Raw genomic sequence first — 60948 nt, forward strand, 5'->3', positions numbered from 1 at the left:
GTCAGCAAACCTAAGTACAGGGTTCAAGGTGCTTAGTGTCAAACACAATACAGTTTGTGTACACACACATTCTTCTAGTTAAAGGACAACTTTGTTTTTTTTTACAACAAGGGTTCATATTTTAGATTGTCTTTTTAGACACAATAAGCTGGCAATTTCTTTGTTACTATTTACACCAGCCCACATAAGTCACATTTGCCCATGAAAGATTGCGGTGCATCTTGGGAATGGACTTATTGTGTCTAAAAATACATATTATTTACCCACTTGCAAATCACTAAAATTATAGAAAAAAGTAAATGAAAACATTTTAAAACTCATCTTTTCTTTTCTCTAATGACTATCTAAAATATGAACCCTTGTAAAAAAAAAAAAAAAGTTTCCTTTAAAGATACTACCCATGCAATAACACTAAATGACTCCTATGTTGCAAAAATACAAAATAAAACCAACATCTCAGACTTTTGTTGTATGACGAAAAGGTTAGTGCAGTGTTTAAACCATTCTGGACGGGTACACATTAAAGTGTATTACCCCCTCAGGCCGGGAACACTTTTTAGTGTATTACAGTACATGTACAGTATGTAGTACAGTATTATTATTATTATTTTATTTCCTATGAAAAGCCAAAGGTGTAAGCTATGAAATCATTTTGGAATGTAGTTTTTAGCTGCTACAGAGGCTGAGTAATATATTTTCTAGTAAAACAGTTGGTAATTTTCAAATCGGACTTAGGTCTTTATTAAAGCTTTTATCAAATTGGACTTAGGCCTACCAAGTAAAGTCTCCCTAATCAGTTAATCCCCATTTTATACTTTGTTGTAAGATGGCGTTGTACAAGAAAAGTGCAAACAGCCAATCTAGAGGCTCACAACATAGCTTGGATCTGGTATTTTCACTGTTTCTGAAATATTTTGGACAATAATGCCATGCCCAAAATTGAAAGTGGCTTTAAACAGACACTGTCTTAGATGCTGCTGCTGCAGTGTTGCAGGCTGCTATTGGTTTTCACAGTGGCGTCAGTTCAGAAAAAGCTAAGGTATGGCAACATGACTGGTGCTTCGCGCGCGTGCAAGACACCAGTCATGTTGCCATACCTTATAGCAACAGGCATGATACATTTATATTAAGAAGTACATTTTCTCCCGTTTACGGTTTCTTACGGTTCACTTCAGCCTGGAACGGTTCAAGTGCAGCTAAACTTGGCATGTTAGTAAACTTGCCACAATCAACAATAATGCATTGCACCTGTGCAGCTGACCTATACGGAACCTGGGAATAGACCTATACCATTGTGTCAAGATGGGGAGAACAAAAGTGTGGAGAATATAATTATAATACCTTGTTAAAGTGACCATTTTGTAAAACTTTGCATTTGTAGTCATTTTAATGTAAGTTAACAACATAATAACCAGATTTATATTTAAAAGTAACTTTTATTCTCCCCCCTGGACCCAGGGTATGGCAGCTGCATACCCCTGCCATACCCAATTGACGCCCCTGGGTTTTCATAATGAAAGACCATGTGTACCGACCTCTGTATGACCCCAGCCACACCACGACCCCTGGCAGAGACGCACACCCTCAGACCCTCCACCACCACTGTGGTCCCCTCATCAACCACCAGGCTTGACTCTAGTGCCACCTAGTGGAGGAAGGGAAATGATATCTGACAGAGAAAAGAGCAAGGATGTTTTCTTGATCCAACCATGCAGGCTTGCCTTGGACAGTTTTACTAGTCTACATGGGCAACTGGCGGCCCGGAGGCCACATGTGGCCCCCACCTTCACTTAATGCGGCCTGCAGGTTAATACCAGAATACTGATATATTATTGATTTCAGCTGTTACAATTCCAAACATGACCTGCTTTAATTCCGTCAGTCTATATTAGTAGCTAATGACTAGTATAGTAGTATTAACATGTATTTTTTTATGTCCAATGTATTTGTATTTAGGTACATAAAGTTAACATGGCTATATAACAAAATGCGTTTGAAATTAAATAAAGATGTTGTATTTCAGGATTCCAATTAAAAAATAACACAAAATTATTCAGGATTCCAATTCAAAAGAAGCAAAAATAGCCGATCTACAAGCTCAAAACGCATCGCAACGCGATGCGTTTTCGCGATGCGTTTTGAGCTTGTAGATCTGCTATTTTTGCTTCTTTTGTATGAGATACTAGAATGACAAAGTAGGACGTAACAATATGCAATGTGGCCCTCTGGAGTGAAGGTGAAATATAGTGGCCCTCTCCATCATCAAAGTTGCCCACCCTGATCTACAAGCTCACAACACACATAGATGCGATGAAATTTGAACTGCTCTGCGGTGAGTCATAAGATGGAGGAAATATTCTGGCCTCCTGCAGCTCCTTAAAGAATGAGGGGCCACTATTTTCTTTCAAAAAAGGAAATAGTCACTTGTTCTTTACACATATATTTGAGCCATACATTCATTTAATCAATAAAAGCATACGTTTCATATTTGGTAGCTTCGAAGCAATGTGCTTCGGACCTAAAAATTAAAAAAAAAGGTTTGCTTTTGTTTTCTCTTCTACTCAACACTGATTTATTTTGTTTTCTATTCTACACTTTTAAAGTTTAACCTAATAAATATAGCATTACATGGCAATGGCATTAAAGTACAACTTTGTTTTTTTACAACAAGGGATTATATTTTAAATATAAAAAATAAGATAATAAGATATTAGATATTTAAAACACAGTTGGTGTTTTAAAAAGCCATCCACTATGTCAGGGGTTTTCAAAGTGGGTGACGGGGCACCCTGGGGTGCCGCGACGGCAGTCCAGGGGTGCCGCAATATTTGGAATTTATTTGGACACTTGAAAAAATATTTAGTATAATTTTAAACTTGAAGTACAAAGTTATTTTCAGTCAGTTCTAACTAAAATGGCTATTATCTCAACTTTTTCCTCGCAACATAGTCACTAAAATATCACCAGTAAGACTCCCTAATCGGGAGATAAGCGACCGTCAGGTCGCAGCGTGATTTTAGGGCAAAATGTGTAGGAGCAGTGTCCAAAAATGTCTTTGAAAAAGTTGGCCAGATGGTGGCGCTATATGGGACAGATCCATGTTGATGACATGAGTGTAGACATACTGTGTACCGATTTGCATGATTTTAGGGCATAATCTGTAGGAGCAGTGTCCAAAAATGTTTTTGAAAAAATTGGCCTGATGGTGGCGCTATATGGGACAGATCCATGTTGATGACATGAGTGTAGACATACTGTGTACCGATTTGCGTGATTTTAGGGCAAAATCTGTAGGAGCAGTGTCCAAAAATGTGTTTGAAAAAATGGGCCTGATGGTGGCGCTATATGGGACAGATTCATGTTGACGGCTCTCTTGGCGCCGCCGAGGCGGACGCGTGGGTACCGGCCCCGGCTCTCCCGGTCGCTCCTAGCCCAAGTTACAGCATTTTAGGGGCGCTGCAGTGGCGGGGGTCCTCCACTAGGGGCATCCATGCTGGAGCACCAGGAGTCGGTGGTCCCTGGGAATTCCCCGTGAACAGCCCCGTTTGGGTGGTCATTTGGTCATTTTTGCACTTTTTGGTGGTGGCAGAAGGGGGTCCCTGGAGCTCCGGGGGTCCCTGGTGGGGTGGAGGTTGTGGATTGGCAGGCAAGGAGTGTGTGTGCAAAGTTTGGCATGGATTGGGGCAACGGTGGCGGAGATATGAGTTGGGGAAAAGTGTGACACGACGGACAGACTGACAGACTGACTGACTGACAGACAGACAGACAGACGGTGGAGGTTTTGGTAGTAAATGCGACCTGACGGTCGCAATCACTGTCGGGCAGAAACCTCGTATCTCCAAGTTTCAAATGTGTAGGTCTTTTGGCAAAGCAAAGCCCTGCTTCATCATACAAGACTGTCACACAAAACTAGTGAAAACAGCCGATCTACAAGCACACAACAACAATTGCGAGTTGTTGTGTCCTTGTAGATCTGCTGTTTTCACTAGTATATAGATGATAAATACAAAATGAACGGTTTTGGACATACAAGGTTTCCACCCGACAGCGACGATATGCTATAAATATAAGGTGCTGGGAGTGAAAATTATAATGTAGGGGTGCCTCGGATTAAAAACAATATTCATGGGGTGCCCTGAGACAAAAACTGCCCTATGTGTCAGAAGAATGTGTCCTCACCACTTTTCCCTGGCTGCGTGCCAGTATAACCGTCCTCCCTGGTTCCTCCAGCCACTCATGGTAGCGGTGTGGCAGGTAATCGTTGCCTCCATAGATGCCTTCAGAGATGGACATGACCTCCTCATAGTCCTCATGCTGGGCCAGCCAGAACGTTAGACCCTCGCAATCACCAACGCAGTTCCTCTCCATGCCGGGCCTGTGGATACACAGACTGAAAACATACCTCAGGTCACTTCATGTCATGCAACTGCTGATGTTTAATATAATTAGGGCTGTCAGTCGATTAAAATATTGAATACAGTTTACAGTTTAGGCATTTAGCAGACGCTTTTAATCCAAAGCGACTTACAATAAGCAGATAACATCACAATAATAAACAAGATAATATGTCAGTACATCATCAACAATATAACAAATGCAAATGGATATCTATCTAGAAAAAACACAGTATAATCAAAGTTCTAAAAAACCTAGAAAAACAAAAACAAATGCTAACTAGCTTCATGTATGGTCATTGATTTTTCTGTAGTGCTAAGGGTTTAGGTGGAGTCTGAAAAGGTGAGTCTTCAGTCCACGGCGAAAGCTAGCGAGTGAGTCCGTTGTTCTAAGTGCGACAGGCAGTTTATTCCACAACTTGGGGGCCAGGAGGGCAAACTGATTAATGAATCTGATTAATCACATGATTGTCCATAGTTAATCATGATTAATAGCAAATTAATCGCATATTTTCATCCGTTCTAAATTTACCTTAAACAGATATTTTTCAAGTTTTTAATACTCTTATCAGTCTTGTTTTTGACAGCAATTTTTTTTTTTAGTTTTAGTCATAGTCTTTTGAATAAAATGTCATTTAGTTTTAGGGTTGGGGTTAGTCTAATTTTAGACGACTAAATATCATAAGATTTTAGGCGGCTACATCTACAGTTGATTTAGTCAACTGAAATGTATTTTGGCAGGCCTTGATGGCATCGTAATGACTGATTTTACACTTTGTTGTTTGCTGAATTGCGACGCGTTGTGAGCTTATCTGCTATTTTCAGCATGCAACACCTGAGAGAACATAAAATGACTTATATTTAGTCTTAGTTTTAGTCATCACAGCTTAGTTTTTATTTAGTTTTCGTCAGTGAAAAAAACACAGTCGACAAACATTTTTCGATCTCATCCACTCACTAGATTCTCAAACGAAGTGTACAATAGTCCGGCTGCCCCTAAGGTGGGGTATGATATTTGGTATATATTTTTTTGTATTGGCCTAGAATATTGTCTATAGGCCTATACATGCTGACCGCCTGTCAGCATTTAGCAATTTCTTTTATAGGGGATAAAGGTTTGGGGCCCGTCACTTACTATACACTATAAAGGAAAAAGATACCCCCAAAAAATGCTTTAAGTAGCATGTGAGGGGTCAAACTAGGGGTTTTTAATGATTCTGAATCCATTGCAAGCATTTGTTTGGCATGAAAACATTCCTTGGCCTAAAAACAGCCGCAAACAAATGCTTGCAATGGATTCAGAATAATTAAAAAGGCCTAGTTTGACCCCTCACATGCTACTTAAAGCATTTTGGGGGTATCTTTTTCCTTTATAGTATAGTTTCTAGTAAGTGAATGTGCCCAAACTTTTACCCGCTATTAAAAAATGCTGACAGGCGGTCAGCAGGTGGTTTCATGAATGTATATTATAGACAACATTTTAGGCCAATAAAAAAAGAAAAAAAATTAACAAGAAACTACATACCAGATGTCATTCATATCTATGCCATAAAAGCCAAGTTGGCAGCCGGACTACAAGTCCCTGTCCAAAGTCTACTGTGCTGCAGTTCAAAGCAGTATAAATTTGCCACTAATTACCAAGTTGTCCTGTCTAACCTTTATTCAAAAACTAAGACAGTTTAAAAACGAGTCTGTTTGTTGGTCTCAAGTCAATTGTCCTTATCAATCAAACTGCGCTGCACGACATCACAAAGAGTAAGACACAACACACATACCAATATAACAATGTGTGTAGGCTTACTATTTAAAAAGCCTCACACTCTGGGACATCATAACTTGACGGATCAAAATAGCCAGCAGTGCATAATCCTATACATTATACTGTAGAGCATGGGTCTTCAACGTTTTCAGGCCAAGGACCCCTTAGTTGAGAGAGAGATGAATCAGGGACCCCTTAGTTGAGAGAGAGATGAAGCAGGGACCCCCACAACCTGTTCATAGATTCCATATAGTTTCATCCTTTGACAGCACAATCATCAGTGTATTTTGGATTCATGTCAATTTGTGTTTTCAGATATTTAACCACTTGAACCGTCAACACTTAATAAACTTGACCTTTCACTCTGTACTTAGTCTGCTCTTTTTCCCCTCTACACCAAAGCTCTTTGCCAAAAATAGCCGATCTACATGCTCACAACGCCTCGCGGTGCGAGGCGTTGTGAGCTTGTAGATCTGCTATTTTTGGCTAAAGTTCTCCGAATATGGACGCTAGGGTTCAAGTGGTTATTATGAAAAAGGAGGAAAAAAAGTTTCAATCACTCAAAGATTTGGAGGACCCCCTGTAGTTACTCTGAGGACCCCCTAGGGGTCCCGGACCCCCTGTTGAAGACCCCTGCTGTAGAGTCTACAGTGTAGACTCTTTCAAGGAAAAGAAAAATATCCATTCAGAAGTTCAGCTTGACACATGTCCAATGCAAAGTAGCCTACACATTGACCCAGAGCTGCCTACAGTATGGTATGAGCAGGAACAGTTGTAGTGTAGTTGTAGCCTATATACTTACACTTGTTGGAGACGGAAGGTTTTGATACAGTGCCACTGTCAAACTCTTACTTTCAGCGCCAGGCTACTCTTGCTCAGCCTCACCTCGCGTCACCAGACTTTACACCTCGGATATGCTGAGACTAGTACTATTAACTTTCCGTGATTTTGCAGTCATGTGGACATGCGTCACGCACTTGACTCAGTTCCTAGTCATTGACTGAACCAACTTGAGTAATCTTTTTTTTCTTCTCAGTGAAGTAGGTCATAATGTCATTGGTCTTCAACAGACGGTCTGTGGCCCATAGGGGGTCCTCAGTGTTACTATAGGCACTTAAAGGAGTAGTTCACCCCCAAATTAAAATAAAACAAATTCTATTGATTACCTGTGCCATGGAGACTTGAGTTCAAAAATGTATATTTTTTGGGGATTTGTCTCATTCCTAAGACAAAAATGTGATCGTTGTAAATGTGCCCCCTTTGATTCCGGGTGGGGACCAAAATGCATTTGGGTCCCCATCCGGAATCAATGGGGGTACATTTATCGTAATCAAATTATTGTCTTAGGAATGCGTCATTTTGGGGGTGAACTACTCTAATACACTAATGTGATGAATGGTGCATGCATGGTGTATTGATGGCATGCTTGTGTCTATATCATGATACTTTATTGTCACATCACAGTTGAGTTATTACATTTCTTCGATTTCAGAGATTCATGAAAAATCGATGATGTAATTTGGTCTGTGCTTTTGTAGCTATTACATATTTAATTTATTGACGGTTCCTGAAATCTTCGAGTATCTCACTGGGAACTTCACCATGGTAAGTCACCAGTAGACCTGCTGTATTTGGCTAGCTAATGTAGATAAGGTAGCCAATAGCCAGCCTAACTAGACCATAGAACTAGAGATAGATGTACATAGATGACTGACTCCACCACTAGATGGCGTCATTGCTCTACTCTACTGCTCACAGATGGGAATGGCCACATGAAAACGAATTGTTAAAAATTAGGCCCACAAGCTTTAGTTTAACCTTGAGATTAATAGAACATTAATACAAATGTAATTTCTACTGTGTGTGTGTGTGTGTGTGTGTGTGTGTGTGTGTGTGTGTGTGTGTGTGTGTGTGTGTGTGTGTGTGCGCGCGCGCGCGCGTGTAATTGATTGGTTGAATATTTTACTAGAAGTTTGCATAGGATTAGTAGCCTAGCCTACAGGACAATTCAGATACAAGCCAAGGTCTACTAAAAGGATTTAGACATCAAGAAAGATCAATGGCTTGTTTGCATTGGGGTCCATTTGCACTCAATTCATGGACGAAAATACATAAGTATCCTGGTCAGTATTTGACGTACTGAAGTATTTAGATATTTTGTAATGTATTCTGAGGTTAAGATTATGAATATGGTTACGTTTTGGCACCGTTTTACCCGGGTTAAGGTTAAGAATAAGATTTAGGTTTAGTTTAACCGTTTACCGAGGTTACTTTTAGAAATACCAGAGACCGAGGCGAGTGTGAATTGGGGCGAGCATTCTCATTGTGGTATTCTTTTCAAATAGCCATGTAGGGCAATAGCCTTAGGTTAAAAGCAGATAAACTGATTTTGATATAGACAGTTTTTGCTGGACCCCACCACTGCCCTAGAAAAGAGGCCCTAAAGCCCCTTTTCGACTGCAGCTTTAGCACCACACCACACCACACTGCACCACATGAAAATATCTACATTTTCCATTACACAAAAAGGGGCTTAAATAATCAGTAAGAAACAAATTGACCCTTTTAACTGTGATTATAATACAATATACATTTGTATTACAATAGTTGTAATTTACAACTATCATAAATTATAATACACTATAATGGATTATAACTGTGATTACAATACACTATAAAGTATTAATGTATTAGGCTACTATGATAACTAATACACTATAATAGATTATAATAGTGGTTATAACACAATAGAATCTATTATCATGTATTCCAGCATCGCGTTTAGTACCACTTTCACACCACTCTACCCAGGTCCTTGTAGTGGAAAACCTGGCACAAGTGGGCGGTGTGGTGTGGAGTGGTGTGGTGCTGAACCTCTGGAAAATGGACTTAAAGGAGTAGTTCACCCCCAAAATGACTTTTTTCTATTGATTAGTCACGCCATGGAGACTATAGAGTTCAATAATATTTTTAGTTTTTTGTTGAATTCCTAAGACAAAAATGTGATAACAATACATTTACCCCCATCCGGAATCACTGGGGGTAAATTTACTCGAATCAAATTTTTGTCTTAGGAATGTGACAAAAAAACTAAAACTATTATTGTCCATGGCGTGACTAATCAATAGAAAAAATCATTTTGGGGGTGAACTACTCCTTTAACACACACACACACACGCGCACGCACGCACGCACCCACGCCAGTCCAGTTGGTGGCGGTATTGCACTCTAACCTGGTTTGCATTACAACAAACGCCAAAGAAAGAACGATGACGTCAACTTTCGAAGGGGATAGTTTGCCGACCAGAGTGTTTTTCGGCTGTCTGTCTTTCCAAGTGAAGAAATATGAAAGGCCTCCGCTTAGATGCTTCAAATGTCAACGTTTTGGCCATGTTGCTGCGTCATGTCGCGGCAGTCAAAGATGCTCAAAATGTGGTGGGGGGCATGATTTGTTGAATTGTGAAGTGACGGATACTAAATGCTGTAACTGCGGAGGCACGCATATGGCATCTTTTCGGGGATGCCCTCACTTTGGAAAGGCAAAACAGGTCCAGGAGATCAAAGAGCAGCATAATATCTCGTATGCAGAGGCGGTAAAGAAAGTGGAAGGAAAAAGTGAAAATGTGTCAGTATACGTTGGCTCTCACTCTCAGATGTCCCCATCAGTGTCTCTACGTTCCCCATACCCTCTTGTGCCAGTTGCTCCTGTGCCAGTTGATTCGATTGTGGTTAAAAAAGAAGGTTTAATGGCATTTATGGTGGATGTACTGGTGTTTGCTACCAATCCGCCCAAAGGCAAGGAGTTAAGCAGGTCTAACATAATGAAGAAGGTGGTTGAGGCAGCCGGGAGGTTCTTGGGAACTGGAGCATGTGACCCTCATGTACTTCATAAATTTATGACAGACATGTCAGGCAGCCAAGAGAAGGCACCTAAGCCACAGGATGATTTGGTAGAGGAAATTGAGGTTGATGAAGACGATGCTAATGATGATTAAATTAATTATCATGTTTGCTATTCTGCAATGGAATGCACGGAGCCTAATTGCAAATGGACAAGAACTAAAGAAATTTGTTGACATTGGAACAGACAAGCCTGATCTTATATGTGTTCAAGAGACATGGTTAAAACCATGTCTAGACTTTGTTATGCCAGGCTATGTGGGTGTAAGGAAGGATAGGGCAGATGGACATGGTGGATGTGCTGTGTTTATTAAAACAGGAATTCAGTACAAAGTAGTAGACATCGATTCTAGCCTTGAGTGTGTGTTAACTGAAATATGGAGTTCACAAGGGAAAATAACTGTTGTCAATTTCTACAATCCATGTGAGGCACTGTTACCGGAGGAATTAGACAAAATAATGGAGAAAATCAGATCCCCAGTTATTTGGGCTGGGGACTTTAATGCCCACAATCCTTTGTGGGGAAGTGAAAAGAGGGATAGGAACGGAATCATAATAGAGGACTTTTTAGAAAGGCACGGTTTGATAGTGTTGAATGACGGTAGGCCCACTAGGATTCAGATAGAGACAGGAAAACTGTCATGTATTGATCTCACGCTTGCATCGCCAGGGTTGGCTAGAGTGGGGGAGTGGGAACCCATAGAAAGAAACACTATGGGCAGTGATCATTTTCCCATTTTGAGTGGGTTTGGGAGAACACTAACAATAGAAATAGACAAGAGGCCCGAAGTGTTTAATTTTGCTCAGGCCCAGTGGGAAAAGTTTGAAGAAGAGACAGCAGCCCTAGTGGAGGAAGTTGAAAGTAATGGAACAATAGACTATTTTAATCAATCTCTTTGCTCAATGGTACTTGGTGCAGCACTAAACTCAATCCCCATGAGGCAGAGTCCCAAAAACAGAGTAGCTGTCCCTTGGTGGAATAAGGACTGTGATGCAGCCATAAAAAATAGAAATAGAGCATATAGAAAGCTAAGGAAATATCCTTCACAAATAAATGCAATTGAGTATAAAAGACTAAGAGCAGTTGTAAGGAAAATTATTAAGGAGGCTAAGAGGAATTGTTGGAGGAAGTATTGTGGGACAATAGGCCTGGATACCCCCCTTAGAGAAGTGTGGTCAAGAGTCCACAGAATGTCAGGAAAATTTAGAAGGCACGCAATGCCAGTTCTGAATGATGGAACAAGGGAGGCTGTTAGTAACGGAGAGAGGGCAAGTATGCTTGTCAAAGCATTTCAGGCTGTACATAACTCAACCACTCTGGGAGAAGAGGGGTTGAGGAAGAGAGTGGAAACGTTGAGGAGTGAGCAGTGGAAGCTTAATTACTGCCATGAGAATAGTGATGCTTTTAATTTATTTTTTTCTCATAAAGAATTGAGAGAGGCCATTCAGGCCGGGGCCAACACTGCCCCAGGAAGAGACAGACTGTGCTACGAGATGTTTAAACATTTAAAAGACTCTGTGCTTGATGAGATAATAACACTGTTTAATATAATATGGGAGACAGGTAGCTTACCAGCGGAGTGGAAGCATGCAGTCATAATTCCAATACTGAAGCCAGGTAAAAATGCATCAAAGCCTGATTCTTACCGGCCTATAGCTCTGACGTCAGTTTTGTGCAAAATAATGGAACGTATAGTAACAAACAGGCTGGTGTATTTCTTAGAAACAAGAGGATGCTTTGTTGACTATCAAAATGGGTTCCGAATAGGAAGAGGCACAATGGACTCTGTAGCAGTCCTGGACTTGGAGATTAGAAAGGCCATGGTAAATAAGGAAGCTATAGTTGGAGTATTTTTAGACATTGAAAAAGCCTATGACTCCATGTGGAAAGAAGGAGTATTAATTAAACTGCATGATGCAGGAGTAAAGGGAAGGATGCTTAACTGGATAAAGGATTTCCTTATGGGCAGAACAATACAGGTGAGAGTGGGAGGGGCGTATTCCGAAACTGTGAACATAGAGAATGGCACTCCGCAGGGATCAGTTATCAGCCCAGTCCTCTTCAATGTTATGATTAATGATATTTTTAAAACAGTTGGGCAAGGATTTGGGAGGTCACTCTTTGCTGATGATGGGGCCATCTGGAGGAGAGGCAGGAATGTGAAGTTTTTGCTCAAGAAAACCCAGGAAGGATTAAATGTAATAGAAGAGTGGGCAAACAAGTGGAGTTTTAAAATTTCTGTATCTAAAAGTCAGTATATGATATTTGGGTGTAAAAGGAAAATCCCAGAAATAGGGCTAAAGTTGTACGGAGCTCCTTTAGAGCGGGTCAAGGAATTTAAATTCCTGGGAATGTGGCTCGATGAGAGACTCACCTGGAAAGTACATATAGGAAAAGTTGTGAGTAAATGTGAAAAGGTGATAAACATACTCCGGAGCCTGGCAGGGTGTGAATGGGGAGCTGAGAGGGGGACTATGCTCATGATATATCAGGCAATGATCAGGTCAGCAATAGACTATGGGAGCTTTGTGTATGGAGCTGCTGCAAAGTCCAACTTAGATAAGTTGGATGCCATACAGGCGAGAGCTCTAAGAACGTGCTGTGGGGCGTTTAGAACAACTCCCATCCCAGCTTTGCTCGTAGAAATGGGAGAGTGGCCGCTTAGAATTAGGCGCAATAAATTAGGGCTGCATTACTGGGCTAAACTAAAAGGATCCAGCCTGAGTCTCTCAGCCAAGTGCCTGCTGAATGAGAGTTGGGAGTTTGCTGCTGACGGAGGGAAAAAAAGAAATTTCTTAGCTGGGGCTGGAGAGTTGGCTGAGAGAGTTGGAGTGGATAAAGATAAAGTGGGCCTAGTACATGCTTTCTGGTCGATTGTACCAGTGTGGTTGCTCCCAGAGGCTATTGTAGATCTCTCATTGCTAGATAGGAAGCAGGAGGGAGGCATCACTAGCTCACAGGTTGACAGGTATCTAGAAGAGGCATGGGGGTCACACATGCAGGTTTTTACGGATGGGTCTAAGGACAGCCAAAAAGCAGGGTGTGGAATCTATGTTGTGGGCCCTCAGGTCCAGCAAGGCTTGCGTGTCACAAACGGGGCATCCGTCTTTGCCACAGAGATAATGGCCATAATCTGGGCATTATGGTGGATTGAACAAGTGAAACCCGAAAAAGTAGTGATATGCTCTGATTCAGCTGCGGCCTTGATGGCCCTGAGGAGTGGGACATCGAGAGCGAGAGCCGATCTGATAAACGAAGCTTTAATATGCTTAAACAAGATAGAGAAAGCAGGGTGTGATGTAGGCTTCCTTTGGGTCCCAGGGCATGCAGGTGTAGAGGGCAATGAAGTAGCTGACAAGTTGGCCAAAAACTCGCTACAGAGAGAGAACATAAATGTGAAAATCCCTTTGGGCAAGCCAGAATTCTATAGCACCATAAAAGAGGGGCTTGAGAAACAGTGGCAAGAGGAGTGGAACAATGAAGAGAAAGGGAGACTGTATTTCTCAGCGCAAACATCTGTCAAAAAGAGCATGGACATGGGGGGGGACAGAAGAGACTCTGTCAAACTGACTAGGCTAAGGTTTGGTCACTGTGGGCTAGCCAGCTGCTTGAAAACTGTTGGGAAACATCCAGATGGACTGTGTGAGTGTGGGAGAGCGGAGACTGTTGTGCATGTGCTACTTGAGTGTGAGAAATACAGGGAACAGAGGGCTCAGTTACGCAAAGAACTGGAGGATATTGGAATCTCTATCTTGGATTATAAATCACTGTTCAGTCAGCGAAAGGAGCATCATGCTGTGGAGAGGAGCATCCTGGCTTTCCTCCACAACGCAGACCTCTATCAGAGGATATAGGAACTCTAAGGAGTGCAATACCACCCTGAACTGCGGAGGGCAGTAATACGCTAAAGCGTCAACACTGCCGGAAACCCCATTAGAAGAAGAAGAACGATGACGTCATATCCTTTTCCCACTTCCGTCTTCCTTTTGTGCATTCGTTGTGTGCGTATTCTGCGTTTGGTCATTTAGTTGAAGGCCCATCTATCCAGTTTTAAAAACTGCATTGTTGTCACCGCGTGTCTTGTGACATTAGCGATCAGCAGCAGCATCCATGGCGGACCCCAGGATTCGGCAGATCAAGATCAAGACGGGCGTCGTCCGGCGGCTGGTCAAAGAGGAGCTGAGCTACATCAAGGAGGCCAAGCAGCAGGAGGACAAGATCGAGCGTCTGAAAGCGGAGGAGGGAGACGAGGAGCAGCAGTATGTGATCAAGAAGCAGGTGGAGGTGCTGCAGGAGTGTCGCATGATGGTCCCCGACTGTCGCCGCCGCCTGGCCGCGGCCCACGCCGACCTGCTGCAGCTGCTGGAGACCGAGCAGGACCTGGCCGAGAGAGAGGAGTTCCTGGAGGCTAGAAGCACACTGGACTCTGTGAAGATGGATGAATAAATGAATGAACGGGTGTCTGTACACTTGTGTTCCGCGATCCTGCTCCTTTAGTTCACGCCTTGATCGGACAACATGGAGATGAAAATCAAAATGAATCTACCATGTGTTTGTTTGATTGTTTCTAGTTTTTAGGCCTCGTTTGCACTGTCCAACTTGGACCTAAATAATAACTATTCAAAGTGAATAAACACGCATGCATTTCCAATTCGGGGCCTTCGACAACAGGCATAATGGCCTAAAGAATAGGCTATGACTGAAGTGACTATTTATGCATTTATTTCCAGTTTTGGGCCTTTTGTTTTGGCAATGGATGGACAGTCACATGGAGATGAAAAAAAGGGGAGGGGGGAGGGATTACCGTGTTGTCATTTAATTAACAATGTGCACATGACTTTTAACATGATGCTTCTCCTATGTATGTTTACAATAGCCACAATAAACGTATCCAATCCGATGTTTACAATGATCAAACATGCAAAAGTGGTTTCAGTTCAATATAACAAATGCAAATATGTGTGTGGAGTGGAGGAGGATATGGCAACCTATCCCATAGACTGGAAGGCTCGCATGCTGTGACTGGATGGTTCGTCGCCAGGAAGCAGCTGGGTTTAAGTGTTGTTTTTTGAATAAGAATATTGAAATATTTTTCCAGCTAAGCATGTTTAGACACACACTTTCTTTGGACAACGTTATACACACTATCTGTATTCTGTAAAGATATTGTAAATTCATTGACATAATACAACCCAGTGACAAGACAGCAGCTGCGTGCGACCATAGCGTGCGACCTGCGTCAGATCAGCGGAAATAAGCTTCCATCGTTCACCGGCGGAAACGGATTCTGCATTCAAAAATAAAAGACCAACACATGACTAGATATTTTCAGCTGAAACTGACGTGAAAATTATGTAAGCGTATTCTATTCCGGATAACAGATTAATCACTCAAGTCAATATATTATTATAATATAAGCACAAGTGTTTTGTAGAAAGACCCTGTGGTGTGTGCGTGTTTGAAGGTGAAACGTGTAAGTGAAGACATTTTCTATACTTGTCAAGTTCACTGCTCCGACGCACCTGTCCCCCTGGCCTCTGTAGTGTGCAAAAGAAGGACCCTTTTCTTCGAAATGAGTTAATAGCACATTATCATCGCTGGCAGGGGTGTCACACCATATTCTGGGTCCCTGGGTACAATGATTCACTTGGGGCCCTGCATGAATGGGAACGCATTATTATGTATTATTTTGTGCTTTAACCATTGAAAAATAGCAGATACACAGTATGTAGATCTGCTATTTTTGAAAAATCGTGAAAATGTGTGCAGGTCTTTTGTCAGTGGTGCTCAAACCTTGAAGGACCCCCAAAAATGATATGTAGGCCTATTTGGCCACGGACACCCATCTCAAAATATTTAGTTCCAGGGACCGCCAGAAGCAAAATTTTAGTTTGTTTTTCGCTTTAAAAATACACATATTCAAAGATTTGTACACATTTTCACGTCTTTTCAAAAATAGCAGATCTACAAGCTCACGGCGTGGCACTCGGTGCCGCGCTGTGAGCTTGTATTATCTGCTATTTTTCAATAGCTAAAGTTTAAAATAATTAAAGGGGCACTCCACCACTTTTCAACCTATGTTCATATAATTGGTCCTCACTCAAAAATAGCTTTTCTTTTTTTTTTTTTTTTCTCAGAGGAGGGCTATGGGCAGGTCAGAAACCCATAGTCTAGTGACATCATCGATTACCAATCCAGTTTATAGAAACTGCAGGCTTTCTATTCCTGAAAAGTCGCAATTTTAAAGTGGAAGCCATTGTTCTCGCGATATTAAAAATCTAAATATTTTTTTCAAAAATATTGATAACATTTATTTTTGGGGAAAATGATGATGTCACAAGATGATGGATTCTGAACTTCCCACAGCTCTCCTAGGAGACTTGGACTGAGTAGAAAAAAAGTGTGATATTTTATCGTGAACATTAGTGAGGACCTATTATATGAAGACAGGTTGAAAAGTGGTGTGAACTACTCCTTTAAGTGTTATAATAATTCAGTCCCAATTTCCCCCAGTGTGACGCCCCTGTCGCTGGTCTTATTCATAGCTCTTATTTTGAAGTCAGGCTAGCGGAAGTACAGTTGCTATTTAAGTTAACGTGACGCTGCTGAGGCTGCTCTCTCCAGTTAGTAGTCCACTGAGAGGAGGAAGCGCTGCTCAAACAATAACTGTTTACTGTTAGCTCGTCTTGTGTGTTCACTGTAGCCGTCTTGCGGTTTAATGGTGGGTGCCTGTGGTTCCTCGCTGTAGCTGTGTGTGTGTGCACTGTGTATGTATGGGCAGATAGACGGACAGAGGTCTTGTCAAGCTTAGACAACAACCAGCAACGATGTTGTCCAACGCGGTGCTCCTGCTGGTGGGCTTGGGTTGCGTGTCTGCCGAGAGAACGCTATCTTACGTGACAGTGGTGAGTTAAAATGTTAAACTTTCCTTCTTAACGTTAACCGCTTTCACCCTGGCCTACCAAAAGTGTATTTCTCTTTTCTGCCCATAATTCCGAAGGTTCATTAATCCGAATTTAGTTAGGGTTACTCAGGTTAAGGTTAGAGTTGGGCATCGTATCCTTAACAAATTCGGACAAATGAACCTTCGGAACAATGCCATGGCACTCTTTGCGATTTTCCGAAACATTTCCAATTTTTTTCTGAAATATAAAATAGGGAAGTGGTTAGATCGATATAGGCTACTTCTCACATGCTGACAACATACTGCATATTGAAGTAAATGGAGGCTACTTGTAATGAGAAAGATGAGGTAAGGCAGCGTGCATATAGCTTCTGGTCCAACAGACCCAACCACAGACCAGTCAGGTGACTGTCACTGTCTTACTATGTGCTGACAGTGTAATGAATTATGATCAAGCCATATTTGTTTGGTAAATCCTTAAATAAATAACTCTGATTCATGTGCAAACAACTTGTAGTTGGCTTGAGGTTATTGCAGTCCTTAATAATCCATGCATGCATGTGTTTTAATGGATGTTTTCACCATCCTCATAGCCTATTGAACCAGCATCGAAAAACACAACAGGTGCTGTTCACATATTAATGAAAATAAAACACTTCTAGTGTACCACCCTTTTCTATTTTATTAAACTTAAATTAACTTAAAGGTACACTAGGTAACGTTAACTGTATATTATCCTGTATCCTATGGATGCCTTCTCTCTCATTGGATGACATTTGTATTCCAATCTGAAAATGTATGTTCTGTTGACACAAGAGCTGGATCCCTGTTACTGAAGAAACACTGTAGTAGTATATAGCGATGATTACTATGGGAATATAGAGCTATTACAACATAATATCACCTACACATCTCATCTCAGAGTAGATGACAGAATACAGCATCTTGCAATGGGCCTGGTGTACAAGATACACTACACCACAAAGATAGCCATGTACCTGACAAAATACTTTATAAACGTTAAGGACGTCCACAATTACAACACCAGAGGCAGCGCCACAGATCACGTTCAACCAAGAGCCAAATCAAACAAAGGGTCAAACTCGTTCTCCTGCTATACCACCAATATGTGGAACGCCTATACCGAAGGCGTTAGAGAAGTGTAGATCCCTAACATCCTTTAAATCACCCTGAAAAACCACTTACAGGCGACACCCTCTCGTAACTGGTAAAAACAAACCTAGCCCAGCCTTACCCTCCCCCTGACCCTTCTATTGTAAATATCTACTGTATATATTTTTTGCACGTTTTTTTCCTTTTTCATGTCTTCAAAACATCAAGTATTGAAGACATTCATGAATGCTGGCAGCAATGTTATCATAAGAGGCACTGAAGACTTTTCCAAGTGAAATAACTATTTAGGAATAGGCCTACACATTAGTCCAGACTAATTCAGAGGTTAGTCATGCTACTAGTATAGTACAGGGGTTCCCAAACCTTTTTGTCTCAGGGCACCCCATGAATATTTTTTTAATCCGAGGCACCCCTACGTTATAATTTTCACTCTCAGCACCTTATATTTATAGCATATCGTCGTTGTCAGGTGGAAACCTTGTATGTCCAAAACCGTTTTGTATTTATCATCTATAAAATGTACTAAACTAGTGAAAACAGCAGATCTACAAGCACACAACGCCTCGCATCGCGAGGCGTTGTGTGCTTGTAGATTGTCTTGTATGATGAAGCAGGGCTTTGCTTTACCAAAAGATGTACACATTTGAAACTTGGAGATACAAGGTTTCTCCCCGACAGTGACGATATTTTAGTGATTATGTTGCGAGGAAAACATTGAGATAATAGCCATTTTGGTTAGAACTGACTGAAAACAAATTTGTACTTCAAGTTTAAAATGATACTAAATATTTGTTCAAGTGTCCAAATAAATTCCAAATATTATCAAATTATCTCGCGGCACCCCTGGACTGCCGGCAAGGCACCCCAGGGTGCCCCGTCACCCACTTTGAAAACCCCTGTACTAATAGTACTAGCCCTTACCCGTTCAAAGATATGAGCTCCAAAATGATGTGCAGTGTGTGGGTTATGGGATGTGCACTGTGCATACAGTATATGAGGGATGGAAAGTAACTTTAACTGGTGCTTGCATGATAATATGTAGGAGCATCAATGTAAGAAATACCCGTTTCGTTTAATGGCTACCCCCCCCCCCCCCCCCCCCCCCAGCCCGCCCACCCGCCTGCGCACACACCCGCCTGCCTGCACACACACACACACACACACACACACACACACACACACACACACACACACACACACACACACACACACACACACACACACACACACACACACACACAGAGAGAGCTGGTTAAACATGTTGCCTCATGCTAGATGCAGAATAGATGTGCCTCATGCTAGATGCAGAATAGATAGTAGATACACCATAAAAATGCTAATATACAGTATATGATTTGTGAAAGTGACAAACGGGCTTCACAGTTATGTTAGGTGTGTTCATATGCTAATGGTGATGCGATTTCAGATCAATTGCTCCAGCCACTGAGGAGAAACGCTGTTTCAGACAGACAGACAGACAGACAGACAGACAGACATTCGCAAAATTATAGTATAGATAGTAGGCGGCGGCAGTGGCTCAGGGATAGAATTGCAGGATGGAGAACTGGAAGGTTCACACAGTTTGATCCCGGGCTGTTGTTGGACCCGTGCAGCAGAATCCAGACACGTGTACACAGTCATTTTGTTAAGCCTTTTGCACGAGTAGCTGATTATCACCAGGGCACTAATGATGTTCTAATGATCACTTGATGTTCTGAGATCACCCTCTTGACGTCTGTTTAGTGTGTTGGCTATAGAATGCACACTAATCCGGGTGTGGAAGAGGGAACTATTTGCTGATGTCAGATGAAAACTTTGGATTGTCACTTGTTCAGGTGTATTATTAGAAACAGGGAAAAGGAGTTAACAGGATCCGAGGCAAATGTCAGTTCTTCTCAAACGGTGTGCCATGAGACAAGTCCAGGTGTTCCTTTGGATTATATAATTAATATGCACATCGAAAAACAAGAGATTCGATAACAAAGTGCAATATGTCTTTTATTTTCTTGAAATTATTCTTTTACAAAGGACGCAATCATTCAAATAATATTGTTTGTTCATGCGTTTGTCCATCCGTCTTTCATCGACTTCAGATGCATTCCACTTGATCTACTGGCTGGTGGAGAATGCTTTGCGACTTGGTGTGAGATTCATGTCCTGCATGGTCTCTGTGACCCAAAGAGAATACCGTGGACACTAGGTGATTAACGACCTTTGGCAAGGCAGGTGCTGAATCAGCGATAACACCAGGAATCGTCTCCTCGTGGGGGAGGATAGTGTAGAACAGGGGTTCCCAAACTTTTTTGTCTCAGGGCACCCCATTCATATTTTTTTTAATCCGAGGCACCCCCATTATAATTTTCATTCCCAGCATATCGTCGTTGTCGGGTGGAAACCGTTTGTCCAAAACCGTTCGTTTTGTATTTATCATCTATAAAATGTACTAAACTAGTGAAAACAGCAGATCTACAAGCACACAACGCCTTGGGTTGTGTGCTTGTAGATCGGCTGTTTTCACTAGTTTTGTGCAACAGTCTTGTATGATGAAGCAGGGCTATATTTGACCAAAAGACGTACCGGTAGCCTACACATTTGAAACTTGGAGATACAAGGTTTCTGCCCGACAGTGACGATATTTTAATGATAATGTTGCGATGAAAACGTTGAGATAATAGCCATTTTGGTTAGAACTGACTGAAAATAACTTTGTACTTCAAGTTTAAAATGATACTAAATATTTTTTTAAGTGTCCAAATGAATTCCAAATACTATCAAATGATCTCGCGGCACCCCTGGACTGCCGTCGCGGCACCCCAGGGTGCCCCGTCACCCACTTTGAAAACCCCTGGTGTAGAATAGATAAATGGGACAGTCAAGTGCTTTTCCTCTCTGAAGACCTCTCAAAACATTCTCACAGGCTGCATTAAACACTTAAATCCTATATACTAAAGCAGGGGTCCCCAAACGTTTTTGTCTCAGGGTGTCTATGAATATTATTTTAATCCGAGGCACCCCTACATTATAATTTTCACTCCCAGCACCTTATATTTATAGCATATCGTCGTTGTCGGGTGGAAACCTTGTATGTCCACAACCGTTCGTTTTGTATTTATCATCTATAAAATGTACTAAACTAGTGAAAACCTTGTGTGCTTGCAGATCTGCTGTTTTCACTAGTTTTGTGCAACAGTCTTGAATGATGAAGCAGGGCAAACACAGGTGCGGATATACAGATGATTATCAGAGTGGTTTCCTGAAAGCAGCCACGTTATTTACGATTCTTCGAAACCATGACCTGACCTACTGTACTAAGATCTCTATAGCCTATCTGTCCTCGCTGTCTATCAGTTGGCTACATAAACAGAACATTGTGCAATGTCAGGCTAGGTGCTTCAGATGATAACATTTGCATGTTATTCCAGATAATTTAACGTCCGCACGGAGCGGAACAGAATACTTCTCGTGTCATGACATTAGCTTGACCTGTTTCAGTTTGTTGTTTGAATAGCAGTCTGACTTTTGCAGACACACACTGACACTGAGTATTTGAATTGGGCAGAAAGTCGATAGTCTGTATCAGTGGTTCTCTGTATCAGTGGTTCTCAACCTTTTCAGGCCACGACCCCCCAACATAAAATAATCATATTTTAACTGGGGTGGGGACCCCCCCACCCTGACGAGCACTAAGAGTTGAGGCATTACATTTTGTATATCACGGTTCTATTGTGAAAATAGCATATCTAAATGAGGCGTTGTGAGTAGATCGGCTGTTTTCACAGTTTCTGCCTAATATTTGACAATTTGGCCAATGTTTAATATGTAATCATAGAGATTACAAATTAGAGACCGTAAAGTCCTTACATTTTCACTTTAGAAATGTGCAGATAGCCGCCAGATACCCTCTATACACTTAAAACTTTATGTTGGTTTGTTTACTGTTGAGTGAGAAAACAACATTGCACATTAGGCTAATCATCTGGGGACCCCCCCCAAAATAATTTGGGGATCACCCTGGGGGTTCCGACCCACAGGTTGAAACCACTGGTGTGTGTGTGTGTGTGTGTGTGTGTGTGTGTGTGTGTGTGTGTGTGTGTGTGTGTGTGTGTGTGTGTGTGTGTGTGTGTGTGTGTGTGTGTGTGTGTGTGTGTGTGTGTGTGTGTGTGTGTGTGTGTGTGTGTGTGTGTGTGTGTGTGTGTGTGTGTGTGTGTGTGTGTACAACGGTCAAGTTCCAACACTATTGTATTCAGTTCCCCAATAACTAACAGTGGGACAAGTTATGGTCTGCTTCCAGTTGCATTAAACCCATTTTGAACGGGTACACATTATTGTGTATCATTATTTTATGCTTTAACTATTGAAAAATAGCAGATATACAAGCTCGCAGCGCAGCACCGAGTGCCGCGCTGCGAGCTTGTAGATCTGCTATTTTTGAAAAATTTAGAAAATTAGAATTTTGACCCGATTCTATAAGTGTCTTTTGAATCCTTCTAAGATTTTTTTCTGGCTAGCCATTGTCAAATAAAATGTCCTTTTCACTTAACTGGAGCTCAGTTAGTCTGTTCTTGAGAGACTACTATGTCAGTGGTTCTCAAACCATTTCATGTGAAGGACCCCCAAAATGATATGTATTTGGCCACAGACCCCCATCTCAAAATATTTAGTTCCAGGGACCCCCCGGAAGCAAAATTTGAGTTACAAACGTTCGCTTTGAAAATACATATATTCAAAGATTTGCACACATTTTCACGACTTTTTCAAAAATAGCAGATCTACAAGCTCGCAGTGCGGCACTCGGTGCCGCGCTGTGAGCTTGTATATCTGCTATTTTTCACTGGTTAAAGCATTCAATAATTCTAGGCCTAAATGGGTTTTAATGCAGTCTGAGACTGGTGTGAGATTCTTCTACTTTAGAAGAGTCTGTTTTTGTCTATTGGAAGAACGGTGTCTCTCATGTTGGTTGCCCTGACTGAACTCTCCCACTCAAACTAGAGGCCTGTCCATACTTTGACTGAAACCGCCGTTTTCGGTCAAAAGGTCCTTTTCTACCATAAAATGATATCCCTCGGGACTTCTGAAAAGCATTGGACCGAACAAGAGTTCGGAAATTTGCACGTCGGAAAACACAACTCACCGAACATTTCGGTCGAAGAATGGAGAGGCCTTTACTCTGTGAATAAAAAGCCCTTGAGAACAAGACGACTCTAAACAGAATCCCTCTCACTGGACCTCGAGGGATGTTTCTCCTTGAGGAGATGAGGACGTTTTTTTCAGTTAATCACGTTCCAGTTGTTATTAACACATCGGACGCCCACGTGGTTTTGATGTCTTAATTTGCTGGTGCCCATGGCAACACGTCAAACGCGTCATTTTACCTACCGGCGAGAGTACTGGCGAGAAAAGTAATCCGAGTAAATGTAATCCGAGTATGTCCTGTTTATTTCGCCAAAATCTTTTCTTTCAGTCAGGACCGTTTTTTATCATTTCTAAGCCACAGTGTTTGTGTTACGGCATGTAGAAGAGGCTGCCGTTTTGAGAAAAAAATGAAAAAAGGAAGAGAATCCGGAGAAAACAGCATTTTTGTGCAGCCGCTAAACAGGAAGTCAACGAGACACACAGCGCGTCCGGATGACGTAATTGCGTGCTGCATGTTGGGAAATGGAGTTTGTTTCATCACCGCGGTAGCCAAGTGCAGTAGCTACAGTACAGTATAGTTTACTGTACAACGCGTCAAATGCGTCGTGGGCCTCCAGCGACATCAAAGAAATTGACTTGTAGACACCACGTGGGCATCCGATGTGTTAAAGGGATATTCCACTTTCAACAGGGAGCAGTGGAAGGGCCTCTCTCCACATACACACCCATTGTAACTTCAAACTTCATTTTAACCATGATAGATTCATTAAAAACACCCATTATTTTTTCTGGTGACTCATACTACCCTCCTAATACGTGAGCAGGCCGTGTTTTTTCGATAACGTTTTTCATTTATTTCATTTATTTTTAAGAAATTATTTAAAAAAAAAGTTATCGAAAAAACACGGCCTGCTCACATATTAGGAGGGTAGTATGAGTCACCAGAAAAAAAATAATGGGTGTTTTTAATGAATCTATCATGGTTAAAATGGAGTTTGAAGTTACAATGGGTGTGTGTGGGGAGAGGCCCTGGGCCTGGAGGGCCTGGTGACATTTACATCAAATATCTAAATATTGAATCAAGCAAATTGAAATCTGTTCAGGGTAATTTTATGACTCCCTCATCCTGAGGCGTCTTTTTAGTTATGACACACTGCTCTTACTCCTAGTGTTTTTCCTTAGAAAGCTTGCAGTTGAAACCTAACCGTATTTCAGTTGTAAACAAGCCCAAGGCGCTCCTTAGCTCAGTGGTTCTCAACCTTTTCAGGCTGGGACCTAATCATATTTTAACTGGGGACCCCACAAAAGAATCATATTTTAACTATTTTAATTGGGGACCCCCCAAAATAAACATATTTTAACTCTGGACCCCCCACCCTGACGAGCATTAAGAGTTGAGTCATTACATTTTGTATAACACGGTTCTATTGTGAAAATAGCCGAGCTCACAACGCCTCGCAACGTGAGGCGTTGTGAGCATGTAGATTGGCTATTTTCACAATTTCTGCCTTTTAATATTCGACAATTTGGCCAATGTTTAATTTGTCATTTTAGAGGTATTAAAAGGTCCTTAAATTGTCTCTTTAGAAATGCGCAGATACCCTCTATATACACTTAAACTTTATGTTGGTTTGTTTACTGTTGAGTGAGAAAACAATGTTGCACATTAACACATATGGTGCCAACCCCGAGTTTCCCGAGTTTGATTTCAAATAGACCGCTGTGCCAACCCCGAGTTTCCCGAGTTTGGCCTTAATTACTTAATTAGGTTAATTAGACTCTCATCCATCTTGTGACACAGTTTGGTGCTTCTGTGATAAAAAATAAGTCAGAAATCACATATTCAACAAGTAATGTGACCAAAAACAAAGACAAATGCTTCCCATGAAGCACAATATTGCTAAACCATGGCTCAAATGGCTCAAATATGAAATTCATAATAACTTGCTATGACGAAATGCCTTTCCAGTGCGTCCAGGCCATAGAGTATATATAAAAGGTCCAGGCTAGTCAATTTCACCTTTATTCCACACGATGGCGCCATTGTCAGATTAGTGTACCCCCTGCTGAAGTGAAACCAATGTAGCCTACTGAAGCCACCAAGCCAGGGTGTGTGTTTGTGACACACAAACTTGTGATCATCATCACCCACCAACAACTCTAGTCTGCCTGCCCATCGTTACATTATTCTGCAGCTTCATCATCATCATCACATCAAACAAACGAGTGGGTCGCTGTAATTTCTACTTCACCATCAAAGATGGCGACGCTGCGCTACAACAGCAGCGGGACTATCCATTTTACTCATCATCATCATTATCATGATCACCGTTTGAGCGCTGCTCAATCAACTCCAACGGTGCAGACTGCTCCAAACGGCAAACGGTGATGGTTCGCTGGGTAAGTGGCTCAAACGTGCTGGCTGCGGTGCCGCCGCCGCGTCGCCAGGCCGGTTCTCCCCGTCCCCGATCAACTCCAAACGGGCAGGCTTCTCCAAGCGGCGTCGCGGTGCCGGGCCGGTTCGGTTCTCTAGACGCCGATCAACTCCAAGCGGGCAGGCTTCTCCAAGCGGCGTCGCGGTGCCGGGCCGGTTCGGTTCTCTAGACGCCGATCAACTCCAAGCGGGCAGGCTCTTCGAAACGGTGACGCGGAGCCGGGCCGGTTCGGTTCCAAACGCCGTGATACGGCTCCTTCGCGGGTCGCCGTCAAGTCGTCCTGGTCAACGTACCACGATGTCCCGATCACGCACCGCGATGTCCCGGTCCTCACGCTGCTTAGCCGTCGGCCGGACCGATTGTCCGCACGCCGTGATGTCCTGGTTCCTCCTGGTCCACTCCAAACGATTGTGGTTCATCATCACCTCAGTAACCTTACCTCAGTAACTAAAAACCTGCCCACGCTAGCCGGAACAGCGGCCCGTCGGGATAGTGAGCGGACCCCCACAAGAATTAGTCGGTCGCGGTGACAAACAACATATTCTTCCTCATCATCATCATCATCATCATCACAACAACAACAACACACTCAAGCACACAACGCATCGCATGGGGAGGCGTTGTGTAGTCCCCTGACTGACTCGGTGAAGAGTGGAAACCACAGCGAGATCGAAGGCACACATCCCACTCCCAGAGACCCAGACCACAACTTTACAGTGAGTTTGTATTTTATATATATATAGCCTATATAATCGTCAGATGAATCAATTTATTTTTTATAATCTATAAATCTAATCTATTTTTTTCCTCCCATCTGGGAGGGGGAGAGAGAGAGAGGGCTGGAGGGATAAATAAATGTGTGTGTGTGTGTGTGTGTGTGTGTGTGTGTGTGTGTGTGTGTGTGTGTGTGTGTGTGTGTGTGTGTGTGTGTGTGTGTGTGTGTGTGTGTGTGTGTGTGTGTGTGTGTGTGTGTGTGTGTGTGTGTGTGTGTGTGTGTGTGTGTGTGTGTGTGTGTGTGTGTGTGTGTGAGTGAGAAAGAGAGAGAGAAAGAAAGAAAGAAAGAAAGAAAGAAAGAGAGGGAGGGAGGAGATGGAGGGATAGCAAGGAAATGTAGGCTAGTGTGTGTATAACTGTATGTTCCCCATTTTCAACTGTTTTTTATTGTATTTGTGATACTTGCTTTGGCAATGTAAACGTATGTTTTCTCATGCCAATAAAGCTCCATTGAATTGACTTGTGTGTGTGAGAGAGAGGGTTAGAGAGAAATGTATGTATGTGTGAGTGAGTGAGAGAGAGAGAGTGTGAGTGTGAGTGTGTGTGTGTGTGTGAGTGAGAGAGAGAGAGTGTGAGTGTGTGTGTGTGTGTGTGTGAGTGAGAGAGAGAGAGTGTGTGTGTGTGTGTGTGTGTGTGTGTGTGTGTGTGCGTGCGTGCGTGCGCGTGCGTGCGTGACACATTGTATTGTATTGTAAATGGATTTTATTTTTCTATATTTATAGGTAGTGGTTCGTGCAGAGGAGCCTACTAACTTCCCTTTGGAGACCTTGGCCTGCTGTTTCTGACCGGCCTCATCTCAACTCACACGTGCACGCACGCAGCCTCTGAACTGTGAACATGCACACGCACACGAGCACGCATGCAGACTCTGAACTGTGAACGTGCACACGTACAGGCGCACGCATGCACGCGCGCACACACACAATGTGAGAAACAATGTGAACAAGCCAGAGAAACACTGAACTAGCAAGAATACACTTGATTGAAAACGGTAAAGAAACAAAATAAAAAACACTTATTTGTCTTATTCTTTTGTATTTCTTTGAAGGAAAAATACTGTAAATACAATATTGAAGTCATTGAAATCAAAGCTAAAAAGATCAAGTGAGTTTTCAGCCTGATACAGTATCATTCACTAAAAGCTGTTTTTCTCAAAACAAGGTCTAAAAAGGGGTCATTTTTGGCCGCTTTTTTTTTTTTGTCTGGCCGATAAATACAGAAGCGAACATCATAGAAACATGGTTCTTGGACCGGGTGAAACTAGAGAATCTCTTCTTTCATTCGATGTGTTGTGTGATTTTGTCACGATAAAACTGAATGCGGAGGCTGTCTTCGAAGTTGGTCAAAAACATGGCAAGAGCACAGTACAGACAGAAATAAGCCATGGCAACAGATGTGTTAAGTTAATCATCTGGGGACCCCCCAAAATAATTTGGGGACCCCCCCTGGGGGTCCTGACCCCTAAGGTTAGCTTGGGGGAGGTAAACGCAACTTCCCATAGAAAGGAGATGTTATTGACTTTCCCCTTTTCTCCTTTGTACATATAGTGTTTTTTATTTGTTGATGACATATATTATTATTTATTTATTCTATGTTGATGAATTGAATACATAGGACCACAATGGAAACAAGTCCCCAGGACCTTTTTGTGTTCATCACTTTAGCCTGACTGTACTTGCTGTTTACATCTCTGACTAATAAAGTATTCCATCAATGACAAAAGCTGTCAGTTGACAAACGCTTGATTTATTACGGTCCCACCAGTATGTTATGACACTGTGGTGTGGACGAGCAAAACTAGGCATTAGGTTGACCGCTTTCACTGCCGCTCACTCAGCCCCTGTTTTAACTACGTAGTATTAATTATTTCAGTATAGGAGTGTAGTAACAATGCTATTATAAACAATTATATAGCTAAATATATACATAGTTAATTAATAACCTTTTTTTTATCAATCTAGTTATATTCTCTATCCCTTTCTCTCTGGTATTTTTAGACAAGGAATTTTGTCCTATTGTTTTATTTCACGGTCTGGGCAGTTTTATCGATATAATAAAATATTTTATGAAAGCAACAATAGTTGTGGCCACAATGTCATCACAGTATCGGAGAGGCTGTTATTGTTGGAGGATGCGGGATTTTGCGGGGCCGCTGGTTTTATTTTGACTGGTAACATGTCATTAGGTTGAACACCTTTTGGATCGACCACCAAACTCTAACCCAAACCCTAATCTTAACCTCAGTAAAACTATGCCTAACTCTAACCCTAACCCTAAAGTTAACCTCAGTAACCGTGACGCGGGTGATTATCTAACCTGCCGACGCTCGTGGGTGATTATCTAACCTGCCGACGCTGTCCGACCCAACGGGAGTTCGACCTATGGGGCAGTCCCATTTTGACCGCCTGGTCCCGAGCGGTATTTAAATAATGCCGTGCCTTAAGATTTGCATTGGGTCCTGCGGGTGCCATTGGGTCCTGCGGGTGGCATTGGGTCCTGCGGGTGGCATTGCCGCGGGGTCCCGCTCCCGATGCAGGTGTATCGACAACATCAAAGTGTTTCATCAAAATATATCGTCGTCGTCGGGTGAAAACCTTGTATGTCCAAAACTGTTCGTTTTGCATTTATCATTTTAAAAAATGATTTAAACTAGTGAAAACAGACAATCTACAAGCACACAACGCCCGTTGTGTGCTTGTAGATCTGCTGTTTTCACTACTTTTGTGCGACAGCCTTGTATGATGATGCAGGGCTCTACTTTGCGAAAAAATGTACACATTTGAAACTTGGAGATAGGAGGTTTCTTCCCGACGGTGACGATATTGTGATATTAGATTTTGACATGGGCAAAATCAGTTTGCTTCTTTTTCTTGACACCGAAATGATCCTCTGTTTCCCTCCCCAGCTGTTCCGTCACGGTGACAGGTCACCAGTCAAAGCCTACCCCACCGATGAACACCAAGAGAGTGCCTGGCCACAAGGATTTGGACAACTGTCTCAGGTCAGAAACACAGGGTTCCCACGGTCATGAAATTCCTGGAAATATTTTGAAATTAGATTTTTTTTTTCCAGTACTGGAAAGGTTTTGGAATTGATCAAGGGTCCTGGAAGGTCCTGGAAAAAAATAGCTATGCATTGTCTTTGGTTATTGATTTTGTTACCGCTGAAATGACAAATTAAACATGGGCCAAATTGTCAAATATTAGAGGCAGAAATTGTGAAAATAGCAGATCTACATGCTCACAACGCCTCGCGTTGCGAGGCGTTGTGAGCATGTAGATCTGCTATTTTCACAATAGAAACGTGTTATGCAAAATTCCTCAACTCTTAGTGCTCGTCAGGGTGGCGGGTTCCCCAGTTAAAAGATGACTATTTTGGGGGTCACTGGCCTGAAAAGGTTGAGAACCACTGGCAAACACTACCTGTCTTTGGGCATTGCGCATAGGAGTAAGCGGCCTGTTATTGAGCTGAATTATTGTTATATAGTCCTGGAAATTGGGTTAAATATTCTGGAAAAGTTTTGGAAAGGTTTTGGAAATGAATTGGTAAAAATGTGTGGGAACCCTGGAAATAAACGGGCATGGGAGCACGGTGGCGCAGTGTTTAGTGATTCGCCTCACAGCTAGAAGGTCCTGGGTTCGATTCCCGCCGGGGGACGCTGTGGGTGCTGGGGGTGTGTTTCTCCCTCCGCGTCATCAGCGCCCACACCCTAGGTGGGGTTGGCGATAGGGCCTTTCTGTGTGGAGTTTGCATGTTCTCCCCGTGTCTCCTAGGGTTGATACCCTCACAAAAACATGCAGTGATCCTGGTCTCAATAATGCCTCCCCCTGGCCAGCCGGGGTGCCTGATGGAGGTGAAAGGAACTGGTTGGAATAACGTGTTCCTTCCACGCGCTACGTCCATACCAGGGAAATCTCCACTGTCAGGTGAAAAGAAGCAACTTGGACTCCTCATGTATAGAAGGAAGCATGAGGTCAGTCCGTTGTCTCCCCAGGCGCGGCAGAGGGAGAGCAGAGCCCAGGATTACATAGGCAATTGGCAGTGGGTGAAAAAAATGGGTTACAACATTGTGGGATTAAAATTTATAAAAAAAGAAACAAGCCAGGCGAGCATCAGTTTACAGTTTAGGCATTTAGCAGACGCTTTTAATCCAAAACGACTTACAACAAGCAGGTTAATACATCACTATAATAAGTAAGATAATATGTCAGTACATCAACAACAATATAACAAATGCATAGGAATATCAATCTAGAAAAACAATAACATAGGTAGACCATGCACCTAATCAGTAAAAAAAAAAACTTTTCTAAAAACCTAAAAATGCTAACTAGCTTCCTGTATGGTCATTGAGTGTTACAGTAGTGCTATGGGTTTAGGTGGAGTCTGAAGAGGTGAGTCTTCAGTCCACGGCCGAAGCTAGGGAGTGAGTCTGTTGTTCTAAGTGCGACAGGGAGTTTATTCCACAGTTTGGGGGCCAGGAGGGCAAACTGTCTCGGACGAGTGGATTTTTGTCCTGGGGTTTTTAGAGAGGGTTCTGTCAGCATCCCTGTGTTGGCTGATCTGAGTGAACGGGTGGGGTTGTAGGGGTTGATCAGGTTATGGAGGTATGGCGAGCATCAGCATGCGAAACGCCCCACCCAAACCCCACCCCGACTCATTGCATATTCATTTACAGGCAGGCATTCACAGAGCCCCGTTTGACTTCAATCAATTCCTTTTCTCTTGTTGAGTGTGTTGTTTTGTGTCCTGTATGCGTAGGAGGGGATGAGGCAGCACCTTGAGCTTGGCCAGTTTCTCCGAAACCGCTACAACGGTTTCCTCAGTGAAGCCTATGAGCGACATGAGGTATGACACGCAAGGATAGGAAGTCCTTCCTCACTGTTGTCTTCTTGCCTTCTTTTCGTTTCCGATTGCACCCAAAATACTGATTTACCTAGGGGTTGGCCTTAACCCATTTAGGCCTAGAATTATTGAATGCCTTAACCAGTGAAAAATAGCAGATATACAAGCTCACAGCAAATCTTTGAATATGAGTATTTTCAAAGCGAACGTTTGTAACTCAAATTTCGCTTCTGGGGGGTCCCTGGAACTAAATATTTTGAGATGCGGGTCCGTGGCCAATCATTTTGGGGGTCCTTCACATGAAAAGGTTTGAGAACCACTGACATAGTAGTCTCTCAAGAACAGACTAACTGAGCTCCAGTTAAGTGAAAGGGACCTTTTCTTTGACGATGTCAAAGAAACGATTCTTTGAATGTCAGCCAGATTGCTGACATTCAAAAGACACTTATAGAATCGGGTCAAAATTCTAATTTTCACGATTTTTCAAAAATAGCAGATCTACAAGCTCGCTGTGAGCGTGTATATCTGCTATTTTTCAATAGTTAAAGCATAAAATAATGATACACAATAATGTGTACCCGTAAGTAACAGTGGTTCTATACCAGCAGTTATTTATTTGTTTTTCTTTATTTATTTGTTACGTTGTCATTTGATTTTAATGCATTTAAAGTGCAGATTGATTTGCCAACTGTACTCTTGAAATAGCTATACCCTGGCGAAAAGATTGATTTACAGAGACAATTGCAATGTCATTGACTTATTTTTTTTTTATTACACAATCTTCTTAGCCAGCATTGACTAAATTATTCAGTTATCATCTACAGTATCATTTGAATGACTTTGGAGAAAATGCTGTAGATAATGTTTATAATGTCCTTGCCTTTTTCTCAAAACATGGGGACAAGCAGTAGCACAGACCGTAACGGAAGCCTAGGAAGTGAGTGCTACAGTTTATTGCAGGGGTCTTCAACAGGGGGTCCGGGACCCCTAGGGGGTCCTCAGAGTTACTACAGGGGGTCCTCCAAATATTTGTGTGATAGAAACGTTTTTTCCCTCTTTTCTTTTATATATATTAACCACTTGAACCCTAATGTCCATATCCTGAGAACTTTAGCGAGGCGTTGTGAGCTTGTAGATCGGCTATTTTCGGCAAAGAGGTTTGGTCAGGTGTAGAGGGGAAAAAAGAGCAGACTAAGTATAGAAAGAAAGGTCAAGTTTAAGTATTGACGGTTCAAGTGGTTACATATCTGATAACACAAATTGACATGAACACAAAACACACTGATGATTGTGCTGTCAAACGATGAAACTATTTGGAATCTACAAAAAGGTTGAGTGGGGGTCCCTGCTTCATCTCTCTCTCAACTAAGGGGTCCTTGGCCTGAAAACGTTGAAGACCCCTGGTTTATTGCATCTGTAAAGTTAAAAACTCATTGAATGAATTGTTTCTCTCCTCAGATATCAGTCCGTAGTACAGACTACGATCGGACCCTGATGAGCGCAGAGTCCAACCTGGCAGGTCTGAACCCTATTCACTTCTTTCATCATCTTTCTCCTTGTCCTTCTCTTCTTCTAGAACTTTGTCTCACTGTTACATCCTCATTTTGTGTGCCTCTTTTTAACTGTATATTTGTTATTATCATAATCTCCTAGGACTGTATCCACCCAGCAGCGGGCAGGTCTTCAATCCGGACTTGAAGTGGCAGCCGATACCTGTACACACAGTACCACAAGACCAAGAGAGGGTAGTGTGTGTGTGTGTGTGTGTGTGTGTGTGTGTGTGTGTGTGTGTGTGTGTGTGTGTGTGTGTGTGTGTGTGTGTGTGTGTGTGTGTGTGTGTGTGTGTGTGTGTGTGTGTGTGTGTGTGTGTGTGTGTGTGTGTGTGTGTGTGTGTGTGTGTGTGTGTGTGTCATTTCTAATGAGTGCCACTGCCAATGTCTCCAGATAACGGCACTCAAAACACATGATCCTCCTTTTTGTTTACTTTAACGGTAACCTAGCAACAGCAACTGTGGTAACATAGCAGTTTTATTTCCCATCGCTTTGTAATGATAAATACTACTTATTAACTGTGGTATAGTTGCAATAATACACTTGAGGAAGGGCAACACTATTGGATAGGGGGGAATAAAGCACTGGAGCATCTCGGACAATGAATTGTCTTTTTTTTATGTACAAGGTGCCAAGTACAGTATGTATTAGTGACTAACATTTCAATGAAGAGTGCATCTGGGCTTCTGTGATGTACCGGATCTGCCGTTAACAATTTGATATGCGATGTTACTCCATAGTCCATTCCCTTTCTTCAATACTATTGGATATTGCCCTTTGTCTTGTGCTAGCCTCTAGCTAGCGTATTAGTCAGTGCTGCTATCACACGGTATAGCACTTCCTCTGGTCTATTATTGCTTAATTCACAGCATGGTAACACAGTTGAAGATAAAGTTAGAAAATGTTTGACTCACTTCTTTTGGCTAAAGGTACTACACCCTATGTAGCTCTCTCTCTGGTTCCTTCTGTTCATTTGTCATCATCTGCATGCGTCTCTAGGGCTGTCACGATCATGACATTTTACATGACGATTAAATGTCACTCAAATAATTGCGATTAACGATTTAATTGTGTTTCTGTCGTTGACATTTACATTTCTGTTTGGCTTTTAGGCTTTGAAGTTGCACATGGTAGATATGACACAAACTAAATATACAAAGAAATTACTGACATATTTGACAACTTCATTTATTGATAGTGGAAATAGCCGATCTACAAGCTCACAACGTGTCGCATCGGGGCGCGTTGTGAGCTTGTAGATCTGCTATTTCCACTATTTTTTACTTAAAAAAAAGTATCTGAACATTTTTCAACATGGAAATGATTATGACGATTATGAAAAATAATCACGATTATGTCAAATAATTAGATTAGATGATTATGTAATAATTATGACAGTCCAATGCGTCTCTCATTGTCTCTCTCCAGTTGCTGTCCTTCCCGATGGGAAAGTGTCCCCGATACAAGCAGCTGATGAACGAGACGGAACACACCGAGGAGTTCCTCAATATGACCAACACCTACCAGGTTCGCCTCTCCAATGATTGTACACACAAAGACACAATATCAGACAATGAAATGTTTTCTATAATACATTTTTTATTTTTAATGATGAGATCATCCTTTGAGCTGAAGCAAAAGTTAAAAGCCTTTTATTTCCAGATTTCTGTGTGAATTAGACTATTTTTTTTCTTTTTTTAACTACAGTTCCCTTTGGTTTCTACAGTTCTAATGGTTGCTATTTTTTTTACCCAGTATGGTGTCCTTAATCTGAGGGATTACCAGCACAAAATGTCATTCAGGCACTTGTCTACAGCAGGAGTTCCCAAACTTTTTTGTCTCAGGGCACCCCATAAATATTTTTTTTTAATCCGAGGCACCCCTACATTATAATTTTCACTCCCAGCACTTCATATTTATAGCATATCATCGTTTTGAAAACCTTATATGTCCAAAATGGTTCATTTTGTATTTATCATCTATAAAATGTACTAAACTAGTGAAAACAGCAGATCTACAAGCACACACCTCGCATCGCGAGGCGTTGTGCGACAGTCTTGTATGATGAAGCAGGGCCTTGCTTTACCAAAAGACGTACACATTTGAAACTTGGAGATACGAGGTTTCTGCCCGACAGTGACGATATTTTAGTGATTATGTTGCGAGGAAAACGTTGAGATAATAGCCATTTTGGTTAGAACTGACTGAAAATAACTTTGTAGACTACTTCAAGTTGAGACTAAATATTTTTTCAAGTGTCCAAATAAATTCCAAATATTATCAAATGATCTCGTGGCACCCCTGGACTGCCATCGCGGCACCCCAAGGTGCACCGTCACCCACTTTGAAAACCCCTGCTGTAGATGGCAAGGGCAGCATACATACATACAGTACGTTGATCTGTATGCTGCCCTTGCCAACAAAATAAAAGTGCCTGATGGACGTTTCCGCATATGCTGGTAATCCCATAGACTGTTAAATCAATGTTCTAGACCGAACACCCGGTAACACATGCCTTGAAGAGACTTGAGCGGTGCTGGCATCCTCTTTAAGTTAACATTGTCCCTTTTCTTCTCAGGACTTCATAGAGATGGTGAAGAATAACACAGGGCTGAAGAATGCTACGGTGGAGTCAGTGTGGAGTGTGTATGACACACTCTTCTGTGAGGTGAGGACACACGTTTGTGCACCACACACAAAATGGGGGAAACATTCTATGTCCATGTATCGATATATCGCCCAGCCTTACTTTCCGGTTCCAATCTATTCAATGATGTTTTTAGTCACCTGTTAATACGTGTCATTGGTTAAATATTTATAAAACCACAGAAAGGAAAATACTTTCTAAAATGTTCAGAAATATTAAATGTTCAGAAATATTGAAAATAGCAGAACTGCAAACTCACAATGCATCACATCGTAACACGTTGTGAGCTTTTAGATTGGATATTTACATTACTCGTGTGTGACATAGAAAACATGTTATACCTGTTCAAGGAGATTCAAGGTTTTGCCCTTGACGTAGGGGTGTCGCACCAACTTCTGGGCCCTGGGTACAAGGATTCACTGCGAGCTTGCAGTGAATTTTAGTTACAAACATTCGCTTAAAAAAATACATATATTCAAAGATTTGCCTTTGCATTTTCGCGACTTTTCAAAAATGGCAGATCTACAAGCTCACAGCGCGGCACTCAGTGCTGCGCTGTGAGCTTGTAGATCTGCTATTTTTCAATAACTAAAGTATAAACTGTGACGGCCCTGCCCTGATGGCAACAATATACTCTAGTCATAGACTGCCAAGTAGAAAGTCATCTGCTCGATGGAAGCCCGAGAGTAGCAAAATAAGGAAGTGGAAGAAACAGACTAAACGTGTTTCTTTGAAAGGTTTTCATTGGGTTTCACTGGTCTTCTGTTCCTTAAATAAATGTTATCTCGACACAGAGGATCACATTTAGCTTCCTAGACACCTGCAGTTTGAAATGGGTTTGAACCCATCCTATCCTCTAAGCTGTATTTCTATTTCTTTTTTGTTATTTAGATGATATGCTCTTAAAGGGATATTTCACTTTCAAAAAAACTTTTGGTAATTTTATCGTCTAATCAGGCTTTTATGAATACCCTGAACAGTTTTTAATTTGCTTGATTCAATATTTAGATATTTGATGTAAATGTTATCAGGCCCTCCAGGCCCAGGGCCTCTCCCCATACACACCCATTGTAACTTCAAGCTCCATTTTAACCATGATAGATAGATAGATTCAATAACCTTTTTCATTTATTTTTAATAATTATCTTTTGTATTTCATTTTTTCCATTACATTTTTTCATTGAAGAGAAAAAATCATTGCAACTTAAAGGCATACCATGTAACTTTCCCAAGTAGTGGTAGTGGTCACTAGCGGTATTGCAGGTACCGGTATTATACACAGTATGCCAAAAATACAACTTGGATGCATACATTATATGTCAAGGTTTACACATTAGCTCCCCAATAAGCTTTGATAGGAAGACAACCAATAAAGCTAGCATTTGAAAAACAAACAAAGCAAATACAAAAAAGGGAAAATAATTATGGGGGAGGATAAGCCTAGCTGGAGCTAGACTTCATCCCCACACATGTTAAATCCTATGGTTAAAACATGGAGGGGATCTATACGCAGAGTTAGCTGCATAGTATATAGGCTGGCCCCAGGCTAACTCAGCGCCGTTACCGAGTTATGTGCCGTTATGGACAGAATAGTAAATATTCGTCCCCCCGACTTTCGGCGGGGGGATAGCTACAAGCTAAGCTACCATTCATAAACATTGAAAGTTTGGGGGAATGGTGCATCGCCGCGGTATTGACTCAGAGAACACAATATGATTGCAAATGTAAGAGTAGCCCAGAGTCAATAACAATGTCTTTAGGAGATTCGGATGTATTCAAATTCAAATACTTGTGAATGAACACACACACAAAGGGCTGCTGAATAAACAGGACGGTCGTCAGAGGGCTACTGCTACAACATCCTTTGACCAGCGTTGCTATCCATCGTATACATTGACTAAATTCTATACCAACGTATGGTATGCACTTGCACTAAAAGTACAACAATGACAAAGAGCAAGTATTTTTTACAAACTTACCAGTTCAAAAGAAAAAAAAGAAAAAGAGCCGGTTTCCAATCAGTGGGGAAGTTTTTTTCTTTCCTCAACTTTTGCCACCTCTCGTGTATATGAAGAAGATAAATCCGTGATTTCTGCCGTAGCTGGTCATATTCTTTTTGTTTTTGAATATAGTCCTGTGTTTTTTTCCTTTTCGTGGGTGGAGGATTAGTTCCAGGGCGCTCGGGTTTTTTCGGCTGTTGCTTCTCCATAGTTCAGCTCCAGAATAACTACAACCAGGCCAGCCTGTGCTAGCGTAATGGGCTGATGTTATTTGCAAAGCCTCTAGTTACTTCCGGAGAACACACGCTGTGATTGGCCAGAAGTATGATCCGGGACAAGGCGGATACGGATTCAGATGCAGTTGACGTCATTTTGGCGCGAGATCCGGTCCCCGGCAAGGATCGCAGTTTACATATATAGAGAAGGCTTTACAGGCTGAAATTCACGGAGCGGATCTTCTAAAACTTTTGTGATTTAATAGTTAGGACAATTTTAAGATTTGTTTTATAAAAAAAGTTACATAGTACAACTTTAAGTGTTAACAAAGATTTTCCTTCTTTTTTTCTCTTTTTTCAAGAGACCGTCAAGTCGCATACAAAAAACTTTAGAAGACAATCGTAGCCAATCAGGAGGGAATATGGGAAATGGGACAGATCCATGTTGATGACATGACTTATAGAGATACTGTATACCACTTTGCATGATTTTAGGGCAAAATCTGTAGGAGCAGTGTCCAAAAATGCGTTTTGCAAAAAATCAGTCTCATGGTGGTGCTAGAAGAGGGGCATGTGGTGACCTGCACATTGAAACGATATGATACAAGCTATAAAGTTAACCCAGCATCTATATTTAACTGTCCTTGAGTGCACCCTGGCCAATATATTATTTCTATTGTATAGCTTTTAGTATAATGAGACATGTTACATGTCAGTGTGAAATCCAGAGAATGCTGTTCCAGCATACTTCCTTAATGAGTTCATTGGTGGTAGGGGTGTAAGTTTCCATGTGGAAGGGAACTCGCACTCTAGTTAATATTTGTTATTAACCATGCTTAAAGGGATATTCCACTTTCAACAGGGAAACACCTTATGGGCTTTTCTCCACGTACACACCCATTGTAACTTCAAACTTCATTTTAACCATGATAGATTCATTAAAAACACCCATTGTTTTTTTTCTGGTTACTCATAATACCCTCCTAATACGTGAGCAGGCCGTGTTTTTTTTTTTTTTTTTTTTTTTATAACTTCATTTATTTTTAATAATTATTTGGGAAAATGAAAAAAAAAAAGAAATACAAAAAATAATGATTACAATTAAATTAAAAAAGCTATCGAAAAAACACGGCCTGCTCACGTATAGGGAGAGTATTATGAGTCACCAAAAAAAATTAATGGGTGTTTTTAATGAATCTATCATGAAGTTTGAAGTTACAATGGGTGTGTGTGGGGAGAGGCCCTGGGCCTGGAGGGCCTGGTAACATTTACATCAAATATCTAAATATCGAATGAAGCAAATTAAAAACTGTTCAGGGTGTTCATAAAAGCCTGATTAGACGATAAAATGACCAAAGTCTTTTTTTAAAGTGAAATATCCCTGTAAGTACTTAACCACTTAATCCCCGGCATCCCTTTTCTGAGCATGTCATAATAGGTGAACATGGACAAATATTTGGTGGGAAAAGCAAAGCTGTCCAAAGCCATTTTCGCTGTCCGTGTTAAGTATTTAGGGGTTTTAACCCATTTAAATGTGGAAAGCGTCTGTCATTTTATACTTTGGCTATTAAAAAATAGAACATCTACTGTAGCAAGCACTTTGTGCCGTGCTATGAACGGAGACTGGGTACAACATTGAAAATGTTTGCTAATCTAAAGAGAACATTTTTAACTCAAATCTTTACTTCTGGGGGTCCCTGGCCTGGAAGAACGTATTTTGAGATGGGGGTCCGTGGCCAAATACATATCATTTTGGGGGTCCTTGACATGAAAAATGTTTGAGCAGTGAGCACCACTGCGATAGGAACATCAGCTTTACAGCAAACTGTTTATATTTATAATACTTTTTTTTTTAGGTAAATCAAAAATAAAACCCCAGCCAGGATATGTCACCCAGCTCTGCCCAAGCTTGACGTTTTTTGTTAAAGGACAACTTTGGTTTTTTACAACAAGGGTTCATATTTTAAATTGTAATTAGAGAAAAGAAAAAGTGAGTGTTAAAATGTTTTCAGTTGCTCCGTTCTATTGTTTTATCGCGTTTACTGTCCTAAAATGTGGGGCATGCGTACGCATGGGGGCATGCGTACAAGTGGCTAAAGATGTCTTTTTAGACACAATAAGCCAGCAGTTTCTTTATTGCTATTTACAGTAACACTTCTAGCCCCCATAAGTCACATCCAACCATGAAAGGTTGCGTTGTATCTTGGGAATGGGGTTATTCTGTGTAAAATGACATATTTAGCGACTTGTACGCATGCCCCCAACCACTGAGATAAGAATCTCTATAACAATAGAAAGAAGTAAATGAAATAATTTTAACACTCATCTTTTATATTCTTTAATTACCGTACAATCTAAAAGATGAACCCTTGTTATAAAAAAACTAAAGTTGTCCTTTAACAGAGACCAACCTGACCAGATCTTGTGTGCTCAGGTCAGACCAGAATGACCTGATCTAATGTGTTCTTTTCTGCAGTGTTCGTAGACCTGCTTGCACTCCGTGGGTGTTTTGCAGGATATACGGCCGACTAAATTCTGCCCAGAGACGGCAACAGCATGTTAAAACATGATCACATAGGGTGCCTGGTAGGGCATTCACGAATAGTGATTTTTAGTATTCGAATTATTCGACCTCAAAGTATTCGAATAGTCGAATATTCGACAGGACTGGACAAACTGTCAAATATTAAGTAAGCAAGAGGCAAACATTGTGAAAATAGCAGATCTACGAACGCGAGGCGTTGTGAGCATGTAGATCTGCTATTTTCACAATATTTATCTGTGGAACCTAGTCACATTAATACCTACAATTCCAAGTGCTTGTCAGGCTGGGGGTCCCCAGTTCAAATATGTTTATTTTGGGGGTCACGGCCTAAAAAGGTTTGAAAAGCCCTGGTATAGAGCATTAAAGGGATCCCTGGCTAATAAGACAAATATGCCTTAATACATTATAATTGTCCTCTATAACAACAATGTAAAATTAAAAACACCTCAATTATTGTATTTCTTCTAGAAATAGCTAATCTTTCACTCAATAGGGGAAATGCATGTCGCAAGTTGATGATGTCATAAATGTCATGTGTGATCTATCCCTATGGAATTTATGGCATGCATGTGAAAATAAGAACAAACGTAATACTTCCTATGGTTAATATGAGCATGAAATCAATATTTCAAATGTTTCTTTGCACATGCATGCCATAATTTCCATAGGGATAGATCACACATGACATTTATGACATCATCAACTTGTGACATGCATTTCCCCTATTGAGTGAAAGATTAGCTATTTCTAGAAGAAATTTAAGGTGTTTTTAATTTTACATTGTAGTTATAGAGGACAATTATAATGTATTAAGGCACATTTGTCGGATTAGCCAGGGATCCTTTTAACAAATTCATCCACCAGGGGCATTGACAACTCATTCTTATGACTTCCTATCTAGCCAAGCTTTATTACTACCGGTATATAATTCTGAGATATTTCCTTGAGATATTTTCCCCAGTTTAAGCTTTCATTCAAATTCTGCATTAACATCACGTGACGCTGGGCATAGGCCCTCACACAAAAACATGCAGTAGTCCTGGTTTCTATACTACCTCCCCCTAGCCAGCCGGGTGCTTCTCAATGTCCCCTGGCACGGCAGGGGGAGAGCGGAAACCAGGACTACAGGTTAGGTAGTCACCGGGTGAGAAAAATGGGTTACAAAAACCGTGGGATAAAAAAAAAATAAATAAAAAAAAACATCACGTGATGCAAACGGACCTTTCAAACCTCTGAACAGCTAGTTTCTACCAGGTGTTATGTGGAGGAAGGCAGACTTTCTGTCTAGGGCCAAGGCAGAGGAATTTAGCAACACTGCACGAGCACATCATCTGAGGTGAAAGCAAACCGAGATGAGATTTACTTTCAACATACTGTAAAGGTTTAACGTAATATGTTCATCTCTCAAAACTGATTTTGGAGTGGGGATTTTTTTCCTAGATTGATCACCTTCTAACATGTTAAGAAAAAAAGGGAATTAACGTTTCAAATGTTTAATCAAAAGGGCGTCTGGATATGTAAATATCTAAGATGGATATGGATATTAGGGCATTCACCAAATATTCAAATATTCGAATATCAAAGTCACTATTTGACGTTGTTCACCGAAGTCGAATATATATATATATATTTTTTTTCTTAAAAAAATATATAGTTTATACAGCTTGGCTAGATAGGAAGTCATAAGAATGAGTTGTCAATGCCCCTGGTGGATGAATTTGTTAATGCTCTATACCAGGGGTTCTCAAACCTTTTTAGGCCGTGACCCCCAAAATAAACATATTTGAACTGGGGACCCCCACCCTGACAAGCACTTGGAATTGTAGGTATTACATTTAATGTGATTCGGTTCCGCAGATAAATAGCCGATCTACATGCCGATCTACATGCTCACAACGCCTCGGCTATTTTCACAATGTTAATTCGCCTCTTGCTTAATATTTGAAAGTTTGGCCAGTCCTGGCGAATATTCGACTATTCGAATACTTTGAGGTCGAATAATTCGAATACTAAAAATCACTATTCGTGAATGCCCTAATGAATATCTCCAAGATGGATATGGAAATATCTAAGATATCTAAGAATTGACAAGATGAGAGTTGTCTTTTAACTTTGGTGTTTATGTGTTTATGTGCGTTAATGTGTCTAGTCGCGTCACAACCTGACAGCTCCTGATTGGGTGACTCCTGATGTCATGGAGACCTTGAGGATACTGAAGGACTTTGGCTTTCAGGTAAGGACACGAGAGGTCACAGAGGTCATCACATAGGCCAGGGTTCCCCAATAGGCGGCCCGCGAGGGGCTACTGTCAGGCCCCCACCAACCCCAGTAATAATGGTGGTATAAGAGCAGCAACAACACTAGTATATCGTCGTTGTCGGGTGGAAAACCCGTATCTCAAAATGTGTACGTTCTTTCGCAAGGTAAAGCTCTGCTTCATCAAACAAGGCCGTCGCACAAAAGTAGTGAAAACAGCATTGCTTGTAGATCGGCTGTTTTCACCAGTTTAAATCATTTTTTAAATGATAAATGCAAAGCAAACGATTTTGGACATACAAGATTTTCACCTGACAACAACAATATCCGAACTGTCACTGGAGTAGCGGGAACACCACCGTCGCCCCCTGCAATATTATGGCCCTCGGCTTGGTACCCTAGACATAATTTGGCCCTTGGGGAAAACTAATTGGGGAACCCTGGTATAGAGCATTAACAAATTCATCCACCAGGGGCATTGACAACTCATTCTTATGACTTCCTATCTAGCCAAGCTTTATAAACTATATATTTTTTAAAGAGAACATAAAAATAAGCGAATATTCGACTTGGGTGAACAACGTCGAATAGTGACTTTGATATTCGAATATTCGAATATACGAATATTTGGTGAATGCCCTAGTGTCTATCCCCTTTACAATGCACTAGACCCCTGGGAGATGGATTGCTGAGATGAAGCGCAACACTTGCCGTCAGCTCCCCGTACTTGCTTATGTCCAGTCTTAGTTACAAACACACTTGAGCGTCATTCCCACCAGCCACTGTTGTCCAGCTGCTGACAACAGGACGCTACCATCCACCTCAGTTGAGGTGCCCGGTGGGAATGCCACTTAAAGGTCTTTGCACACTGCTGCGTTTTTCGTTGCGAAATGCGTTTTTCAGGGCAAGGAGAGAGAGTTAGAGATAGAGAGAGCAAGGGACCGAGTGGTGCGCGAAACGGGCGGCAGTGTGCAAACGTGACTGACATAACGTGAGGTTGATTTTTTTATTTGCGCGCTCTGAAATTCACTCCGATATTCTGCCCGAAAAACGCAGCAGTGTGCAACGACCTTAACTCATACGCTGAGCTTGTTGGTGTTTATTTTGTCCACTTGTATTTTTAACCGTCGGGCTATGTTAACGTGAGAATATGTTTTCCCATTTCTTCAGGTCATGTTTGGCGTCTACAAAGCACAGGAGAAGAGCCGGCTGCAGGGAGGTAGGTCACTGGAAGCGATCTGTAAACTTTGCCGTAAAAAGGTGTCAGTCAGAAGTGCTAATACTAGTAAGACACCTGAGGGTGGAATGCGACCTCAGGGTGACATGCGACCTCGCCCTAAAGGGCGAGGTCGCGCCAATTCTTGACTATCTGGCCAACCACAGCGTTTCTCTGACGATTCTAGTTGTTATCATTCTGGGGGGAGTTTGTTCATGTTTTTGTGAGGGTATCAACCCTAGGAGACACGGGGAGAACATGCAAACTCCACACAGAAAGGCCCTATCGCCAACCCCACCTAGGGTGTGAGCGATAGGGCCTAAACATGGAGATGTGGAGAACACTATATATGGAGATAGTCCAGTCCATCATGTCATATGGGACTACCGTCATAGACAGTAGCCATTGTTAGGCCGGAGTCAATGGCTGTCTGTCTGACTGTCTGTACAGGAAGTGATGTCACATGACTTACTTTTTATGCCCATATATGAGTCATTCTGTACCACATCTCCATGTTTAGGCCAAACAGGTTCGCTCCATTTCTCCATGTATAGGTCCAAATGACCAACGTCGAGCTTGACAAGGAGGATACCGCACATTGTACCTCATCCACCATTTCTTCTCTCTCCTTTTGGTATCTTTATCCTCCTCCCCCTTTTTTTCTTTTTTATTCTTCTCTTTTTTTTCACAGCCGCCCCCATATTTACTTTAGAAAATATATATTAAATTCTAAGAACGTTTCGAGTACCAGTTTGATACAAGAGCGAATAAGCGCTACACTTCTGGAATCCTGTGCGTCGACTTAAAGTCGGATCCAGGCAAAATAACTTAATCTAGCCGCCCCCGTTGCCACCTCCTTTTCTTTTCTGAGACACATTGTACCTCATCCACCCTTTCTTCTCTCTCCTTTTGGTATCTTTATCCTCCTCCTCCTTTTTTTTGTCTTTCTTAGTCTTGTGTATCCTTCTCTTTTGGCTACTGTCTATGACGGTAGTCCCATATGACATGATGGACTGGACTATCTCCATATATAGTGTTATCCACATTTCGTGTAGCCGCCCCGTACAGGAAGTGATGTCACAACTCGCTGACATCACACTGACATCACAGGGGTACGGAAGGACACTCAAGGGACACGGTTCTTCAGAGTATATGTGACCTTCGGTCGCAACAACAAATCTACAGACCCACCACCCACAACAATACGCCGAACTTGGAAATAAAACTGCAGCGGCCAGTCCAACAGCAGTCAGCCCGTCAAAGCAACGCGTTGCAAGCTTGTAGATCACCCGACCTCAACCAAACATTCCCAAAGAAGCTTTTTTTTTCATGAATTAAGAACACATTTCATTGATCTTTTCAGTAATTTCATGAAAAAATCTAAGACAATTTGAAGAAATTCCATAAATTAGAAAACAAATGTTTAAGAAGTAGTGAAAATAGCCAATCTACAAGCATTGAGACACGTTTTGAGTTTGTAGATCTGCTATTTTCACCCCAGACAAATGTCTAATCTCTCGTTTGGGTCACGATTTGAGAAGTTTGGGAACCACTGGTCTACGGTGTATATACATGTTACCCTCCCTTTTCCCCTCTCTACCCCAAATTATTTACGGGAAAATAGCAAATCTACGAGTCTCACGTGTTATGAGCTTGTAGATCTGCTAGTTTTGCGGAATGTTCACCTGTTGTGTTGGCAGGGTTCATGTGGTTAAACCCTCCATCTGCCAGTTTTACTTCCCGTTTTGCGTGTTTCTCATCCCCTCGTTCTCTCACCATGATGAGTTTATAGGTTGTGGGTTGAAATCGAATGTCAGGTCACTATGGCAACCAGACAGGACAAGGCGGATTTTTTCACAATGGCGTGTGTAGTAAATGGAAGTGAAACCGAGCACAGCAAAGTACATGAGTAATCCAAAATGGTAGAGACTACATATGACAACCATCTAGCCCAGGGGTTTTTTAAGTGGGTGACGGGGCACCCTGGGGTGCCGCGACGGCAGTCCAGGGGTGCCGCAAGATCATTTGATAATATTTGGAATTTATTTGGACGCTTGAAAAAATATTTAGTATCATTTTAAACTTGAAGTACAAAGTTATTTTCAGTCAGTTCTAACCAAAACGTTTTCCTCGCAACATAATCACTAAAATATCGTCACTGTCGGGGCAGAAACCTCGTATCTCCAAGTTTCAAATGTGTACCTCTTTGGGTAAAGCAAAGCCCTGCTTCATCATACAAGACTGTCGCACAAAACTTGTGAAAACAGCCGATTTACAAGCACACAACGCCTCGCAATGTTGTGTGCTTGTAGATCTGCTGTTTTCACTACTTTAGTACATTTTATAGATGATGAATACAAAACGTCCAGCTTCCCTCCCCCGAACACAAACACCAACTGTGTTGACAAAGCTGGATGCAACGCAGTGTATTTGAAAGGCCCCTTTCTTTTGTGAGAACAAGGTGTTATCTATGGAATCAATGTGTCGCATTACAGGTTAGGGTAGAGGGGGGTCCAAATACCACCAGGCGGGTTTGCACATCATATACAGTACCCCCACGCACACACCTCCCTACAGTTACTTATACAGTGCACTGAACATGTGATTGTGAAATCCACCCGTCAGATTTATTGACAGACCATTGACAAACCTGTGTCAGAACACTGGTTTGAGCTGAACGGATGTGGTTCATGTTTATATCTGTACTGACTCCTACACTGTGATCCTCATTCGTTCTGCCAATTACACCTACTACTGATATGAATCCTGTATGGCCTTGTGCTGTGGTGTTAGTCCTGCACAGAAAATAACATGTTGCAGCACGGCACGATGTGAGCATGTAGATCTGATATTTTGAAGATATGACACACCTGTCACCTGTTAATCAAACAACTCAGGGTTTGGGGGGGGGCTTTTATGCCTATATTGGACTGACAGGAAATGGGGGGAGAGATGGGGAGAGACATGCAGCAAAGGTCGTAATAAACTTGACCTTTAACTGCTCTTTTTCCCCTCAACACCAAACCTCTTTGCCGAAAATAGCCGATCTACAAGCTCGCTGCGAGGCGTTGTGAGCTTGTAGATCTGCTATTTTTGGCTACATTTCTCAGAATATGGACGCTATGGTTCAGATGGTTAATATAAAAATTAACCAAGGATTTGGAGGACCCCTTGAAGTAACTCTGAGGACCCCCTAGGGGTCCCGGACCCCCTGTTGAAGACCCCTGCACTAAGTTATTTTCTGTCTGTTTGTCTTTACTCTCTCTCTCTCTCTCTCTCTCTCTCTCTCTCTCTCTCTCTCTCTCTCTCTCTCTCTCTCTCTCTCTCTCTCTCTCTCTCTCTCTCTCACACACTCAGGTGTCCTGTTAGGAGAGATAGTGAAGAACCTCTCCAAGATGGCTGCCCCAGACTCAAAACAACCTCTCAAGATGATGATGCTCTCTGCGGTGAGATTATAGTGATGATGATGGTTATGGCACTACTGTGTTACAGTTCAGCTAATGAAGACAATAATCTGAACCTGTAATCCTGTAATAATGGTCATCATGATGCAGTAGCTTATTACTATCTCCTACAAAATATGCAACAGCTAGTTGTTCATGGGATTGTAACCAGGGTTATTATTAGAACGTCATAGACACTACAATAACCCATTCAGAACGGGTACACATTATTGTGTATCATTATTTTATGCTTTAACTATTGAAAAATAGCGGATATACAAGCTCACAGCGCGGCGAGCTTGTATATCTGCTATTTTTCACTGGTTAAAGCATTCAATAATTCTAGGCCTAAATGGGATAAACAATGCAAAGCTAAGTAAAAGTACAACTAAATAGAATTGCATGTAAAATGATCTTCATTTTAGGTTTTCCCGCCATCATATGACATTCATTCTTTCCTCCTACCCCTTTCAGCTCCTGTAAATCATGGCATTCCTCATAATTCCTGAAAAAATAAAAATAAAAACTAGACAATTCCTAAAATTAAAAACTACCTATGCTCTCTTAAAAAAAACGAAACTGAAATAAACACGAAAACACTAAGTTGAAGCTGAAATTAAATGTATTTGCATCCTGAACGCTCCTTTTGATTTGGTGATTTGGTCCGTCATTAATCCGGCTGTTTGGTGCTGCTGAGAATTTGTGACTCCCGATATAGATTTGGCTCTAAAAGTGGAGTATGCATCGTAGGGATGGGACGATAAGCGATATTACCGTTTATCGTGATAAAAACACTCACGATAATCCTATCGTGGATATTTCATCTATCGTGAAATCTTCCGCCCTCATGCACTGGGATCAATTCACATTTTATTTGCTGAGCTGCATATCCGGTACCACTTAAACCCTCTATTGGTAATATGTACTTATAATATACTGTACATACTTGATAGGCCTACAGTCTTTTTCTCTATCAAATCCTCTATCATAATAATCTATCAAAAATAGTCGAGCTTGTAGATCTGCTATTTTTTTGGCAAATGTTCCGCCCCCAGGATAATGGATGTTTGTGATATTTTGATTATCGTGATAATATCGTAAATCGCAATTTCTTTGGTCACAATAAGCGTAATATGACATTTTCATATCGTCCCATCCCTAATGCATCGGGGACTGCCCATAAATCCTACATCTCATTAGTCCTAATTTGGTTAGGGTTAGGTTTAGGCATAGTTTTACTGAGGTTAGGTTTAGGCATAGTATTTTCACCAGGTTAACATTCACCGGATTCAGACAAATGGATGTAGGAACAATGAAATGTCGGACCAATGCCATGGCACCAAGGCATCGGCCCTTAGACGGAATTCATTTGCAAGTGTGACTGGCGTCACGGCAACCGCACTTGCAATGTCCTAGAATTGCATCTTTCCGGTTTGACCAGGGGCATAGTTCCGCCGATTTAAAACGAATCCAATACGGAACTAAAACTTCCTATGTTTGGCCGCTAGTTGCATTGTTTTCCCCCCGCGAGGTACCAAAAAGAATGTGTCTACATTGGACCCCATTAGTTTTCCCCTTTGATTTTCTAACCTTAATAAACGTTGTCATAAATACTTTATGGTTCCTGTCGCTAATGAAAAAACTCCCTTTCAATCACCATGATACGCGTCTTGAGCAAATATGGTCCCATTTATGTTAAACTTGATGATACATTTGCGGGGGGAGTGGCCAACTAAGCTGATACCAGCCGGCTGTGTTCTTCTTCGTGTGCTGTATTTCGGGAGGCTCCGACCACATTCTCCCATGTATCCCTGCGGTTCCACGTGACCGTTGGCAGCCAATAGCATTCCTTATGATTCCTGGGGTACCTTTCAAACAATGATGGCGACACCCATACAAGGGACAAAAAAATGTAATTTTCGCAGCATAGAAAGCAATGGCTTCGCTTCGTCCATATTTTTTTTACAGTCTATGGGTTTGACTAACGTGCTGTACTGTATGCTCCTCAGCACGACACCACAGTAGCAGCCCTCCAGGCCAGTCTGAGGGTGTTCAACGGTAGACAGCCGCCCTACGCTTCCTGTCACATTATCGAGCTCTACAGGGACGAGAACGGGTAACATACACACACAGTACACCACAAAATATTGCAGTGAACCCCCCAAATAATCATATTTTAACAGGGGACCCCCGAAATGATCATACCCTGACGAGCATTAAGAGTTGAGGCATTATATTTTGTATCCACCTCTTTCCGCGGGAATTTACTGGAGAATGTTTTGCACCACACTGCACCACACTTCCGGTTAACAGCAGACATACAAGCTTGCGTCGCAGATGCAGCCGTTGTGAGCTTGTAGATCACACTCGGCTGCGGTGCCAGAAGCTCCGTCCAATTTCTGCGCAATGCACGATCGGATGTTGGAAACTTGTGGATAACATGTTTCTATTGTGAAAATAGCAGATCTACATGCTCACAACGCCTCTCGTTGCGAGGCGCTGTGAGCTTGTAGCTCGGCTATTTTCACAATTCCTGTGTCTAATATTTGACAATTTGGCCAATGATTAATTGGTCATTTTAGAGGTATTAAAAACTCCTTAAATTGTTACTTTAGAAATGTGCACATACCCTCTATACACTTAAACTTTATGTTGGTTTGTTTACTGTTGAGTGAGAATTAATCATCTGGGGACCCCCAAAAAACATGTGGGTACCCCTCCTCTGGAAACACTGAAATATAGATAGATATATCTTTATTATCCCAATGGGGAACATCAGTTGCCCAGAGGCAGCACAGCATTATAAGGTTATTGTACTGTACATGCACACGACCACAAACAAACAGTCGAGTGTTAATCCACATTAATCCTGGCATCGCTATTTGGGGTTTAGGGATTTGCAATCTCACACAGATCGAGCTTTTAGATTTTTCCACTGTTTGTTGAACAGCAAAGGATATCGTTTATTTAACTTTTATTTCTTTATTGGGCATTCATGTGGAAATACAAACATACTGTACTGTACATGCACATGATAATACAGTGCAGATTAATGCACAAATGTAGACTCGCATAGATGTAGATTTATGCATTTGCAAAGGAACAAGCAAGCACACACACTGACAAGAAGGTGTCTATCTGCAGTTCTGCACACCAAGGTAAATAGGAGGTAAAGAGATCCACGCCCCTTTTGCTATCTCGCAATTCCAACCGGCAGATTCGTCGCACTGCAGCCGGAAGTTTGGTGGAAGACTGTGTTCATGAAAAACTATTTATGAAAAAGTGAAACCTTTATAACATACTCGGCTCAGGAAAATAAAAGAAGGCATTTCACAAATTTGTTTTCTGCTGTGTGGATTTTCGATGTTTGCACCGTGTCATGTTATAGCAGTATCTAAAGAACAAAAAGTATGTTTCTAAACGTGCCAAGTATCGCAAGACTATCCACCGTTTCCCGTCTGAGAACCAAATCTCGCGATACTTCAGAGACAGAAACGATTATTATTTATTGTAAAAATACCTTTTATATGTCTTCTTTTATATTCCTGAACAGATTATATGAGAAAGGTCTCAGTTGTTCATAAATAGTTTTTGTTCCAGGTTTGTTCATGAGCTGATCAACCATTCACTGACGCGACCGCGGTTTTCCCAACGACCCTGAGTGCAACGGTGGGGGCGCGGGAGTGTGGGAACTGGGAAGCCTATTGCCCATCGGCCCCCACCGTTGCGCTCAGGGTCATTGGGAAAACTGCGGTCACTTCACTGACATGTATTTTATCGCACTTCCGGTGCGAGTTCTGGCACCCATGGTGAGCTTCATGGCCGGACATGGCGCATCCCTATTGTCACGTGATGTCCCTACCTCCTATTTATTTACCTTGCTGCACACAGGGAAGCATTCAAGCACACAGGAAACATGCATTTATAGGCGTTTAAGACATGATTTGCTCTCCATTAATTTGACTCATTACACCCACCTGTTGGACTCTCTGTTTGTGTCTTGTTCCACCAGCAACGCGTCGGTGTCCATGTTCTATCGTAATGACAGCAGAGTGCCTGCCTACCCACTGGCTCTCCCAGGCTGCGACGCTGACTGCCCCCTGGAGGACTTCGTCAGAATTACGCGTCCCTTCATACCTGACGACTGGGCCAAGGAGTGCCAAGTGCCTTCCGACTTCATTGGAGACAATGGTGAGACAGACACACACACACACACACACACACACACACACACACACACACACACACACACACACACACACACACACTGACTGCTGTTCACATTGTAGGCTCTGTCTGTAATGAGATGGCTAGAGTCAAGTATCCACGTTGCACAACACACAACTTAGTGATGCAGTTGGTATGTCCAAGTCTCATGGTGTGCACTGCGAAGTTATTTCTTTAAAGGACAACTTACGTTTTTTACAACAAGGGTTCATATTTTAGATTGTAATTAGAGAGAAGAAAAGATGAGTGTTAAAATGTTTTCATTTACTGCTTTCTATCGTTTTTATCGATTTTTTATTTTTATTTCAATGGTTGGGGAATGCGTTCAAGTGGCTAAATATGTCTTTTTAGACACAATAAGCCCATTCCAGAATCTTTCATGGGCAGATGTGACTTATGGGGGCTAGGAATGTTACTGTAAAGAAATCGCCGGCTTAATTTGTCTATTATAAAATACACTTTAGCCACTTGCATGTATGCCCCCAACAACTGATATCATAGTCATTACAATCGCTAAAACTATAGAAAGAAGTATATGAAAACATTTTAACACTCATCTTGTCTTTCATCTAATTACAATCTATAATATGGACCCTTGATGTAAAAAAACATATGATGTAATGTCATGATCAACTGTCATCTCCAAGTGTATGCGTTTACCAAAATAAGCCTAAACTCTCATCTCGAGCAGCTACACACACAATCTCCTTTTCATAGTTGGAGTACAAGAATTGCACTGCTTGCAATGATTCTACCAACTGTAATGTATATTTATGTGACATCATCTTGAACCTAGCTGCACATATATGAGAGTATAGTCTCTCTCTCTGTTGCTTTTGTATCTGGCTTTTTTTTTTTGTGTGGCAGAACTAGGGGTGCTAGTAAAGCAGACAGTTTACCCAAGATGATAAAACATCATTTCACATAATAATTTGGCATCGAGGCTTGCCATCATCATTGAGAAATGGTGGCTGCAATGTGCAGTAATTCCAAAAGGGGTCGCTAGTGGTTCAACTTGACAGCAGTGCTTTGTTCAGCCCATTCATGCTATTCAGGGTCTCACTCATTTTGCACCATGGCATGGACAATTGTAATAATAAAATAATAATAATAATAATAATAGTTTTATTTATAGTGCACTTTATATTTTAAGCAAATCTTAGAGTACTACAGTTTTTTTTTTATTGTTTTCTCTTTAAAAAAAATGTATAGTTTATAAAGCTTGGCTAGATAAGAAGTCATAAGAATGAGTTGTCAATGCCCCCCTGGTGGATGAATTTGTTAATGCTCTATAGCAGGGGTTCTCAAACCTTTTTAGGCCATGACCTCCAAAATAAACATATTTGAACTGGGGACCCCCACCCTGACAAGCACTTGGAATTGTAGGTATTACATTTAATGTGACTCTGTTCCGCAGATAAATATTGTGAAAATAGCAGTTGCGAGGCGTTGTGAGCATGTAGATCGGCTATTTTCACAATGTTCGCCTCTTGCTTACTTCATATTTGACCAGTCCTGTCGAATATTTGACTATTCGAATACTTTGAGGTAGAATAATTTGAATACAAAAAAATCACTATTCGTGAATGCCCTACTACAGCACAGAGTAAAACATTTGCATAAAAACAATAGTCAGCTGAACGGAGCAAATCAGTCTGGATTCCAGGCTATTAAAACAACACGTTTTAAAACATGAGTCAATAATTACTTCTTAGCTAGTGATTGAAACACCTGTTCTATTATTATTCTATTATGTCCACAATGAAGGAAGACAAGAAGAATGAGTTTTATCACAGAACCTACAGTTGGTCAGTTTGAGCAGATCCATTTAGAAGTTGTTGCGCTGGCATGGAGGACATCATTGCTGTCAGGATGGAACCTTGTATTTCCAAAACCGTTACTTTTTTGGAGCTGTGTGCAGCTCCCTATACATGGCTGTGTGGGTCTGTGTGTGTGTGTGTCTGTCTGTCTGTCTGTGTGTATGTAGCCTGACTTCGGCGCGTAACTAGTGCCGCACCATTTACGCCACTCGCGCAATATATACATCAAAATGTGCGGCTCGGCCGGGAATGGTGTTCTATTACCTTTCGTTCCGATCCGCCTTACCATGCCGAAGTAATCGGCAAAAAACGACGCTTAATTGTCCCCATTGACTTATAATGGGACAATGCAAGAAATCACTTTCAAGTATTTTTCTCTCGTAAACCATAGGAGCTACAGTTTCAAACCTCGGAGAGGAGATTCATAATGATTTTAAGAATGAATCGAAAAATAATTACATCACTCGGCCTCATGGTGGCGCTATAACGGCCCACTTTACGTTTTGCCCCGTAACTCTTGAACCGTAGATCGGAAAATTAAAATTCTTTTTTTCCCTGGATTCCTTGGGTCAAGACGCATCTCCCCATATAGGCCACGCCCATTTGCGCCAGGATAGATTTTCCGCCATCTTGAATTTTCTCCAAAACAGACTTTTTGCTCCTTTTCCTACATATTTTCTTCAAATGTCACAAAAATCGGTACACATGATCTACACGCACGCACGCACGCACGCACGCACGCACGCACGCACGCACGCACACACACACACACACACACACACACACACACACACACACACACACACACACACACACACACAGCTCCACTTCACACGGGTGTGATTTTTATCATTATAAAAAATAAAAAATAAATCATTTTTAAAATCGTGAAAATAGCAAATTTCACTCCTTTCGTGTGACAGTCTTGTATGATAAGTAGGTCATTAATCTGTGAAAAAACTAAAAAAGAATGTTTAAATATTCATTATCAGTGGTGGAAAAAGTACAACTTTTGATTTTTACAACAAGGGTTCATATTTTAGATTGTAATTAGAGAAAAGGAAAAGTGAGTGTTAAAATGTTTTCATTTGCGTCGTTCTATTGTTTTATCGCGTTTACCATGCTAAAATGTGGGGCATGAGTACGCATGGGGGCATGCGTACTCATGCCCCACATACAAATATGTATTTTTAGATACAATAAGCCAGCAGTTTCTTTTATTGCTATTTACAGTAACACTTCTAGCCCCCATAAGTCACATCCAACCATGAAAGGTTGCGTTGTATCTTGGGAATGGGCTTATTCTGTGTAAAATGACATATTTAGCCACGTGTACGCATGCCCCCAACCGCTGAAATAAGAATCTCTAAAACAACAGAAAGAAGTAAATGAAATCAACTTAACACTCATCTTTTATATTCTTTAATTACAATCTAAAATATGAACCCTTGTTGTAAAAAAATAAAGTTGTCCTTTAAGTAAAATAATATCAAGTAACTTTACACCACTGTTCATTATGTTATCTTGCATCTCTCTCTCTGTCTCTCTCTGTCTCTCTGTCTCTCTCTGTCTCTCTGTCTCTCTCTCTGTCTCTCTCTCTCTGTCTCTCTCTGTCTCTCTGTCTCTCTCTGTCTCTCTGTCTCTCTCTCTGTCTCTCTCTGCTCTGTCTCTCTGTCTCTGTGTCTGTGTCTCTCAGAGGTGATCATTGGCCTGGCGGTGGCGGGGGGCATCCTCTTCATCCTGGTGCTCCTCCTCTTCGTGCTGCTCAGCAGGCAGGTGGAGCCGCTCAGCAGCCGCGGCTACCGCCACGTGGACAACCAGGAGGCGGGGGAGGAGTTTACCTCCTCCTGACAGACATGCAAGCTCCTCCCACCTCCAGGTTTATGCCACGCCTCCTCCGGGGGCGACAGCATCAGCAGCATCAGCAGCAGCGACGAGACCTTGAACTTTAGCAACTCTGATCTTCTGACCTCTGGAGTGTGACCCCCCCCCCCCCCCCCCCCTCGATCCTTAGTTGGGTCGAATCCGATACTTCCGCGGCCGTGGAGAACGAAGGTCCGTTTCTCAGGGGTTTTGTCAACTATGAGGGTTGAATGACAAATTGAGCTCCCATGAACCTCGCAAAAAATGTGAGCAAAAAGTTTGGAAAAGTTAGATGCACATTTTTCGGCTATTTTGCCGCGAATAAAGGCTGTCCTCTTCCAGAAAAGCATAGATTCAGAAAAAATGGGCTTCAAAGTTGGCCATCTGCATTGGATTACATTGAATAAATCGGCGGAAAATATGGCGATGCTAACGTTAGTAAACGTAGGACGACCTCGGACCACCTACGTTTTCAAGAATCAGCTCACGGTAAGGACCAAAGCACAGCGTCGCTTGCCGACAAAAAGAGCCGAACTGGTTGGGGATTGGCACTCCAAATTGCGTCGCTAGCCGATAAATTGAGCCGAACTAGTTCGGGATAGGCACTAGAAGAGTTAATATACCCTATACTATAAAGGAAAGAAATACCCCCCAAAAGTCTGCTTTAAGTAGCATGTGAGGGGTCAGACTAGGGGTTTTTAATTATTCTGAATCCATTGCGAGCATTGGTTTTGCATGAAAAATTTCTTGGGCTAAAAACAGCCCGACAAAACGATGGTTTAGTGAGGAGTCATCACCTTTCACAGTTTTTTGGGCTCGTCGGCATGGGAGCTCAATTTGTTATTTAAAGGGATATTTCACTTTCAAAAAAACTTTTGGTAATTTTATCATCTAATCAGGCTTTTATGAATACCCTGAACAGTTTTTAATTAGCTTGATTGAATATTTAGATATTTGATGTAAATGTTACCAGGCCCTCCAGGCCCAGGGCCTCTCCCCACACACACCCATTGTAACTTCAAACGTCATTTTAACCATGATAGATTCATTAAAAACACCCATTATTTTTTTCTGGTGACTCATAATACCATCCTAATATGTGAGCAGGCCGTGTTTTTTCGATAACTTTTTTCATTTATTTTGAATAATTATTTTTTTGTATTTCATTTTTTTCATTTTCCCAAATAATTATTACAAATAAATGAAAAAAGTTATGGAAAAAACACGGCCTGCTCACGTATTAGGAGGGTATTATGAGTCACCAGAAAAAATAATGGGTGTTTTTAATGAATCTATCATGGTTAAAATGGAGTTACAATGGGTGTGTGTGTGGAGAGAAGCCCTTCCACTGCTCCCTGTTGAAAGTGGAATATCCCTTTAACCTTCATAGTTAACAAAACCACTGAGAAACGGACCTTCGCTCTCCACGGTCACGGACGTATCGGATTCGACCCAACTTTGTGCTGATCTCCCCAAACTGTGGGTCTGGACCCAAAAGGAGTCGCTCACCACCATCTCCCAGCATTGATCTGAAAAGCTTCTGCATTGGTCGCGTCTGGGAGGAAAGTACAAAAAAAAACTAAACATTGAAGATATTTTTAAGGAAGGATTTTTAAGTAAGGATTTCAGTCATCTGCGCCCTTTTTTTTAATTTTTTAACATGAATTAAAACACTTTGAAAACGGAATCCATTTTTTAGATATTGATGTCGTCACAGCAGAGGGACGTGATGGGCGGGACCAGCGATTGGACCAGAACTCAGATGAGCAACACCCAGCGCCATATGTTTCATACAAACACATTCAGTTTGGAGATTGTCTGAACATTTTCTTCATCCGTTCACTTAACCCATTCAGAACGGGTACACTATATTGTGTATCATTATTTTATGCTTTAACTATTGAAAAATAGCAGATATACAAGCTCACAGCACGGCACCGAGTGCCGCGCTGCGAGCATGTAGATCTGCTATTTTTGAAAAATCGCGAACATTAGAATTTTGACCAGATTCTATAAGTGTCTTTTGAATCCTTGTTTCCATGTCAGTAATCTGGCCAGCCATCGTCAAAGAAAAGGTCCTTTTCACTTAACTGGAGCTCAGTTAGTCTGTTCTTGAGAGACTACTATGTCAGTGGTTCTCAAACTTTTTCATGTGAAGGACCACCCAGAAGCAAAATTTGAGTTAACAAACATTTGCTTTGAAAATACATATATTCAAAGATTTGCACACATTTTCACGACTTTTTCAAAAATAGCAGATCTACAAGCTCGGAGCGCGGCACTCGGTGCCGCGCTGTGAGCTTGTATATCTGCTATTTTTCACTGGTTAAAGCATTCAATAATTCTAGGCCTAAATGGGTTGATGTCGAGCTTGGCTGCTTGTAGTCAGCCAGATGATCACAGATCTCCCTCCGATACGTCTGACATCTAAATTAAATTGGTGTCTGATCAGAACTTATGGAGCTATAGTCAACTTTTTCTTGAAAAACGGACCTTAAAATAAAAATAATGTCTCGAAAATATTTTATAAAAGATTTAATCTTTTATAAAATATTTTCAAATGTATTTATTGGGTCCCCTGAGACAAAACGTTTGGGAACCCCTGAAAGACACCATTGATAGTTTTCCACACAGTTCTCCACAAGTCCTCCATAAAATTCTTTTTTTTAGTAGGTGGAGATCTCTGATTGTCTGGCTACGTGAGACTAGACTGCCTGTAAATTCAACCCCTTCTACGAAGCAAGAGAAACTTCCACTCTCAGGTGTGATGGTGCCAAAACTAGACACATGATTCTCAAATCAGTGCCTACCTAATATGATATTTCAACAAACCATGACACATCGTGGCCATGGATTACTTTGATTCAGACAAGAGTCGCATCATTTGATTGATTGAAAATATCAAAATCCGAATTCAGTCTAAAGGCCCATTCCCACTGGGCCAGATAACAGATAAAAAAATCTCTTTCTCCAGTAAAAAGAAATCTCTTTCTCCATTCAAGTGGATGGTAAGATACAGATTTAAAAAAAAATATGTCACAAAAAATAGCCGATCTACAAGCTCACAACGCGCCGCGAGCTTGTAGATCTGCTATTTTTTGGCAACTGTTTCGGCCAGGATAATGGATATCGTAAATCGCAATTTCTTTGGTCACAATAATCGTGATGTGACATTTTCATATCGTAACATCCCTACTTATGTCTGTGCGGTGCATGTGATGACAATGTTTTAAGGTTGAGTGCGTGTATGAAAGCGCTGGGCAGTGTGGAGACAGGGTATGATAAAGGAGGCCTTTATCAATTATGTTTGTACAGAGCGAGTTATTATAAATTTGTCATTTGAAAAACAATCTAGTTTTTGAGTCCATGACCTACGATTCAAGACTTATAGCGCCACCATGAGGCTGGTTTGAAATATATTCAGGGATTTGGTTTCCTTGGCCTGCTGGCTGCATGTACACAAGAAATCTGATGCTGATCGGTGTAGTTGTTTGCAAGATTAGCCACCGACACACACACACACACACACACACACACACACACACACACACACACACACACACACACACACACACACACACACACACACACTGGGGCAAAAAACTCTCTCTGGCCCTGCCTTTGGCCCTGTGGTGAGATGATGATAACCATGATGACACCATACAGTAAGGCATTCACGAATAGTGATTTTTAGTATTCAAATTATTCGACCTCAAAGTATTCGAATAGTCGAATATTCAACAGGACTGGCCAAACTGTCAAATATTAAGTTAGCAAGAGGCGAACATTGTGAAAATAGCCGATCTACATGCTCACAACGCCTCGCAATATCTGCAGAACAGAGCCACATTAAATGTTATACATATAATTCCAAGTGCTTGTCAGGGTGGGGGTCCCCAGTTCAAATTTGTTTATTTTGGGGGTCACGGCCTAAAAAGGTTTGAGAACCCCTGGTATAGAATAGTAACAAATGCATCCACCAGGGGCATTGATAACTTTATGACTTCCTATCTAGCCAAGCTTTATAAACTATATCTTTTTAAAAGAGAAAACAATAAACAAATGTAAATAAGCGATTATTCGACTTCGGTGAACAAAGTCGAATAATGACTTTGATATTCGAATATTTGGTGAATGCCCTACCATACAGTATGTTATTTTTTACAGTTGTAAATCGGTTTGAAGAGCAGCGCGGTTGTACAACAAAGAACGTTGTAGGCTTTAGAGTGATTTTAAAGTTGATCTAAGTAATATTTATTTTTGTAAGTGTAAATAAGTGTTAAGTTGCTCTGTATTCTGGTAGCAATTGTAGCAGAGTGCCACTCTGCCCATAGGGATATCCCTTTGGGTCAATGGTTAAGATATTGGACCTTCACGCGGGAGACCCGGGTTTGAATCCCGGGGGTTGCTCAATCATTGTTATGGAGTTTTTGTTCAGAAACGGCTGTCAAGCTCTTTAATAAACAGAACATACCAAGTCAGGAGAGAGAGCTCATACATGATACACAAGTTCAATTTAAAAAAAAAAAAAAACAGTCAGGAAATGTATCAAAGCTAACAAATGGGCTTGGTGGGGTTCTCTCTTCTGATTGGAAGAAATTGGTATCCCAGCCTGAAAATGTACATTTTTAAGATCTGAAGAGATGCAGAGACTCCTGTTACTGCAAACATTGTAGCAATAATTAGCAGAATATAGAGATTTAACTTTTTAACAAAACAAAACTATTTACAGTAGTTATCCCTTACAGCAACTTTACCAAGGCAGGGTTTTCAAGGAAATGTGTATCTATACGTAGGTGTGTGTTATATATCGTCGTTGTCGGGTGGAAACCTAAACTAGTGAAAACATCAGATCTACAAGCACACAACGCCTCGCGTGATGAAGCAGGGCTTTGCTTTGAGAAAAAATGTACAAATTTGAAACTTGGAGATACGAGGCTTCTGCCCGACAGTGACAATACGGTTGTATGTCCAGTTGTTGCTGTAGTACGTATGTGTATCGGTGTGTTATTACTTGAATGACCACAAGTGCCTTAAACCAGTGGTTCTCAACCTGCGGGTCGGGACCCCCAGGGGGTTCCCCCCCACCTGTTTTTGGGGTGGTCCCCAAATGAAAGTGAAGGACTTTTAAGACCCTTTAATAGCTAGAAAAGAAAAAGACCAGTTACTGCATCGAAAGTAATCAACACACTCTACTATAAAAAAAATATTCAAACATTGGCAAATTTGTCAAACAATATTATAAGAAAGAGGCAAACATATCCCAGCTACAAGCTCACAGCGCCGCCTCGCAACGTGATGGGTCACGTCCTGAAAAGGTTGAGAACCACTGCCTTAAACGGACATTAATCGTGGTTGAAACAATGTTTTTTCTTTAAAATATATTTCATGTCTGTGTAAGTGTGTGTGTGTGTGTGTGTCAGGAGGTTGGTTGTGGAGAGAAAACGGTAAACTGGTTGTATGACGCCGTAATCAGACCATGTACTGTATTTTGGTATGTGTGGATACAGTATAAAGGGTGATTTAGAGCAGTGTTCTTTTTTTTCCTAGCAATACTTTTGTTGTATTTAAAATAAATCCAGCATTCTTAATATTTTCTTTCCAATCTTTTAAACTTTTGAACCTATAAAATACAGTAGGTAAAAATGCCATTTTGACCTACTGTATTTTATAGGTTCATTTCAGTCTATATATATATATATATATATATATATATATATATATATATATATATATAAATCTCAAACCTGGTTTTGTTTGTTGCCATTTGAAAAGCTGAAAACGTAAACAATGCACAACATTTTAAATAGACCTTTAAATACATATGTCACTAAGAATAACAATAAGTATTGTTCTTGTTGAAAACCTTGGATCTCCATGGTGTCA

The 60948-nt window shown here is 41.4% G+C and overlaps 3 protein-coding genes across 3 annotated transcripts in view; 2 read left to right on the forward strand and 1 right to left on the reverse strand.

Annotated features, from left to right (window-relative positions):
• The window catches only part of LOC308280338 (putative N-acetyltransferase 16), a gene marked incomplete at both ends in the record, with an annotated part of 9449 nt that extends 5081 nt beyond the window's left edge, over window positions 1-4368 (reverse strand). The window contains 3 exons of the mRNA XM_080720601.1: window positions 1-10; window positions 1536-1645; window positions 4180-4368. The exon at window positions 1-10 is cut by the window's left edge and continues 93 nt beyond it. Of these exons, the coding sequence (XP_080576727.1) occupies window positions 1-10; window positions 1536-1645; window positions 4180-4368 (309 nt within the window). The remainder of the gene's footprint in view (window positions 11-1535; window positions 1646-4179) is intronic.
• A 9676-nt stretch (window positions 4369-14044) lies between these two features.
• On the forward strand, window positions 14045-14954 carry tbca (tubulin cofactor a). Its single transcript, XM_080754867.1, has one exon. It carries the CDS (start codon window positions 14165-14167, stop codon window positions 14498-14500), a length of 336 nt encoding a protein of 111 aa, XP_080610993.1. The 5' UTR covers window positions 14045-14164; the 3' UTR covers window positions 14501-14954.
• Window positions 14955-16704: 1750 nt separating this feature from the next.
• On the forward strand, window positions 16705-60654 carry acp2 (acid phosphatase 2, lysosomal). The gene is made up of 13 exons (XM_080720839.1): window positions 16705-16959; window positions 29340-29435; window positions 31196-31282; window positions 32738-32798; window positions 32933-33024; window positions 34259-34357; window positions 35409-35498; window positions 42387-42470; window positions 43664-43712; window positions 47067-47155; window positions 49162-49268; window positions 51165-51343; window positions 54896-60654. The coding sequence occupies exons 1-13, from the start codon at window positions 16882-16884 to the stop codon at window positions 55048-55050; spliced, it is 1266 nt and encodes a 421-aa protein (XP_080576965.1). The 5' UTR covers window positions 16705-16881; the 3' UTR covers window positions 55051-60654.
• Window positions 60655-60948: the final 294 nt, after the last annotated feature.

Source organism: Nannobrachium achirus, assembly GCF_963921795.1.
Source record: "Nannobrachium achirus genome assembly, chromosome: 24".
NCBI lineage: Eukaryota > Metazoa > Chordata > Actinopteri > Myctophiformes > Myctophidae > Nannobrachium > Nannobrachium achirus.

Bases quoted from the DNA above. Each gene is read 5' to 3' on its own strand.
- acp2 (XM_080720839.1), top strand. From the start codon at position 16,882: ATGTTGTCCAACGCGGTGCTCCTGCTGGTGGGCTTGGGTTGCGTGTCT. The intron at 29,436-31,195 runs GTCAGAAACACA...CTGTATGCGTAG, and splicing joins GATTTGGACAACTGTCTCAG to GAGGGGATGAGGCAGCACCT. The intron at 47,156-49,161 runs GTGAGATTATAG...TATGCTCCTCAG, and splicing joins AGATGATGATGCTCTCTGCG to CACGACACCACAGTAGCAGC.
- tbca (XM_080754867.1), top strand. From the start codon at position 14,165: ATGGCGGACCCCAGGATTCGGCAGATCAAGATCAAGACGGGCGTCGTC.